This window comes from Triticum urartu, chromosome 2A (assembly GCF_056163025.1).
Source record: "Triticum urartu cultivar PI428250 chromosome 2A, HENAU_Tu73, whole genome shotgun sequence".
In the NCBI taxonomy this organism is placed as follows: domain Eukaryota; kingdom Viridiplantae; phylum Streptophyta; class Magnoliopsida; order Poales; family Poaceae; genus Triticum; species Triticum urartu.
Genome location: NC_141874.1, coordinates 367300774 through 367372862, shown reverse-complemented (window position 1 = coordinate 367372862; position 72089 = coordinate 367300774). Strand labels below are relative to the sequence as shown.

The window sequence follows — 72089 nt, the reverse complement described above, 5'->3', positions numbered from 1 at the left end:
GCGGGGCCAGTTAAAGGAAACGGTTTGAATAATCACTGGGCCATGGCATAATGTCGTATTGCCAAAACAAGTCAACAAATTAGATTTGTGGAAATATTATTCTCTCTACGGTGGTATGTGGAACTTATTTTGCAGGGTCGGACACTATCCTTGTATTTAAATTCTTCTGTGGTGTATTCGGAGGAGGAACCCGCCTTGCATTGCCGAAGACAATACTACGCGTCGGACTCATCGTCATTGAAGCCTGGTTCAGGGGCTACTGAGGGAGTCCTGGGTTAGGGGGTCTCCGGATAGCCGGACTATATCCTTTGTCTGGACTGTTAGACTATGAAGATACAAGATTGAAGACTTCGTCTCGTGTCTGGATGGGACTCTACTTGGCGTGGAAGGCAAGCTAGGAAGTACGGATATGGATATCTCCTCCTTTGTAACCGACCTTGTGTAACCCTATCCCCCTCCGGTGTCTATATAAACCGGAGGGTTTTAGTCTGTAGGCCACAATAACATACAATCATACCATAGGCTAGCTTCTAGGGTTTAGCCTCTCCGATCTCGTGCTAGATCAACTCTTGTACTACCCATATCATCAATATTAATTGAGCAGGATGTAGGGTTTTACCTCCATCAAGAGGGCCCGAACCTGGGTAAAACATCGTGTCCCCTACCTCCTGTTACCATCCGCCTTAGACGCACAGTTCGGGACCCCCTACCGGAGATTTGCCGGTTTTGACACCGACGACCGTGCTGACGAAGTATACCGGGTGCTCAATATGGGCGGGAGCATCGATAGAGCCTGTGGCCTCCGGAGGTTGTGGCGCCTCATGAGGTGGGGGGACCTTAGGAGCTTGGTCACCCATTGGGGCCTCCCCAGGCCCAGAAATGCCGTCTTGTGGGACCTGATCATCCGCAGGCATCGTCATGGCTTTAGCGACGCCATCTCGGCGCCGCACCGTCCCAGCTGAAGGTGCGATATTACAGGGCGTGCTCTTGGCTTGGCGCTCCTCCCGGACAACCACCAACACCGCGCTGGCTGAGTGGGGCATGACGACCAGGTAGAGCACCAGGGGCTTGAGGGGACGAGGCACTACCATCACCGGAGGGCTGGTCAAGTATCTCTTGAGGTCTTGAAACGCCAAGTCGGCCTCTCGGGTCCACTCGAATGGGCCCTTCTTCTTCATCAACTTGAAGAACGGCAGGGCATGCTCCCCCAACTTGGAGATGAAGCACCCCAGCGAGGTCACACAGCCCGCGAGCTTCTACATTTCCTTGAGAGTTTGAGGCAGGCTCATGTCTTTTATCGCCTTGACCTTCTCCGGGTTGGCCTCGATCCCCCTGTGCGACACGAGGAAGCCCAGTAGCTTGCCGAAGGGGAGACCAAACACGCACTTCTCCGGGTTGAGCCACAGGTCCACCTGGCGCAGGCTGGTGAAAGTCTCCTCCAGGTCATGAATGAGTGTTCTTGCCTCCCGAGATATTACTACGATGTCGTCGACGTAGGCTTCAGCATTTCTCCCTAGCTGCTGGCCCAGGGCGATGTGCATCAGCCGCTGGAAGGCCGCCCCAGCGTTGCGTAGTCCGAACGGCATGTAGGTGTAGTAGTATACCCCACACGGGGTCAAGAATGTCGTCTTCTCCACGTCCTCCACCGCCATCTTGATCTGGTGGTAACCCGAGAATGCGTCCAGGAAACACAGCAGGTCGCACTTGGCAGTGGAGTCGACGATCTAGTCGATGCGCGGGAGCGGGAACGGGTCTTGGGGGCAGGCTTTTATTGAGGTTGGTGAAGTTGACACACATGCGCTCCTTCCCCCTTTCTTGGGCACGACGACGGGGTTCGCCAGCCATTCCGGGTACCAGACCTCGCGAATGACGCCTACCGCTTGTAGTTTGCGAGTTTCCTGGACAATGAAGGATTGCTTCTCCGTCGACTGTCGTCGCGCCTTCTGCTTCACAGGGCGCACATTGGGGCATACCCTTAAGTGATGTTTGATTACCCCCCCCCCCTTGGGACCCCTACCAATTGCTTGTTCTCCTAGGCGAATACCTCCTTGTTCGCCCGCAGGAGCTTCACCAATGCCACCTCTTGATCAGGGTCAAAGTTGGCGCCTATGGTGAATGTGGCTCTCGAGGATCCGTCCCCCTTGATCGGCACTTGCTTTGTTTCGGCCCGATCCTGAGTGAAAAACTGGTTCTTTTTCGCCGGCGCGGCTCCCTTAGCCCCTGGAGTGGCTTCGTCGGCCGGGCGTGCCGCCGCGGCGGCCCTGAAGGCAAGCTTGAGGGCCGTCAGAGCCTCCTTGGTGTCTCCAGCCACGGTGAGGACGCCACTACTGTCCGTCATCTCCATGAGGTTGTAGGCCGGATGGGTCGCTGCTATGAACTGAGCCAGGGCAGGGTACCCGAGGATGGCATTGTATGGGAGGCTAATGTGGGCGACGTCGAAGTCGATCAGCTCGGTGCGGTAGTTGTCCCAGGTACCAAAGGTGAACGGGAGGCGTATTTGCCCCAGTGGGCTGGTGGATCCGCTACTGACTCCGAGGAAAGGCTAGGTGGGGCGGAGACGGCCGTACGGCACGTGAAGCAAGCCGAAAGCTTCGCCGTTGAGGAGGGTCTTGGTCATGGCGACGTTGCAGATGGTGGGTGTGCAGAGCATTGGGAGCGCCCCCGAGCCAGTGGTGGTAGCGGGGTGGTCTCCTGAGTCGAAGGTGAGGTCGGCCTTGGGTGCCGCCCATCCTAGAGGGGCTCCCGGCTGCACAGAGGTGGCATTGATCTGGCAGAAGAACTGCTTGACATGGCAGTCCGAGGGCGGTGCCTGTGAGCCGCCGAGGAGGGCCGCGACAGCGACCGGCGCCGGCGCTGCGAAGCGCGCGACGAGAAGGCCACGCAGCTCCTCCCAAGAAGCCACAGAGGATCCTGGTAGGTGGAGCAACCAGGCGCGCGGCACGCCAGCGAGGATCATGGGGAACTAGTTGGCCATGACCTTGTCGTCGCCTCCAGCCTCCAGAACGGCCTCCTCGTATGCCAGCAGGAAGGCCAATGGATCCGCCGCACCGTCATAGCGGGGTGGAATCTCCGGCATGAACTTGTGCAGACACTGTACCCACCGTAAGGCGGGGGTGAGGGCCATAAGCCCAATGGTGCCATCGCGGGTGTCCGTCGGTCCAGTCGGAGGAGCGACGCCGGCCATGGGGGGCCGAACGGGGAGGTGAAGCTGGTGGAGGAGCGAAGCTTCGGCGCACCCCTACCTGGCGCGCCAAATGTCGGATTCAAGGTTCCAGCAAACCCTTGAGGTTCAAACTCCAAGGTGCGCACAAAGATCTCTCTCTTCCTAGCTTGCTCTCGCAAGGATATCAAGGCCTAGCTCGCCGAACCCAAGGAACAAGCGACACGAGGGTTTATACTGGTTCGGGCCACCGTTGTGGTGTAATACCCAACTCCAGTGTGGTGTGGTGGATTGCCTCGTGGGCTAAGGATGAATCAGTATAGTGGATGAACAGCCTCCTGAGGAGAGGTGTTCTTGAGCTCGATGAGCTGGTGTGTCTGAGGATGGTCCGAATGATCTGTCCCTTGCCATGGTGGTGGCTAGCCCTATTTATAGAGGCCCTGGTCCTCTTCCCAAATGTTAGGCAGGATGGGATCCCACAATGGCCAATTTTGAAGGGAGACAACTAGTACAAGTTATCCCAACAAAAGGTGGTCTTCGCCTGCCAAAGGTTCTGGTGGTGATGCAGCTGTGGGCTCCGCGGTGACCTCCGTCCTGCCGTCCTCCTAGTATTGGTCTTGTTGCACTGATATGCAAACCTTTTCCTAATGCCCCGGGACTCATTGCTTGTGCCTGCTCCTTGAGCACCAAAGAGGAAACTGGCACTCTGCGCCCGCTGGCGCCGTTCTGGCTTCGGTCATCATGGCTCACGTCATGCGAACTTCGTGAGGTGTCCCCCACCTTGATATCACCGCTCCTCGAGAGCCAGCCTAGTGAGGCTTCCCCTGAGGAGGTCATGTATCACCCGCCTCGCGAGGCTTGGCCCTCGTAAGGGTCTTGAGTGGTTGCTGATGAAGATGGGCCGTACCGGGCCGCCGATAGAGCCACGACGTGGGCCGCAGGCAGGCAGGTCTGGGTACCCCCATTCCCAGGACGCTGACAATCTCCAAAGTAGTGGGATCATTATTACCTAAAGTTGACACTCTTCCAAACCCACTTTCAATATTGTAGCAAACATATTCATCATGAGGCTTAAATAAATATTCAAAATCGTAAGAAGCATTATCACCCCAATCATGATCATTGCAATAAGTAGTGGACATAGCAAAATTAGTGTCCCCAAGCTTAGGGTTTTGCATAGTATTAGCACAATTAACATTAATAAAATTTATAATAAAATCATTGCAATCATGCTTTTCACTCAAGGAGTTATCGAGAATCACTTCATAAATTTGTTCTTTTAGCACTTCATCACAATTTTCAGATTCACAAATTTCAAGCAAAACTTCATAAAGATAATCTAGCGCACTCAACTCACAAGCAATTGGTTCATCATAATTGGATATCTTAAAAAGATTGGCAAGTGGATGAGGATCCATAAACTTTTAGAATGCAAAGATGCAAGCAAAAGGAAGGCACATGGTAACACAAGCAAAGATAGCAAATGAAAAGACGAACGGAAGATGGGCGAAGAAAAGGCAAATCTTTTCGAAAATCGCTTGAGAAGTGGGGGAGAAGAAAATGAGAGGCAAATGGCGAATAATATAAAGCAAGAGATGATAGTTTATGATGGGTACTTCATATGTCTTGACTTGGCGTAGATCTCCCCGGCAACGGCGCCAGAAATTCTTCCTGCTACTTCTTGAGCTTGCGTTGATTTTTCCGTTGAAGAGGAAAGGATGATGCAACAAAGTAGAGTAAGTATTGCCCTCAGTTTTGAGAACCAAGGTATCAATCCAGTAGGAGACAATGAACAAGTCACCGAATACCTGCACAAACAATCAAACAACTTACAACCAACGCGATAAAGGGGTTGTCAATCCCTTCACGGTTACTTGCAAAAGTGAGATCTGATAGAGATAGATGAATGGTAAAGTATATTTTTTTGTATTTTTGGTTTATAGATCGGAAAGTAAAATATTGCAAAGGAAGTAAATCAGAAACTAAAATTGTAGATCAGAAACTTATATGATGAAAATATAAGATTATATATGGAAAATAGACCCGAGGCCATAGGTTTCACTAGAGGCTTCTCTCAAGATAGAAAATTATACAGTGGGTGAACAAATTACTGCTGAGCAATTGATATAAAAGCGCAAAGTTATGACGATATCTAAGACAATGATCATGAATATAGGCATCACGTCCGTGTCAAGTAGACTGAAATGATTCTGCATCTACTACTATTACTCCACACATCGACCGCTATCCAACATGCATCTAGAGTATTAAGTCCACAAAGAACAGAGTAATGCATTAAGTAAGATGACATGATGTAGAGGAATTAACTCAAGCAATATGACGAAAACCCCATCTTTTTATCCTCGATGGCAACAATACAATACGTGCCTTGCTGCCCCTACTGTCACTGGGAAAGGACACCGCAAGATTGAACCCAAAGCTAAGCACTTATCCCATTGCAAGAACAACCAATCTAGTTGGCCAAACCAAATTGATAGTTCGAAGAGACTTGCAAAGATTTCAAATCATGCATATAATAATTCAGAGAAGATTCAAATAATATTCATAGATAAGCTGATCATAAATCCACAATTCATCGGATCTCGGCAAACACATCGCAAGAAAATATTACATCGAATAGATCTCCAAGAACATCAAGGAGAACATGGTATTGAGAATCAAAGAGAGAGAAGAAGCCATCTAGCTACTAGCTATGGACCCATAGGTCTGAGGTAAACTACTCACGCTTCATCGGAAGGGCAATGGTGTTGATGTAGAAGCCCTCCGTGATCGAATCCCCCTTCGGCAGGACGCCAGAAAATGCCCCTAGATGGGATCTCATGGGTACAGAAGATTGCGGCGGTGGAAAAGTGTTTTCGTGCCTTCCCCTGATGGTTTTGGGGTATAAGAGTATATATAGGCGAAAGAATTAGGTCAGTGGAGTCACGAGGGGCTCACAAGGGTGGGGGCGCACCCTCCGTCCTTGTGGCCGCCTCGTGGCTTCTCTGACTTGCACTCCAAGTCCTCTGGATGTCTTCTGGTCCAAGAAAAATCATCGCAAACGTTTTATTCCATTTGGACTATTTGGTATTCCTTTTCTGCGAATCTCGAAACAAGGAAAAAACAGAAATTGGCATTGGGCTCTAGGTTAATATGTTAGTCCAAAAATCATATAAAATAGCATATTAATGCATATAAAACATCCAAAACAGATAATATAACAATATGGAACAATCAAAAATTATAGATACGTTGGAGACGTATCATGAGCCAGCCAATTGTTCTCTCCCGCGCATAAGCAGCTCATCAGAGAGGTAAGGGCTGCCATGGTTCTTAGCTTGTCCTACCCGAGCTGTCATACAAACCATTCATCCCGGATACTATGCCGGAAGGCGACGATCGCCTATGCATCAGGACAAACAACTATTTGGTTCTTTTTAGTTAAGAACCGATTCCAAAATTTCCTGCCCGACTCGCTAGGCTGTTGAATGATGTGGCTGAGGTCATCGGTGTCTGGAGATAAGACGTAGGTGCCTTGGAAGTTTACTCGAAATGCATCCTCGAGCTGCTCCTAGCTCCCGATTGATTTCTTGGGTAAGCTGTTGAGCCAATGCCTTGTCGATCACTTGAGCTTAACCGGAAGGTACTTAATGGTGTGAGGTCATCTCTACGAGCGGTATGAATGTGGAGGAGGAAATCTTCGATCCACACAGCCGGGTCAGTCATTCCATCGTACGCCTTGATGTTGACATGTTTAAACCCTTTGAGGAGCTGATGCTCCATGACCTCATTTGTAAAGCATATCGGGTGTGGGGGCACTTGAAAAGGAGCCGCCTCATCCCAGACAATGGTTGGCATTTGAGCATATGCTTGCTCCTGGGCCCTCCCATACTTGTCCAACCAGGCCTGGTAGTCGACCTATGTAGCACGCGCGTGTCCTCATGATTCGTAAATGGATCGAGCTAGAACTGGGTTTGCGTTTAACTGCGTTCACAAATCGTACGAATCAGGGTAATGGAACGGTTCGTTGCATTCACGACGAGGTACCATTAGAGGATTTCTGTTTCCCCATGTCGGCCTGTCTCACTCTCTCCCCCTAGGAGGGAGATTAGGTTGATCATCTTGGTCATGCCTAAGTAGCACGTTCTCAGCTACTTCGTTGTTGAAGTCAAGAAGAAAATGTCGATGTTGGTAGGATTTGGCTTGCCCCTTACGTCGTGCCTCAAGATCTTGCTCAACCGCGAGGATCTCTATGCAGTTGTCATTAAGTGTATTTTGATCAGTGAGAAGTTGCCGCTACTTTTTCTTTATGCTCCTAGTGATTGCAGCGAGGCGCCGCCGGAATCCCTCTTGCTCGTACGGTCCTCGGGGACAATGAAGTCTTTGGGTCCAAGGCTCACATCCTCCTCGAATTCAGGAAGGTAATCACTTTTCTCCTCAGCCTTGGGATCCTTGGGGTCCCTGTTGCCAAATGCCCCTTTGGGGCCGTCGATCTGAGCGGGCATGGCGTTATTGCCATTTCCCTGGTCGTCGACGTTGTCAGGGGTGGGGCCATCAGTCGTGGCTCCCATGTTGTTGGTCTGAGTGTTGCCCCTGTCAGTGCCTTTTCGTCACATATGAGGGTGTCGATGTCTGGGGGGATCTTTCGGTGCATACATCATATAAACGTCATAGGTAGACGTCGTGGACCAATTGTCGGCGTGTGGTGTGACCCCTGGCAATGCCGCCACGAATGCATCATTGGCATCTTCATCCATATCAGTTGCCTCGTCGGAGGCGTATGATACGTCCATTTTGCATCATGCTTTTATATCGATATTTATTGCATTATGGGCTATTATTACACATTACGTTGCAATACTTATGCCTATACTCTCTTATTTTATAAAGTTTACATAAAGAGGGAGAATGCCGGCAGCTGGGATTCTAGGCTGGAAAAGGAGCAAATATTAGAGACCTATTCTGCACAGCTCCAAATGTCCTGAAACTTCACGGAAGTCATTTTCAGAATATATAGAAAATACTGAGCGCAAGAAGTTCACCAGGGGGGCCACACCCTGCCCACGAGGGTGGGGGTGCGCCCCCTACCTCGTGGGCCCCCTGGTGGCCCTCCGATGGCCATCTTCTGCTATATGGAGTCTTTCGATGAGGAAAAAATCATAAGCCATCTTTCTGGACAAGACTCCGCCGCCATGAGGCGGAACATTGGTGGAACCAATCTAGGGCTCTGGCGGAGCTGTTCTGCCGGGGAAACTTCCCTCCAGGAGGGGGAAATCATCGCCATCGTAATCACCAACGCTCGTCTCATCGGGAGAGGGCAATCTCCATCAACATCTTCACCAGCACCATCTCCTCTCAAAACCCTAGTTCATCTCTTGTATCCAATTCTTGTCTCCAAGTCTGGGATTGGTACATGTGGGTTGCTAGTAGTGTTAATTACTCCTTGTAGTTGATGCTAGTTGGTTTATTTGGTGGAAGATAATATGTTCAGATCCTATATGCACATTAATACCCCTCTGATTATGAACATGAATATGCTTTGTGAGTAGTTACGTTTGTTCCTGAGGACATGGGAGAAGTCTTGCTATTAGTAGTCATGTGAATTTGGTATTCGTTCGATACTTTGATGAGATGTATGTTGTCTCTCCTCTAGTGGTGTTTTGTGAACGTCGACTACATGACACTTCACCATTATTTGGGCCTAGAGGAAGGCATTGGGAAGTAATAAGTAGATGATGGGTTGCTAGAGTGACAGAAGCTTAAACCCTAGTTTATGTGTTGCTTCGTAAGGGGCTGATTTGGATACATATGTTTCATGCTATGGTTAGGTTTACCTTAATACTTTTGTTGTAGTTGCGGATGCTTGCAATAGAGGCTAATCATAAGTGGGATGCTTGTCCAAGAAAGGACAGTACCTAAGCACTGGTCCACCCACATACCAAATTATCAAAGTACTGAATGCGAATCATATGAACGTGATGAAAACTAGCTTGACGATATTCCCATGTGTCCTCAGTGCTTTTCTCTATATAAGAGTTTGTCCAGGCTTGTCCTTTGCTACAAAAAGGATTGGGCCACCTTGTTGTACTTTATTACTCTTGTTACTTGTTACTCGTTACAAATTATCCTATCACAAAACTATCTGTTACCTATTATTTCAGTGCTTGCAGATAATACCTTGCTGAAAACCGCTTGTCATTTCCTTCTGCTCCTCGTTAGGTTTGATACTCTTACTTATCAAAAGGACTACGATAGATTGATGACCCACAAGTATAGGGATCTATCGTAGTCCTTTCGATAAGTAAGAGTGTCGAACCCAATGAGGAGCAGAAGGAAATGATAAGCGGTTTCCGGCAAGGTATTCTCTGCAAGTACTAAAATAAGTGGTAACAGATAGTTTTGTGATAGTATAATGTGTAATGAGCAACAAGTAACAAAAGTAAATAAGGTGCACCAAGGTGGCCCAATCCTTTTTGTAGCAAAGGACAAGCCTGGACAAACTCTTATATAGAGAAAAGCGCTCCCAAGGACACATGGGAATATCATCACGCTAGTTTTCATCACGCTCATATGATTCGCGTTCGGTACTTTGATAATTTGGTATGTGGGTGGACCGGTGCTTGGGTGCTGCCCTTACTTGGACAAGCATCCCACTTATGATTAACCTCTATTGCAAGCATCCGCAACTACAATAAAAGTATTAAGGTAAACCTAACCATAGCATGAAACATATGGATCCAAATCAGCCCCTTACGAAGCAACACATAAACTAGGGTTTAAGCTTCTGTCACTCTAGCAACCCATCATCTACATATTGCTTCCCAATGCCTTCCTCTAGGCGCAAACAATGGTGAAGTGTCATGTAGTCGACGTTCACATAAAACCACTAGAGGAGAGACAACATACATCTCATCAAAATATCGAACGAATACCAAATTCACATGACTACTAATAGCAAGACTTCTCCCATGTCCTCAGGAACAAAGGTAACTACTCACAAAGCATAAACATGTTGATAATCAGATGGGTATTAATATGCATATAGGATCTGAACATATGATATTCCACCAATTAAACCAACTAGCATCAACTACAAGGAGTAATTAACACTACTAGCAACCTACTAGCACCAATCCTGGACTTGGAGACAAGAATTGGATACAAGAGATGAACTAGGGTTTTGAGAGGAGATGGTGCTGATGAAGATGTTGATGGAGATTGCCCTCTCCTGATGAGAGGAGCGTTGGTGATGACAATGGCTATGATTTCCCCCTCCCAGAGGGAAGTTTCCCCGGCATAACAGCTTTGCCGGAGCCCTAGATTGGTTCCGCCAAGGTTCCACCTCGTGGCGGCGGAGTTTCGTCCGAGAAGATGGCTTCTGATTTTTTTTTCCCATCAAAAGACTTCATACAACAGAAGATGGCCACCAGAGGGCCACCAGGGGGCCCACGAGGTAGGCGGGCGCACCCAGGGGGTAGGGCACGCGCCCCACCCTCGTGGGCAGGGTGTGGCCCCCCTGGTGAACTTCTTCTGCTGAGTATTTTTTATATATTCTGAAAACGTCTTCTGTGAAGTTTCAGGACTTTTGGAGCTGTGTAGAATAGGTCTCTAATATTTGCTCCTTTTCTAGCCCAGAATCCCAGCTGCCGGCATTCTCCCTCTGTATGTAAACCTTGTAAAATAAGAGAGAATAGGTATAAGTATTGTGACATAATGTGTAATAACATCACATAATGCAATAAATATCGATATAAAAGCATGATGCAAAATGGACGTCTCAACGCCCCCAAGCTTAGACCTCGCTTGTCCTCAAGCGAAAGCCGAAATCGAAAAATATGACCACATGTTTAGAGATAGAGGTGTCGATAAAAGTAAAATACGGACATGAGGGCATCATGATCATTCTTAGAACAACAACTTATATAATTTTTATCATATGATCTCTTATGCTAGAGTAATAATTCAATCACAATTTCAAGTATGAATCGTAAACTTTGTTGAAAACTAACAAACTATAATCTCAGTCATTGGAGCAATTGCAATTTATCATAACATAGGAAATAGTCAATGTATAAGAGCTTTTCAGCAAGTCCACATACTCAACTATCATATAATCTTTCACAATTGCTGACACTCACGCAATACTTATGGGTATGGAGTTTTAATCGGACACAGAGAAAGATAGGGGCTTATAGTTTTACCTCCCAACATTTTACCTCAAGGGTAAAGTCAACAATAATAGTTCATGAAAACTCACATCCAATTAGCCATATATACCAGAATCTTTCCAACATACCGTACTTGCCAAAGGATAAAATGTAAAAAGGAAGGGTGAAGACCACCATGACTCTTATGCAAGGTAGGAGAAAAAAGTAAAAGATATGCCCTTTGCAGAGGGAAGCAGAGGTTGTCATGCGCTTTTATGGTTGCATGCACAAAATCTTAATGCGAAAGAATGCACTTTATATTGCCACTTGTGATATGGACCTTTATTATGCAGTCTGTCGCTTTTATTTCTTCCATATCACACGATCGTATAAAGCTTATTTTCTCCCACACTAATAAGTCATACATATTTACAGAGCAATTTTTATTGCTTGCACCGATGACAACTTAATTGGAGGATCTTACTCAATCCATAGGTAGGTATGGTGGACTCTTATGGCAAAACAGGTTTAAGGGTATTTGGAAGCACAAGTAGTATCTCTACTTGGTGCAATGAATTTCGCTAGCATGAGGGGGGAAGGCAAGCTCAACCATGTTGGATGATCCATGACAATATAATTTATCTCAGATGTAAGAAAACATAACCCATTACGTTGTCTTCCTTCTCCAACGTCAACTCTTTAGCATGTCATATTTTAATGAGTGCTCACAATCATAAAATATGTCCAAGATAGTATATTTATATGTGAAGACCTCTCTTTCTTTATTACTTCCTATTAATTGCAACGATGACCAAAACTATGTTTGTCAACTCTCAACAACTTTTATTCATCATACTCTTTCTATGTGAGCTCATTACTATCCATAAGATCCATATGATCTCTTTGTTTCCTTTTTACTCTTTCTCTTTTCTTTTATTCACTTAGGATCATGGGAAAATAATCATGCCCTTGACTCAACACTAATCTTTATTATATATAGCTCACGGACTCGATTACATAGAAGGATCGTAAAGCAAAACTCACAACTAGATCATACTAAAAGCTTTTATTCTACTAGATCAAGATATTACCAAAAGGATCGAACTAAGAAAAACAGTAAATATAAAAGTGATGGTGATACGATACCGGGCCACTCCCCAAGCTTGGTAGTTGCCAAGGGGAGTGCCCATACCCATGTGATTATGTCTCCTTCGTTGATGAAGAAGGTAGTGGTTTTGTTGATGGCATAGGCTTCTTCCTTAATTTGCATTTTAGGACAGAATTTTGGTCCCTTAGGTTATCGATCTCCTGCTCCAGGCTCAGTATCTTTTTGCATAGTTCCTGCTTGTTTTCCTGCAAGAGGCAAAAAGGGGTAAACTCGATCTTAGGTTTCTTTACTCTATCCGGGAGGCTTGACCTTTTGAACTCCACATGCATGTCCCCAGGTTGAGGTAATGGGACTTCATCTTCATGTGAGCTCGTCTCCTCCTTTCCCTTAGGTTCATAGTCCACTTCTTCTTCCGTAGTCCAACCACAATGCTCCACATCCCCATAGACTTTAGGGTCTACAAGGTAATCAGCCACATAGCTCTCTTCTTCTGAATCCTGGGACGACATGTTGCTCAAATTTGCGGCAGGATTGCTCGAAACAAAGACAGGAGATATTTACGTGATACGGGAGTCAAAACCCCGGGGAGATTATATAATGAATTTTTACCAACCAAAATACGTGTTGTGTACGAAAACGGAGTCCGGAGAACACACGAGGTGCCCAGGAGGTAGGGGGGTGCGCCCAGGGGGGTAGGGCGCGCCCTCCACCCTCGTGGAGGCCTCGTGTCCTTCCCGAACTGCTTCTTATTTTTCCATTTTTCTAAATATTCCAAAACGGAGAAATATTGCCTTAAAAACTATTTTGGAGTCGGTTTACTTACCGTACCACATACCTATTCCTTTTCGGAGTCTGAAATGTTCCAAAAAGTGTGCCTTATGTATTCCTCCGGGGTTACGGTTTCAATAACATTGGTTTCAACATTTATGGGATTACCTGAAATATAATGTTTGATTCTTTGACCGTTCACCACCTTCGGATTTGTGCCTTCGAAGTTGTTGATTTTTATAGCACCGAAATAATAAACCTCCTCGATAACGTAAGGACCTTCCCATTTAGAGAGAAGTTTTCCTGCAAAAAATCTTAAACGAGAGTTGTATAGCAATACATAATCATCTACATTAAACTCACGCTTTAGTATCCTTTTATCATGCCATCTTTTAACTTTTTTCTTTAAACAACTTGGCATTTTCGTAGGCTTGGGTTCTCCATTCATCGAGTGAGCTAATATCAAATAACCTCTTCTCACCGGCAAGCTTAAAATCATAATTGAGTTCTTTAATATCCCAATAAGCCTTATGTTCTAGTTTGAGAGGTAAGTGACATGCTTTTCCATAGACCATTTTATACGGAGACATACCCATAGGATTTTTATACACAGTTCTATAGGCCCATAATGCATCATAAAGTTTCTTCGACCAATTCGTTCTAGATCTATTAACAGTCTTTTGCAACATTAATTTGAGCTCTCTATTACTCAATTCTACTTGACCAGTAGACTAAGGGTGATAAGGAGATGCAATTCTATGATTAACATCCTATTTAGCAAGCATTTTACGGAAAGCGCCATGAATAAAATGTGAACCACCATTAGTCATTAAATGTCTAGGGACTCCAAATCTTGGAAAAATAACTTCTTTAAGCATTTTAATAGAAGTGTTATGATCAGCACTACTAGTTGGAATAGCTTCTACCCACTTAGTAATGTAATCAACAACAACTAAAATATGTGTATATCCATTAGAGGAAGGAAAGGGTCCCATATAGTCGAAGCCCCAAACATCAAATGGTTCAATAACGAGTGAATAGTTCATAGGCATTTCTTGACGTCTAGTAATATTACCAATTCCTTGACATTCATCACAAGATAAAACAAACTTACGGGCATCCTTGAAGAGAGTAGGCCAATAAAAACCAGATTGCAATACCTTATGTGCAGTTCTATCTCTAGCATGGTGTCCTCCATAAGCTTCGGAGTGACACTTGTGTAGGATCTGTTCTTGTTCATGCTCAGGTACACAACGTCTAATAATACCATCTACTTCTTCTTTATAAAGATGTGGGTCGTCCCAAAAGTAATGCCTCAAATCAAAGAAGAACTTTTTCTTTTGCTGGTATGTGAAACTAGGTGGAATAAACTTAGCAACAATCTAATTAGCATAATCAGCATACCATGGTGCAGTATGAGAAGCATTTATGACATTTAATTGCTCATCAGGAAATCTATCAGCAATAGGTAGTGGGTCATCAAGCACATTTACTAACCTAGACAAGTTGTCTGCAACGGGGTTCTCAGCTCCCTTTCTATCAACAATATGTAAGTCAAATTCTTGTAGCAAGAGAACCCATCTAATAAGTCTAGGTTTAGCATCTTTCTTTTCCATAAGATATTTAATAGCAGCATGATAAGTGTGAATAGTTACTTTAGAATCAACAATATAAGGTCTAAACTTATCACAAGCAAATACAACTGCTAAGAATTCTTTTTCAGTAGTAGCATAATTTCTTTGAGCATTGTCTAAGGTTTTACTAGCATATTGAATAACATTTAATTTCTTATAAACTCTTTGCCCTAGAACAGCACCTACAGAATCACACATAATTTCAAAGGGTAAATTCCAATCAGGTGACAGAACAATAGGTGCAGATATCAATGCTTTCTTAAGTACTTCAAATGCTTCTACACAATCATCATCAAAGACAAATGGTATATCTTTTTGTAACAAATTAGTCAGAGGCCGAGAAATTTTTGAGAAGTCCTTAATGAACCTCATATAAAAACTGGCATGACCAAGGAAACTTCTTATACCTTTGATGTCCTTGGGACATGACATCTTTTCAATAGCATCAACCTTGGATTTATCAACTTCAATACCTCTTTCAGAAATTTGTGCCCCAAGACAATGCATTCATTAACCATAAAGTGGCACTTTTCCTAATTCAAGACAAGATTAGTTTCTTCACATCTCTGCAAAACTCGATCAAGGTTGCTTAAGCAATCATCAAAAGAAGATCCATAGACGGAGAAATCGTCCATGAAAACCTCACAAATCTTTTAACATAAGTCAGAGAATATAGCCATCATGCATCTTTGAAAGGTAGCAAGTGCATTAAATAAACCAAAAGGCATACGTCTATAAGCAAAAGTACCAAAAGGGCAAGTAAAACTAGTCTTTGATTGATCCTTAGCTAACACATGTATTTGAGAGAAACCAGAATAACCATCTAGAAAGCAAAAATGTGTATGTTTAGATAATCTTTCTAGCATTTGATCGATAAAAGGTAAGGGGTAATGATCCTTTTTAGTGGCCTTATTTAATTTGCGGAAATCAATTACCATCCTATAACCTGTAATAATTCTTTGAGGAAACAATTCATCTTTATCATTAGGAACGACAGTAATACCTCCCTTCTTAGGGACACAATGGACAGGACTTACCCACTGACTATCAGCAACGGGATAAATTATACCTGCCTCAAGGAGCTTTAGTATTTCATTTCTTACCATTTCTTTCATTTTAGGGTTCAGCCGTCGTTGATGATCGCAAACTGGTTTAGCATCTTCTTCCAACTTAATTTTATGTTGACATAGAGTGGGACTAATGCCCTTAAGATCATCAAGAATATACCCAATAGCAGCACGGTGCTTCTTCAGAGTTTTCAATAATCTCTCTTCCTCATGCTCTGAAAGGTTAGCACTAATAATAACAGGATATATCTTTTTCTCATCAAGATAAGCATATTGAAGAGTATCAGGTAATGGTTTAAGCTCAAACACGGGATCACCCTTGGGTGGAGGAGGATCCCCTAGGATTTCAATAGGCAAATTGTGTTTCAGAATAGGTTCCTGTTTAAAGAATACTTCATCTATTTCCCTTCTTTCATTCATAAACATATCATTTTCATGGTCTAGCAAATATTGTTCTAAAGGATCACTAGGAGGTACGACAATAGAAGCAAGACCAATAATTTCATCCTTACTAGGTAATTCTTCTTCACGGTGTTGTCTACTAAATTTAGAGAAATTAAATTCATGAGTCATATCATAGAAACCGATAGTAACAACATCGCTTTTGCAATCTATGGTAGCATTAATAGTGTTTAAGAAGGGTCTACCAAAAATAATGGGACAAAAGCTATCTTGTGGGGAACCAAGAACAAGAAAATAAGCAGGATATTTACTTTTCCCACACAAGACTTCAATATCTCTAACAATTCCCGTTGGTGAAATAGTATCTCTATTGGCAAGTTTAATTGTGACATCAATATCTTCTATCTCAGCAGGTGCACTATCATGCATAATTTCTTTGTATAAGGCATAAGGTATTGCACTAGCAATAGCACCCATATCACATAAGCCATGATAACAATGATCTCCTATTTTAACAGTAATAACAGGCATGCCTACCATAGGTCTGTTTTTATCTTTAGCACAAGGTTTAGCTATTCTAGCGGTCTCATCAAGGAAATGAATAACATGCCCATCAATATTATCAGACAAGAGATCTTTAACGATAACAATATCAGGTTCAACTTTAATTTTCTCATGAGGTGTATAAGTTTTAATATTGCTTTTACGAACTACAGTTGAAGCTTTAGCATGATCCTTTATCCTAACAGGAAAAGGTTGTTTCTCAACATAAGAAGTAGGAACAATAGGATCATTATAAGTGACAATCTTTTCTTCAACTTTAATAGGTGCAGCTACTTTTACTTCTATGGGAGGATGATATTTAAACCACTTCTCCTTGGGGAGATCAACATATGTAGCAAAAGATTCATATAAAGAAGCTACTATCTCAGAGTCAAGTCCATATTTAGTGCTGAATTTACGGAAAACATCGGTATCCATAAAAGATTTAACACAATCAAACCTAGGTGTCATACCTGACTCCTTACCTTTGTCGAGGTCCCAATCTTCAGAGTTGCGTTTAATTCTTTCCAATAAATCCCATTTGAATTCAATAGTCTTCATCATAAAAGAGCCAACACAAGAAGTATCAAGCATGGTGCGATTGCTATTAGAAAGCCGAGCATAAAAATTTTGAATAATCATTTCTCTTGAGAGTTCATGATTGGGGCATGAATATAACATTGATTTAAGCCTCCCCCAAGCTTGAGCGATGCTTTCTCCTTCACGAGGCCAAAAATTATATTTATAATTTTGATCACGATGAACAAGATGCATAGGATAAAACTTCTGATGAAATTCCAATTTCAATCGTTTGTAATTCCAAGACCCCATATCATCACATAGCCTATACCATGTCGATGCATCTCCCTTCAAAGATAAAGGGAAGACCTTCTTATTAACAACATCTCCTGGTACACCTGCAAACTTAAATAATCCACAAACTTCTTCCACATATATTAGATGCTCATTAGGATGTTTTGTTCCATCTCCTAAAAAAGGATTAGCTAACAGTTTTTCTATCATACCAGAAGGAATTTCAATGCAGACATTTTCATTTTCATTTTCATTTTAGTAGGTTGAGTAGGTTTAGGAGCAACTCTTTGCTCTACTAGTCGGGGTGAAGATACCCCAAAGAAGCCCCTCAGAGGATTACTTTCCATAGTAACAAGTGACAGTAAGTTTCAGCACACTATATAAATTTTTCCTTACCAAATTCCACCTACCAGAGGCGCTTCACTCCCAGGCAACGGCGCGAGAAAAGAGTCTTGATGACGCACAAGTATAGGAGATCTATCATAGTCCTTTCGATAAGTAAGAGTGTAGAACCCAATGAGGAGCAGAAGGAAATGATAAGCGGTTTCCGGCAAGGTATTCTCTGCAAGTACTGAAATAAGTGGTAACCGATAGTTTTGTGATAGTATAATTTGTAACGAGCAACAAGTAACAAAAGTAAATAAGGTGCACCAAGGTGGCCCAATCCTTTTTGTAGCAAAGGACAAGCCTGGACAAACTCTTATATAGAGAAAAGCGCTCCCGAGGACACATGGGAATATCATCAAGCTAGTTTTCATCACACTCATATGATTCGCGATCGGTACTTTGATAATTTGGTATGTGGGTGGACCGGTGCTTGGTTGCTGCCCTTACATGGACAAGCATCCCACTTATGATTAACCTCTATTGCAAGCATCCTCAACTACAAAAAAAAGTATTAAGGTAAACCTAACCATAGCATGAAACATATGGATCCAAATCAGCCCCTTATGAAGCAATGCATAAACTAGGGTTTAAGCTTCTGTCACTCTAGCAACCCATCATCTACATATTGCTTCCCGATGCCTTCCTCTAGGCCCAAACAATGGTGAAGTGTCATCTAGTCGACGTTCACATAACACCACTAGAGGAGAGACAACATACATATCATCAAAATATCGAACGAATACCAAATTCACATGCCTACTAATAGCAAGACTTCTCCCATGTCCTCAGGAACAAACGTAACTACTCACAAAGCATAAACATGTTCATAATCAGAGGGGTATTAATATGCATATAGGATCTGAACATATGATCTTCCACCAATTAAACCAACTAGCATCAACTACAATGAGTAATTAACACTACTAGCAACCTACTAGCACCAATCCCGGACTTGGAGACAAGAATTGGATACAAGAGATGAACTAGGGTTTTGAGAGGAGATGGTGCTGATGAAGATGTTGATGGAGATTGCCCTCTCCTGATGAGAGTAGCATTGGTGATGACGATGGCGATGATTTCCCCCTCCCGGAGGGAAGTTTCCTCGGCAAAACAGCTCTACCGGAGCCCTAGATTGGTTCCGCCAAGGTTCTGCCTCGTGGCGGCGGAGTTTCGTCCAAGAAGATGGCTTCTGATTTATTTTTTTCTCATCGAAAAACTTCATATAGCAGAAGATGGCCACCGGGGGCCCACGAGCTAGGCGGTCGCGCCCAGGGGGGTAGGGCGCACCCCCCACCCTCGTGGGCTGGGTGTGGCCCCCTGGTGAACTTCTTCCACTGAGTATTTTTTATATATTCTGAAAACGTCTTCCGTGAAGTTTCAGGACTTTTGGAGCTGTGCAGAATAGGTCTCTAATATTTGCTCTTTTCTAGCCTATAATACCAGCTGTCGGCATTCTCACTCTTTATGTAAACCTTGTAAAATAAGAGAGAATAGATCATAGATGCAAAATGGATGTATCATAGATCCCCTATAGTTGTGGGTCATCAAGACTCTTTTCTGACGCAGTTGCCGGGGAGTGAAGCTCCTTTGGTAGGTGGAATTTGGTAAGGAAAAATTTATATAGTGTGCTGAAATTTACTGTCACTTGTTACTATGGAAAGTAATCCTCTGAGGGGTTTGTTCAGGGTATCTTCACCCCGACCAGTAGAGCAAAGAGTTGCTCCTCAACCTACTGAAAATGAAGATGTCTGCTTTGAAATTCCTTCAGGTATGATAGAAAAATTGCTAGCTAATCCTTTTGCAGGAGATGGAACAAAGCATCCTGATGAGCACCTAATCTATGTGGATGAAGTTTGTGGATTATTTAATCTTGCAGGTGTGCCCAGAGATGTTATTAAGAAGAAGGTCTTACCTTAACTTTGAAGGAAGATGCATTGACATGGTACAGGCTATGTGATGATATGGGGTCATGGAACTACAAATGATTGAAATTGGAATTTCATCAGAAGTTTTATCCTATGCATCTTGTTCATTGTGATCGCAATTATATATATAATTTCTGGCCTCGCGAAGGAGAAAGCATCGCTCAAGCTTGGGGGAGGATTAAATCAATGTTATATTCATGCCCCAATCATGAGCTCGCAAGAGAAATGATTATTCAATAATTTTATGCTCGACTTTTTGATAACAATCACATCATGCTAGATACTTCTTTTGCTGGCTCTTTTATGATGAAGACTATTGAATTCAAATGGGATTTATTGGAAAGAATTAAACGCAACTCCGAATATTGGGGGCTCGACAAAGGTAAGGAGTCAGGTATGACACCTAAGTTTGATTGTGTTAAATCTTTTATGGATACCGATGTTTTCCGTGCATTTAGCACTAAATATGGACTTGACTCTGAGATAGTAGCTTCTTTCTGTGAATCTGTTGCTACTCATGTTGATCTCCCTAGGGAGAAGTGGTTTAAATATCATCCTCCCATAGAAGTAAAAGTAGCTCCACCTATTAAAGTTGAATAAAAGACTATCACTTATAATGATCCTATTGTTCCTACTTCTTATGTTGAGAAACCACCTTTCCCTATTAGGATAAAGGATCATGCTAAAGCTTCAACTGTGGTTCGTAAAAGCAATATTAGAACTTATACACCTCCTGAGCAAATTAAAGTTGAACCTAATATTTCTATTGTTAAAGATCTCTCGTCTGATAATATTGATGGGCATGTTATTCATTTCCGTGATGAGACTGCTAGAATTGCTAAACCTTGTGCTAAAGATAATCCTAGATCTTTGGTAGGCATGTCTGTTATTTCTGTTAAAATAGGAGATCATTGTTATCATGGCTTATGTGATATGGGTGCTAGTGCTAGTGCTATACCTCGTGAATTACACAAAGAAATTATGCATGGTATTGCACCTGCTGAGATAGAAGATATTGATGTGACAATTAAACTTGCCAATAGAGATACTATTTCACCAATTGGAATTATTAGAGATGTTGAAGTCTTGTGTTGGAAAACTAAATATCCTGCTGATTTTCTTGTTCTTGGTTCCCCACAAGATAGCTTTTGTCCCATTTTATTTGGTAGACCCTTCTTGAACACTGTTAATGCTAAGATATATTGCAAAAAGGATGTTGTTACTATTGGTTTAGGTGATATGTCTCATGAATTTAATTTCTCTAAATTTCGTAGACAACACCGTGAAGAGGAATTGCCTAGTAAGGATGAAATTATTGGTCTTGCTTCTATTGCCGTACCTCCTAGTGATCCTTTAGAACAATATTTGCTAGACCATGAAAATGATATGTTTATGAATAAAAGAAGGGAAATAGATCAAGTATTCTTTAAATAGGAACCCATCCTCAAAACACAATCTGCCTGTTGAAATCCTAGGAGATCCTCCTCCACCCAAGGGTGATCCCGTGTTTGATCTTGAACCGTTACATGATACTCTTAAATATGCTTATCTTGATGAGAAAACGATATATCATGTTATTATTAGTGCTAACCTTTCAGAGCATGAAGAAGAGAGATTACTAAAAACTCTAAAGAAGCACCGTGCTGCTATTGGATATACTCTTGATGATCTTAAGGGCATTAGTCCCACTCTGTGTCAACACAAAATAAATTTGGAGGAAGATGCCAAACCAGTTCGTGATCATCAACGACGGCTGAATCCTAAGATGAAGGAAGTGGTAAGAAAGGAAATACTAAAGCTTCTTGAGGCAGGTATAATTTATCCCGTTACTGATAGTCAATGGGTAAGTCCTGTCCACTGTGTCCCTAAGAAGGAAGGTATTACTGTCGTTCCTAATGATAAAGATGAATTGATTCCGCAAAGAATTATTACAGTTTATAGGATGGTAATTGATTTCCGCAAATTATATAAAGCTACTAAAAAAGATCATTACCCCTTACCTTTTCTCAATCAAATGCTAGAAAGATTATCCAAACATACTCATTTTTGCTTTCTAGATGGTTATTCTGGTTTCTCAAATACGTGTGTCAGCCAATGATCAATCAAAGACTACTTTCACTTGCCCTTTTGGTACTTTTGCTTATAGACATATGCCTTTTGGTTTATGTAATGCACCTGCTACCTTTCAAAGATGCATGATGGCTATATTCTCTGACTTTTGTGAAAAGATTGGTGTGGTTTTCATGGACGATTTCTCCATTTATGGATCCTCTTTTGATGATTGCTTAAGCAACCTTGATCGAGTTCTACAGAGATGTGAAGAAACTAACCTTGTCTTGAATTTGGAGAAGTTCCACTTTATGGTTAATGAAGGTATTATCTTGGGGCATAAAGTTTCTGAAAGAGGTATTGAAGTTGATAAAGCCAAGGTTGATGCTATTGAAAAGATGCCATGTCCCAAGGACATCAAAGGTATAAGAAGTTTCCTTGGTCATGCCGGTTTTTATAGGAGGTTCATTAAGGACTTCTCAAAAATTTGTCGGCCTCTGACTAATTTATGACAAAAGGATATACCATTTGTCTTCGATGATGATTGTGTAGAAGCATTTGAAATACTTAAGAAAGCAATGATCTCTGCACCTATTGTTCAACCACCTGATTGGAATTTACCCTTTGAAATTATGTGTGATGCTAGTGATTATGCTGTAGGGGCTGTTCTAGGGCAAATAGTTGATAAGAAATTAAATGTTATTCAATATGCTAGTAAAACTCTAGACAATGCTCAGAGAAATTATGCTACTACTGAAAAAGAATTCTTAGCAGTTGTATTTGCTTGTGATAAGTTCTGGCCTTATATTGTTGATTCTAAAGTAACTATTCACACTGATCATGCTGCTATCAAATATCTTATGGAAAAGAAAGATGCTAAACCTAGACTTATTAAATGGGTTCTCCTGGTACAAGAATTTGATTTGCATATTATTGATAGAAAGGGAGCTGAGAACCCCGTTGCAGACAACTTTTCTAGGTTAGAAAATGTTCTTGATGACCCACTACCTATTGATGATAGCTTTCCTGATGAACAATTAAATGTCATAAATTCTTCTCACACTGCTCCATGGTATGCTAATTATGCTAATTACATTGTTGCTAAATTTATACCACCTAGTTTCACATACCAGCAAAATAAAAAGTTCTTCTATGATTTGAGACATTACTTTTGGGATGCCCCACATCTTTATAAAGGAGTAGATGGTGTTATTAGACGTTGTGTACCTGAGCATGAACAGGAACAGATCCTACGCAAGTGTCACTCCGAAGCTTATGGAGGACACCACGCTGGAGACAGAACTACACATAAGGTATTGCAATCCGGTTTTTATTGGCCTACTCTCTTCAAGGATGCCCGTAAGTTTGTCTTGTCTTGTGATGAATGTCAAAGAATTGGTAATATTAGTAGACATCAAGAAATGCCTATGAATTATTCACTTGTTATTGAACCATTTAATGTTTGGGGCTTTGATTATATGGGACCTTTTCCTGCCTCCAATGGATATACACATATTTTAGTTGTTGTTGATTACGTTACTAAGTGGGTAGAAGCTATTCCAACTAGTAGTGCTGAACATAACACCTCTATTAAGATGCTTAAATAAGTTGTTTTTCCAAGGTTTGGAGTCCCTAGATATTTAATGACTGGTGGTGGTTCACATTTTATTCATGGTGCTTTCCGAAAAATGCTTGCTAAATATGATGTTAATCATAGAATTGCAACTCCTTATCACCCACAGTCTAGCGGTCAAGTAGAATTGAGTAATAGAGACCTCAAAATAATTTTGCAAAAGACTGTTAATAGATCTAGAAAGAATTGGTCCAAGAAACTTGATGATGCATTATGGGCCTATAGAACTGCATATAAAAATCCTATGGGTATGTCTCCGTATAAAATGGTTTATGGAAAAGCATGTCACTTACCTCTAGAACTAGAACATAAGGCTTATTGGGCTATTAAAGAGCTCAATTATGATTTCAAGCTTGCCGGTGAGAAGAGGTTATTTGACATTAGCTCTCTTGATGAATGGAGAACCCAAGCCTATGAGAATGCCAAATTATTTAAAGAAAAAGTTAAAAGATGGCATGACAAAAGAATACAAAAGCGTGAGTTTAATGTAGGTGATTATGTATTTCTATACAACTCTTGTTTAAGATTTTTTGCAGGAAAACTTCTCTCTAAATGGGAAGGTCCTTACGTTATCGAGGAGGTCTATTGTTCTGGTGCCATAAAAATCAACAATTTCGAAGGCACAAATCCGAAGGTGGTGAACGGTCAAAGAATTAAACAATATATCTCAGGTAATCCTATAAATGTTGAAACCAATGTTATTAAAACCATAACCCCGGAGGAATACATAAGGGACACTTTCCAGAACTTTTCAGACTTCGAAAAGGAATAGGTATGTGGTACGGTAAGTAAACCGACTCCAAAACAGTTCTAATGGCAATTTTCTTCCGTTTTGGAATATTTAGAAAAAATAGAAAAATAAGAAGCAGTCCGGGAAGGACATGAGTGCTCCACGAGGGCGGAGGGCGCGCCCCCTACCTCGTGGGCACCTCGTGTGCTCTCCGGACTCCATTTTCGTACACGACACATATTTTGGTCGGTAAAAATTCATTATATAATCTCCCGGAGGTTTTGACTCCCGTATCACACAAAATCTCCTGTCTTTTTTCGAGCTGTTTTTCTAACAGATCCAGGTCGTCATGTCGTCTTCAAGTGCCCCCAAGGACCAGTTCTTCGAGAAGGTCATCAACCCCTACCTCACGGAGGTGCTGCAAGACCCTCAAACCATTGATATGCGTGAGGGGTTGTTGCACATCCGCGATGTTGAGGGAGCAAGGAAGACCGGAAGCACGGAGGCAAGGCTCGAGGCATTGGAGCAAGAAGTTTTCAAGTGTCAGGAGATGGTGGAGCGTGGACTCGATTCCAATCAAATTATGATCACGGAGTTCACCAACAACCACAAGCTGGACGTCAAGGACATTGGGGAGGCCATCTTCAAGCTTCATGAGAAAATCGAGCACCTCCAAGCCCAGATTTATGACCTGCAAAATCAAAACCGTGAGTATGAATATAGATTCAAGAGGATGAGTTTGGCTGCAGATTTGAGGTTTTAGGAGACTCGGTCATCCTTCTATGATGGTGAGCCTATGCCTTGGAAGAAAGACGACAAGCCTACGCCATCAGCAAAACCATCAACTTCTTCACCAACAAAGGAGACATAACCACATGGGTATGGGCACTCCCCTTGGAAACTGCCAAGCTTGGGGCAGTGCCCCAGTATCGTATCACCATCACTTTTATCTTTACCCTTTTTCTTAGTTCGATCCTTTTGGTAATATCCTGATCTAGTAGTATAAAGCTTTTAGTATGATCTAGTTGTGAGTTTTGCTTCATGATCCTTCTATGTAATCGAGTCCGTGAGCTATATATAAAAAAGATTAGTGTTGAGTCAAGGGCTTGATTATTTTTCCATGATCTTGAGTGAATAAAAGAAAAGAGAAAGAATAAAAAGGAGATAAAAGAGATCATATGGATCTTATGGAGAGTAATGAGCTCACATAGAAAAAGTATGATGAATAAAAGTTGTTGAGAGTTGACAAACATAGTTTTGGTCATGGTTGCAATTAATAGGAAGTAATAAAGAAAGAGAGGTCTTCACATATAAATATACAATCTTGGACATATTTTATGATTGTGAGCACTCATTAAAATATGACATGCTAAAGAGTTGACGTTGGACAAGGAAGACAACATAATGGGTTATGTTTTCTTGCATATGAGATAAATTATATTGTCTTGGGTCATCCAACATGATTGAGCTTGCCTTTCCCCCTCATGCTAGCCAAATTCATTGCACCAAGTAGAGATACTACTTGTGCTTCCAAACATCCCTAAACCCAGTTTTGCCATGAGAGTCCACCATACCTACCTATGGATTGAGTAAGATCCTCCATGTAAGTTGTCATCGGTACAAGCAATAAAAATTGCTCTCTAAATATGTATGACTTATTAGTGTGTGAGAAAATAAGCTTTATACGATTGTGTGATATGGAAGAAATAAAAGCGACGGACTGCATAATAAAGGTCCATATCACAAGTGGCAATATAAAGTGACGTTCTTTCGCATTAAGATTTTGTGCATCCAACCATAAAAGCGCAGGAAAACCTCTGCTTCCCTCTGTGAAGGGCCTATCTTTTACCTTTATCTCCTACCTTACATAAGAGTCATGGTGATCTTCACCCTTCCTTTTTACATTTTATCTTTTGGCAAGCACAACATGTTGGAAAGATCCTAGTATATATGGCTAATTGGATGTGAGTTTTCATGAACTATTGTTGTTGACATTACCCTTGAGGTAAACATTGGGAGGCAAAATTATAAGCCCCTATCTTTCTCTGTGTCTGATTAAACTCCATACCCATAAGTATTGCGTGAGTGTTAGCAATTGTGAAAGACTATATGATAGTTGAGTATGTGGACTTGCTGAAAAGCTCTTATATATTGACTCTTTCCTATGTTATGATAAATTGCAATTGCTCCAATGACTGAGATTATAGTTTGTTAGTTTTCAATGAAGTTTATGATTCAAGCTTGAAATTGTGATTGAATTGTTACTCTAGCATAAGAGATCATATGACAAGAATTATATAAGTTGATGTTCTAAGAATGATCATGATGCCCTCATGTCCGTATTTTATTTTTTATCGACACCTCTATCTCTAAAGATGTGGACATATTTTTCGATTTCAGCTTTCGCTTGAGGACAAGCGAGGTCTAAGCTTGGGGGAGTTGATACGTCCATTTTGCATCATGCTTTTATATCAATATTTATTGCATTATGGGCTATTATTACACATTATGTCGCCATACTTATGCCTATTCTCTCTTATTTTATAAGGTTGACATAAAGAGGGAGAATGTCGGCAGCTGGGATTCTGGGCTAGGAAAGGAGCAAATATTAGAGACCTATTCTGCACAGCTCCAAAAGTCCTGAAACTTCATGGAAGTCATTTTCAGAATATATAAAAAATACCGAGCGCAAGAAGTTCACCAGGGGGGCCACACCCTGCCCACGAGGGTGGTGGCGCGCCCTACCCCCCTGGGCGCGCCCCCTACCTCGTGGGCCCCCTGGTGGCCCTCCGATGGCCATCTTCTGCTATATGGAGTCTTTCGATGAGGAAAAAATCATAAGCCATCTTTTCGGACGAGACTCCGCCGCCACGAGGCAGAACCAATCTAGGGCTCTGGCAGAGCTGTTCTTCCGGGGAAACTTCCCTCTGGGAGGGGGAAATCATCGCCATCGTCATCACCAACGCTCCTCTCATCGGGAGAGGGCAATCTCCATCAACATCTTCACCAGCACCATCTCGTCTCAAAACCCTAGTTCATCTCTTGTATCCAATTCTTGTCTCCAAGTCTATGATTGTTACATGTGGGTTGCTAGTAGTGTTAATTACTCCTTGTAGTTGATGCTAGTTGGTTTATTTGGTGGAAGATCATATGTTTAGATCCTATATGCACATTAATACCCCTCTGATTATGAACATGAATATGCTTTGTGAGTAGTTATGTTTGTTCCTGAGGACATGGGAGAAGTCTTTCTATTAGTAGTCATGTGAATTTGGTATTCATTCGATATTTTGATGAGATGTATGTTGTCTCTCCTCTAGTGGTGTTATGTGAACGTCGACTACATGACACTTCACCATTATTTGGGCCTAGAGGAAGGCATTGGGAAGTAATAAGTAGATGATGGGTTGCTAGAGTGACAGAAGTTTAAACCCTAGTTTATGCGTTGCTTCGTAAGGTGCTGATTTGGAGCCATATGTTTCATGCTATGGTTAGGTTTACCTTAATACGTTGTAGTTGTGGATGCTTGCAATAGAGGTTAATCATAAGTGGGATGCTTGTCCAAGAAAGGACGGTACCCAAGCACCGGTCCACCCACATACCAAATTATCAAAGTACTGAACGCGAATCATATGAATGTGATGAAAACTAGCTTGATGATATTCCCATGTGTCCTCGGGAGCACTTTTCTCTATATAAGAGTTTGTCCAGGCTTGTCCTTTGCTACAAAAAGGATTGGGCCACCTTGCTGCACTTTATTTACTCTTGTTACTTGTTACTCGTTACAAATTATCCTATCACAAAACTATCTGTTACCTATTATTTCAGTGCTTGCAGAGAATACCTTGTTGAAAACCGCTTGTCATTTCCTTCTACTCCTCGTTGGGTTCGACACTCTTACTTATCGAAAGGACTACGATAGATCCCCTATACTTGTAGGTCATCAGCGTAGTTCAGGACGTCAGTTAAGTCCTCAATTGTAGCGACTAGGTGAGTGGTGGGTGGGATGTAAAATTCCCTAGTATCGGCTTTATATTCGATCGTATCATAGACCGAGGGTGAGTTCACTAGATTCTAAATCCGGTCTAGCATCTCGTTTATCTGCGGGAGATCTCTCGGACCCATGGCCTGTCTGTAAGCCAGGACGAAATGAAATATGCTCCGTTGGTTGCTTGATGCTGCCTCATAGTCCTGGCTGGCGAGGGTTGACTCTTGGTCGGCCAGCGAAGAGATTGGATTCAAATCTAATGTCAGTACCAAGTTCGGACTTGACTCGAGGTCAAGATCTGATGAGACAGCACTCGGATCAATGGGTAACAAGAGATGGAGGAGACATTAGTTTAACCAAGTTCGGGCCCTTTCGAGGAGGTAAAACCCTATGTCCTGTTTTGATTGTATTAATGATGATGTATCGAGTACATGCTTGATCTACCCCGAGATCGTATGTTGAGTTCTAACCCTAAGGTAGGTAAATTGTGATTATCTCTCTACGGACTAAAACCCCTTAGCTTATATAGGTACTGGGTATCTGGGGTTACACATGGTCAGTTGCCAACTAGGGATAAACATGCCAACAGGCGAAGTAGTCCTTGAAGTACATGCCAAGTCTTTGGGCAAGTCCATCTTGGTCATGTCTAAGGTCGAGGCTTCTATAGTCCTCCCTTGTGACGTCGATGGGACATAAGCTCGACCCATGGACTATGGGCCAACTAGGTTGGTACCCCCTTGTCCACGACACCAGCATGAAACCCTTGGAAAAAGGCTCCTCGTGAATGTGCGGCCTGAAGCATGCCTGGCCGGTAGAACTTTCCCCCTTCAAGGCCAGGGATTGTGCTAGCCGCTCGACACGTTGGCGAGCGTCTTACTCGTCATGAGGGACCCACGGCCCTAGCCGCTCACTTAACACAGGGCGCGCAGTCGGCCCTGCGAATGCCGGCTTGCCCCAACGTGCAGGTGGGGGCTGCCGTGCCGGCTAGTGGCGTGCTTTGCCAGCCGACTCGTTCACTCGGCTGTTGACAGTCGGCGGGTCGCGGATACCTTTGCTCCGGTTGCCCCGCAGCTGGCTTCTTGTTGCCATTCAACGAAGATGCTTGTTGTGTTGGCTGAGGACCCTCAGCCGCCCGCCGGTCGGCCAGCTCCAGAAGAGGGGTCCCAGAGCGAGAAGCGGACGGCTGTTCAGGAAATACCGATTGTGCCTACTGCTGGTTCGTGGCAGCCAAAAGATCGAGGACACGCTGCTGCAGCAGCAGCAGCTCCTCGCCCTCATGTGTTCCAGCTTGGCTGCGGATGTCTCTTCCGCCCTCATGTTCTTAACGGCGGAGTTGTAGGTGGGTCGGGCTGCACCCAACATCTGGCTAATAGTCATGCCCTAGCGTTGCACCTCCTCTAGCCGGCTGGGCCCCTCGCCAGTCAGGGTGAAGCCATGGGTAGAGTTGTACTCACGTAGTATGGACTCCAGCCGGCACTACGTGGTAGCAAGCCAAATGGCCTCATCGAGCAGGCGCTTTCCCTTCTCCTCAAGCTCGGTCGTGACAATGTTGGTGTCCATGCCGATTGCAATGGGCGCGTGCAGGCTCAACAACATTGTGCGGAGCAGGTTTTCCTGGCAGGCATGAGCAGCCGTCGCCGCAGTAGTGCTGAAGCAGGTAGTCAACACCTCAATGTGGGTGGAGAGGTCAAGAACTTCATGGGAGATGCCATAGCTATCCAAGATAGGTGGGTCAGTGAAGGTGAGCACCTCGCGAGGGTACTCGTCGGAGACGATCGCGGCATAGACGCAGTGGTCAGCGAAAGGGGTGATGGAGCCGCCCATAGGTAAGTCGGCGTCTGTTAAACGTGTCGCACTATTGTTGACGCAGTCAAGTGCACCAAACGTAATGACCAGGCCATGCGCAACATGCTCGCCGGAGGGAATGTAGGGTCTTGTCCGGAACATTATTTTGGCCAATGCCGCGTCAGACCCCATGGTGGGCGCCAACTGTCATGGTATTCTCATGGCAGATGCCATGGGATGGCTTATCTCGTGTGGTTAGGGGCCGATCAGCGCCCACGGCGTCCTGATGCGCGATTAGGCATGTGCACGGATGTACACAGAGACATAGCTAGGTTCAGTGCCCTCCGATGGAGGTAACAACCCTAGTCCTGCAAGGATCACTATGATCTACACGGGGTGTACATGGTTGCTCCAAGAGCTGTATTGGTGGAGGAAGAAGAGAGCTCCATCTCTGCTCTCTGCCTCGAGTGTGTGGGAGTGTGGAAAGAATGAGCCGCCCCCCTTATGGGACTGCTGGGATGTCTTATACTTGGGTCTCCCAGGTTACAAAATGGTTAAGAAAGAGGGGTGGGCCCCTGGTGCCAGCGTCTCTGGCCTCTAGTGGGGCCCATCGGCTGCGGGGTCCTGTTGGTCGTAGGGCCCGCCGGCTGCACGATATTGTTGCTCGTAGGTCACGGCATGACAGAGTGGTTGACAGTATGCCTTTACAGTGCCGGGCCGCGCTGACGTAGGCAACCCCGGTCAGCGGTACGGGTGACACTGTAGCCATGCTCTCCATGACGTGGCGGGTGTCTTGTTGTACGCTTGGATTTGATGTGCGCTGAGCCCACTAGCTGCCGGCTGCGGCCAGCCAGCCCAAGCCGACATCAAGCGGGGGGGAGCCAGCTAGAGGGCCAATCAATTTGAGGGACCTGAGCCATCCCGATACTTTGAAATGTTAACTTCTTTCCTTGAGCCTACCCGGGGGTCATCCCGTGACAACTTGAGCAATTGTATTCCATAGATTATGTGAATACAAAAAGGACGTAGGGTTTTAAGCTAGCATGACGGCCTGAACCTGTATAAAATCCGTTGTGTCCATGTTTCCTTGTGTTCCCTTGATAGTGGACTGACTAGGCGTTTAGCCCCTGGCCGAACTCACAAATACAGGGTATCCTTGATCCCCGGTGTCTGGAGAACACATTCTGACACAAGCCATGGCCGGAGAGGCGGTCGCCACATTGGAGGCCATTGCCCCAGTTGGAGGAGCTTGGACCCGGTGGGTTTCTTTCATCCCCGAAGTTTTCTTCGGCGCGGGCGGTGGCGCGTGGGTGGTTTCTCGTGGCGACAAGCCGGCGCCGGTGGCCGGTCGGGTGTGGGAAGGGATCCATTCTGTCTAGAGAGACGGTCATCGATGGTGGCAATGGGGCGTGGTGGCTGTGGCAGCGGGAGACAAGACAGCGCAGTGATGGTAGAAAGAGACTTCCACTTTCACTCAGCCGCAACGGGAGTGAGCATATTTAGGGTGATTGGAAGTGATTTTGGACTGTGGATGATGATTTTACTCCTTTATAGATTTTAGTACTTCGGCTAGGTGCGCCGTAAGGGAAGAAAACTGAAATTATCATCCCTTACGCTCAGATAGGGGATCGGTTAGAAATGCCCTAATGGATTTTGTTTGATGTATGGACCATAATTTCTTAAGTCTTTAAAACATGAAGAACGAACATTCTGCAAGCTATGTTTTTTCAGCGTGTGCAGTTTAGCAAAATGTCCAGCATCAATTATTATTTTTAGTCGGTAGTTTATGTATGGAGTGAGATGAATATTAGGGGTCGACAGACACAAAGGCTTAGAATGGTCGCCGATGTTAGATAAATATGAGACTGCTTGTGAATAGACAAACCGGTTGTCAACCAATTAGCTGGCTCACTACAAGATATAGGGCACCAGAGCCTTAATGCTAGCCGGGAACTCCTCGAACTTGGATTCTTACCATCTTTGGGTGGCGAAGCTTCGCCGATGAGGTAGCCTGCCATGCCAGAGGCCATTGCGAGCGCATAAACCGTTTGCGAGATCATCGCGAACCCGAAGAATCCGGTGATCTCGAAGAGGTAGTGCGGGCAGGTGATGAACTCGAAGAGCCCGCCTTTGGGGATCTTGTACCCTGTATCGTTGTCACCTCCCTTCCTAAGTTGCAAGATGAGATAGTGGTGGTAGAAGTTGCCGGCGATGCCAACGGCCAAGAGGAGGACGCCTGGGTAGAGGAGGTCCGTTGTATGGTCAGGGAGTTCGACGGCGAGGTGTCGCGCGTAGATCATGGTGATGGCGCTGAGCAGGTAGCTGGAGGAGATGGTGAGCGCCGTGTTGAGTAGCATGTTTCTACTGTACCCGTGGATGAAGAGTACCTTGTAAAAGAGCAAATTAAGTAGTGGTTTGAACTAAAACCAGGAAACTTATTTTGAAATGGAGGAAGTACTAGATTGTAATGGAACAATATTCATGCCTCTATTGGAACACGATTTGTTTTCAATAAACCTATAAAAAATTGGAGATCATCAAATTATTGTGAAGTTTAGTCCTCAGGTTTTTCTTTTAGGTTTCAACTACCATTGAACCTTGTTGAAAACACAGAGATTTCTCTTCCTGGATTTCTCTTCCCATTTTTCAGTCAAATGAGAGAAAATATTCAACTCCAATTCAAATAAAGTTTGATGAAATAAGTTTGCATTTTGTTTAATTTGACTCAAATTCATGTGTCACCACAATCGATTAACCGAAATGCACTAAAATTCCTGATTTTCTTGTCAATTTCATCCAAGATGTGAACCCCACTTCTATAACATGTCTCGGTCAGGGGAAAAACATGGTTGAAGTACATGATTTCCGATACTTTTTGTGGCACCTAAAGACCAGTTCTTCGTTAGTACTCTCTTTGTTCAGAACTATTTTTTGGAGAAATGGATATATCTAGATGTATTTAAATTCTATATACATCTATTTTTGTCTAGTTCTCCGACGAGTATTTCGGGACGAAGAGAGTATTTTTTTCCCAAGTAAATCTTGAACAAGACCTTTACCTTGAGGACACGCTTCAGGAAGTGGACGGCTAGCGCGGCGGCGAGGAGCTCCGCGCGCAGCCCTTCCACGGCACCCGGCACGACGAAGGACGCCGCGGCAGCGCGTAGGCCACCAGCATCCCGTCATGGTCCGACAGCTGCGCGCCACCGGTGCCTCCCTTCTTTTGCTGCTGTCCAGACATGACGGGCCAGAACTTGGAGTAGGTCGTTAGTCGTCCCGCCTAGCTTCTAGCACCCCAGTGCTGGCCACCATGGGCAGGCACCTGCGCTCGCCCAACCTCCCGCCCGCCCTGGCAATCGGCCGGCGCCGCCCGCCAGGCTGGTGGACACCTCACCACCGGAGAGGGCACGGCCAGTTCAAATATCGGCGGAGGTTCGGTAGCCCGCGCGTTCTGCTGGTTGTGATGGCGTCACAATGGGGACAGGGAATGACACCTAAAGTGTGATCGAGTTGGTACAAGGGGCCCCGTCAGCGGGCAGGTGCATGGAGACCAGTGTGGAAGACAAGCGGGCTCTGGCTGAAAGCGGTGTGGGCCCAGAGTCCAGCCGTGGCTCGGCTTCTCCCCGTGCTAGCCAAGTGGAGGTGGGGCCTCCCGCCTCGGTGACGCTGCCGCGGTGGCATGGTTCCCACGCACAGCAGGAGGAGGCCAGTGATCATGCCGCCTCGGATCTGGCACGATCGTCCCTAGCGTTCCGCGTCTGGAAAATTCAGTTGTCCACATCCGCGGGGGCCCGCCACATGCAATCTCTTGTATCACCACAGGACGACACGGATTGGGCATTGGACATGCAGCAAATGGAAACTGAGCATGCAGAGCCAGCAGATCCTGTGCACGAAAACCAGCCCGGATTGGGGGAGGGACCGGATCCCATGCAGCTCTCGCCTCCCTCGTCCAATTGCCAGTGTAGCTCGGAGGCAGCCACCACCGCGCATTGTATGGGACAAGTGCATGAGTTGGACACTTTCCTGGTCAGCCTCTCTGAGGAGGTTCGGTCCCTAACACACAATGGGGAGGGGGCCCACTCACAGCAGGAGTCCCAAATGGCTGCATGCGCACGCTTTGATGCATTCTGCACTCAAGTCCAGAGGGCGCTTTCTCCCATCCTACAAAATCCAGCAACTCGTGCCCCCCCCCCGACGAAGCATCCGCGGCAGCGGAGGCAAGTGGATCTGTCTACACCCAGGCGAAGCGTGCGCTTGGCAAGAAGAAGGGCCCATGGCTTGGCGGCAAGCAAGCAACAGCAAGTGATCATCCACAATCTCTGATTAGCCCACGAAGGAGATACAATTGGCGATGAGGCCCTGCAAGCATACATCCGCCTATTCGAGCAGCCGCTGAATGATACCCACATCGCTGCCATACTAGCGCTCTTTGGTTGGGAGCCGTCGGCCCTCCCGATGCAGGACGAGGTAGAAGGAGCGAGGGTTTAACACCCTTTCCTATGGTTGTTTTTGCGGGCTGTTTCTATGACCGAACAGCCGATAAAAATGTTGTTGTGGAATGTCCATGGGCTCAACTTGCTGGTGAGGCGGCACGCTATCTTCCAAGTGGTGGCCTCGGTTGACCCTAGCATCGTGTGCTTCCAAGAAACTAAGTTGGAGGTTGTAACACTTGAGGTTGTCAAACAATGCCTCGGTAATAAATTTGAGAGTTTTTACTACCTCCCAGCGATTGGGACATGCGGCGGCATTTTGTTAGCTTGGGACCCGCTTGCGGTTACATTGTCCAACCCCCACCTTTCGGAAAACACGTTGTCCGCCCTTGTGCAGCCCTTGGGAGCACTAGTGTGGTGGCTAATGGGTGTGTATGGACCATCCTCGGAGGATGTGGCCAAAGTAGAATTCATGAGGGAATTGGTGGAGGTCCAAGAGCTTTTGGCTGTCCCGTGGTTGTTGGTTGGCGACTTCAATCTTCTAGTCAACCCGGAGGATAAGAACAACGACTCTGTCAACCGCCACATGATCAGCCGTTTTCGGTCCAAGCTTAATAAGCTGGAGCTCAAGGAGATATACTTGAATGGGAGACGCTATACGTGGTCCAACGAGAGGTCCAGGGCGACATTGGAAAGGATTGATCATGTGTTCGGGACGAATTGTTGGGAGGATTTATACCCTTCTAGCTTCCTAATGGCGGTGAGCTCAGCAGCCTCGGACCACTTCCCACTTTTGGTGGACATGCACGCTGACTTCCAATATGGGAAACGCTTCAAGTTCGAAGCCTTCTGGCCCAAGGACCCGGGTTTCATGGAAACGGCGCAGGAGGCGTGGCACTCCACATCATCGGAGGGCAACCCCTACATGGTGTTGAACAATAAATTGCGGGCCACCGCAAAGCACCTCCAAAGGTGGAATGACAAGTGGATTGGCAATATACTTATGCAGATTGCCATTGGCCTAGAGTTGATATTGGTTAAGCTAAACAACAACTTGGAGAGTTGGAAGATAAAAATTACCTAATTTAGTTCGTTTCAAAGGGATATCCTTGTGTTGTGTGTTAGTTGAAGAAAGATGATATCTTCATCGATTGGTCCTGTGATCAGTTGTTGGACCTATTGTCTTATCAAAACTTGATTTGAGTATGGGCTATCACCAAATCAAATTAGTACCAATGATGTTCATAATGTTGTCTCACTCGTGGTTGATTCCTCGAGCCTACACCATTATATCTTTTGGTCTGAACAATGCTATCACCTGGTTCACATAGTTGTGGAATTTCATCATTGGGAAGCCTCGATGGATTGTTGTTGAGCCCATCAGCAGCATTTTGTCTCCCCCATGATTCATGTTGAACATCAACCTAGTGTTGAAAACTTTGTAAGCAATGCATTCGTGTTTCGTTCATGAAGCTTATGCTTGGATGGAAGAAGTGACTTCCTTGAATTCATGTGCATTTGGTGCAAGCTGCCGCCGTGAGTTCGAGAAACATTGTTTTGTTTCCTTTGGAATCATCCCAAGTTAGATATGCAAGTGCGAAGGTATTATATGGTTTGGTAGATTAATTACCTCCACTCCATATGTATTCCCTAGCACACCAAGCCACTGATTGATTTGCTCAAGGAGAAGAAGTTCCTTCTTAAGAATCATGACTTATGCTAGGACTTCATTACCCTCGATGATGGTTCCCAACCTGAACTCGGTAGTGTTATATCATGAGACTACTACGTGGTCATGCTTGTCTGGGACAGCGTGTTCACATGTGTGTAGAAGAACTAGCTCATGTTTTGGAGCTTGCTATCGTAGTTCATTTCCCGAGAATGTCGCAATGTTATCTCGTCGATTTGTGTTGCAACTCTTCTTTTCAAACATGTTGAGTCTGAAGTATCCTGTTACTAACCAGATCTGAATCCCGGGCAGATATGATGGTTGGGACGTCCCCAAGAATTATAATATTGGTCTCTTTGTAACCTGCTAAAGTGGATGTCGTGGCCAACACACCCAGTCGGAAGATCTATTATTGTAGTATCCTGATTGATAAAGTAGGTCACCTCCCCATAAGCATTCCATAGGATTTACTTCCGAAGTTATTCCTTATGGATTCTTGTGTTCCCGAAATCCGACCTTTTACTTGATGTTCTAGATACCAAAAAATATCAATAAATGGGCTACGCTAGCGCACCAAGGAGAACATTAGAAGTGGAGTGCTAAATGTCTCTCGGTCGATCCTCCAGATTTTGATCCCTTGGCCTCGCTAAGGTGAATTCTGAGAAAGTGTTACCTTTCTTTGCATCTGCATCCTCCACCATTATTCATCATGGTAGTATGTTGTGTTGCCAGGATCCTTGACACGAATATTGGTAAAACTTGTTGAATATGGGAATGCTCAAGGTCTTAAGAGCATGCACAATCACTAGGATTTATCGTCGGCATTAATTGGGATCCACTCTTAGTTTCCTTGGTTATGCTATAACCTTTCCAATAGTGGAATCTCTCTCTACTGTTGGGTTCTCCCCAGTTACTAGAATCATTCCCAGCATTTGCATTTTGTTCTCAGCTTGCATCGCCATTGTGTCATCCTACTATGGACTAGCCTTCTCAGTAATTACTGATCAGGATCATCTTCAAAGTGGTCGTACAACGGGTTCCATCCATTTCCGATGATAAGCAAAAATCATCCCTTGTGTTGTCTTCAACAAGGTAGTCAACATCATCCATTCTAGTCCGGGTATGCCATCCCTTCATACTGTGCCAACCGATTGTTGTGATTTGCCTTAGGCTGGTATAAAGAGTTCCAATGATCTCCATATCACAAGTAATTCTTTTCGCCACTTAAGGGAATAATTCTACGAGTCACCTTCCCTAAGGCGCCCCGTCATGGAATCATGGTAATTTTTCCTTGCTACTTTGAAACCCTCGTCAAATTGTTTCTTCCGTCCCTCCTGATGCATGTTTTGCCTCTCAGCTCCAGAGATGTTTCTATGTCCCATTCTGTGAGTTGATCTTGTGATCATTAAGATGATCCTAAGTTGCTCGAACCTCACGAAGATTGATTCTTTTAAAATTCTTCCTTTCTACTCGTTGTCATGTTGGATGTAGTTCTCAAAGCAAGACGTCGCGGTCAAGGTGATGCAGTGAATCAACACCCTCGAGAAAGACATCTGGATCGTGAAGATTGTGTTAGCTTGTGTCCCTCTGTCTTCTTACCTGACGACTTGAATCTCCGGACGAGATTCTTGTTTAGTGGGGGTGAGTTGTCACAGCCCTAGAATACCTGAGTGAAATAGTTGCAACTGCACTCATGCATCATGTCTAAAATTTCTGAAAGTTGAATTAAGGTTTGTTGAAACCCTCAGAATTCAGTTAAAAAATAACCAACTTTAAAATCTTCTCAAATGAGTCCAAGAAAATGTTCCTGTTATTCTATAAAAATACTGGCAGGAGGTAAAATTCAAACCAATATTTTTAGGAGCCCAGAAACATTTATTTTGGCCATTCGAATTAATCCAATAATTATTTTCTTTGGATTTATATTTAATATATACTAAATGTAACTCCAATAATTCTAGAAGTTTGTGAGTGGCTTTGTGTATATTTTAGCAAGCCATAATAACCTACAGAATTTATTAAAATGATTTAGTAGCTAAACTAAATCAGAATAGAGGAAATGAAATAGAAAAAGAAATACAGGAAAAGAGAGAGAGAGAGAGAGAGAGAGAGTTAGTACCTGGCCTCACCTATGCAGCCCACCTGGTTGGCCCAGCCAACTGGCCCAGTCCACCACCGCAGCCCCCTCTGTCGCCTTCCTCCTCGCGCCAGTAGGCACGGGCGTGTGCCCGCGGTGCTCTAGCATGCGAGCGGCCACCAACGGCCACCTCCTGCTTCTGCCGACGCCCTGGACGACTCCAGACGACGCCACGCACCCCCCTGGAATCCTCTCGACCTCTTCCCGTGCTTCTCCCCTCCTCTGTCTTTCTCACGCGCAGCCGCCCGAACATGTCATCGCGCCGCTCACCGTTCCCGCGGCTACCGTCCACCCCATGCCTCACCGACGCGCCTAGAAGCTCCGCCACCTCGTCCTCGACCCCCTTGCTGAGCTACACAATGCCGGACGCCTCGAAGCGCCGCCCCCGACGCCATATTCTTCCTTGGGTCGCTGAGATTGCCTCCGCCGCCCCGCTCGCTTCGGACCTCCTCCGAGCTCGCTGTAGCCTCTACTAGAACCGCTGTGAGCTCATGGACCAAACCCCTCTCTCCCCGCGCTCTTTTGCTCTCTCTAGACCGTGCTACCACCAGAGCCGAGCGCTCCTCGCCGCCGTTCATGTCGCTACCGTGGCCACGGCCGTGCAAGCTTGCACCCGAGCTCACCACTGCACTCAGTACATCCCCACAAGTCGAACACGGCCACCCGCTGCTCCTCACGTCGCCTGTAACGCCATTTCGAGCAACGGCCGAACTCCGACGGCCGCAAAAGAGCTCGCCGCCGTCAGCTCCGGCCACCCTAGTTGTTGCCGCTTGTTGCTTTGGATGCGCCACACTCCCAGGAGCCCGTAGGAGCAAACCGCGCATCGAATGGTGCCCCGTAGCGAGTGCATGGTGCACCTCCGCCGTCGGCCGTGGTCATCGCCGGTGAAACTCCGGTGGCTGACGCGGCACGATTAGTTGGGTGCTAATCGTCTTTAGTTAGTGACCTGTGCCGCTGATGGATGGGCCCGTGCCCTAATTAACCTCAGGTTTTATTTCCTGCTTAGTTTAGATTAACCTAGCGGGACCCACGCGTCAGAGTTGACCCTGCGGATGTGGTCGTTGACCTGGCCCACTGGTCAGCGAGCTAAACAACCCGGTGGTGCCGACGTGTGGCCCCCACACGTCAGGTTTGACCTGGACCGTGCCCCGTTGACCTGCTGACGCAATGCTGAAGTCATGCTGACGCAGTAAATAGTTTCTGTATTTAAGATAATTCAGAAATTCCAGAAAATTGGCTAAACTTCTAAAAATCATAGAAAATCAACTGTAACTCCAAATGAAAAGATTAATATATGAAAAATGATCAGAAAAATCCAATCTATCAATCTATACCATTTTCATGCATGTTTAAACAACTTAACCTTGTTGTTTAGATCAAAACATGATTATGCACTTTATAAGTTCTTAGTTTGAATTTGAATTTGAACCTTTGGTTCAAATCAACTCAAACCCTTATGTTCTTAGCTGCATTAGCTCAAATCATAGCATATTGACATGTCATGATCATGCATCATATTGTGCATTGCATTGATTGTGTTCTTTCTGTGTTTGCCGGTGATTGTTTCCCCTCAGTAGACGTATGTTCCGACGATGAGTTCAATGACACCGATGAAGAGCTATATCATCTTCAGAAGTGCCAGGCAAGCAAAACCCCCTTGTTCATTCTGATACAATCCTACTCTCTCGCTCCTGGTCTCTTTTACTTTATTAGTACAATAACGATTCAACTGTTACATGCTGCAGTAGTTGAACCCCTTTTCCTCTACATGACCTGTCATTGCCACAGTAAATAGATGAAACCCACTAGCATGAGTAGGAGTTGTTTGAGCCCTGATGTGCCTACTCATTCATGCTTATTTGTCATGCCTGTTACTGCTTAGAGTTGAGTCATGTCTGATTCATCGGGGATGGATTGGAATGGTGATGAACATGTCCTACTGCGTGTGAGCTAAGTGTGTGAACACGATTTGGTAAAGGTATCGATGAGAGGCCATGTAGGAGTACATGGTGGGTTGTTTCATTGCAACCGTCCTTAAGCACCGAGATCTGTATGTGTGATTTAAGAACCAGCTACTACCATGCATTGGGCCCGAAACCAATATACCCTCTCGGCTTCTTAACCACCCTAGTCCTCTGTCCAGGAGTTGCAACTAGTTTCTGGTGTTTATAGGATATGTGTTGGTGGCCGTGCGTAGCGCTGACCCTAAGGGTGGGCTATGATGCGGTAGATACACCGTGGCCGGGTATGTCGGGCGCCCGTTTTGGTGTCTCGGAACCCTGAACACATCGTTCGGGGCCGTAAGTGGAAACCTCGGCCGGACTCCCTGCGGATGGAACCTGGATAGGCGATAAACCTGGACTAGAGACTTGAGTGTTTAGGTAGGCCGTGGCCGACACCCTCGTTGGGCTTCCGCTTGAAGGTTGCCGAGTACATCTCGTGTAAACGACAGTAAGTTGTGAGAGTGTGTATGAAGAAGTACACCCCTGTAGGGTTAACATCATCTATTTGACTAGTCGCGTCCGCGGTAAAGGACTACTTGGTTGCCTGTAAAGTTCATAGACAAGTGAAAGTGGATACTCTAAAATGCGCAAGATAAGCGTGAGTGCTAGGGATGGCGTTCTAATAGGGAGACGGGAGCGGATCCATAGTGGTGTATTGTTATGGTGAATATGTGGACTCGTGTGCGCCACCTCAAAAGAGTTTAGGATAGCCACCGAGTCAAAACTGGCTTGCTGCAGTTAAACCCCACCATCCCTTTGTTGATAATAATGCATATGTAGTTAGTTCTGATGTAAGTCTTGCTGAGTACATTTGTACTCACGTTTGCTTAATTTATGTTTTGCAGAGAGACTTCAGCCTCGCTAGTAGTTCCGTGTGGACTTCGACGTTTAGCTTGTTACCTCAACTATGATCTTGTGCCCTCGGCAGGGTCTTGTAGATAGTCAGGCCTCTCAGCCCTTTTTCATTTGTACTTGTCTGTACTCAGACAAGTTAAGCTTCTGCATGTGCTTGTTGCTTGTATGCTCTGTATGTTGGGTCATGAGACCCATGTTTGTAATATCTAGCTCTTTGAAGCCTAATGAATAAATAGTTGAGTTGTAGAGTTTTGCTGTGATGTCATGTTGTATTTACACGTATCGGGCATATTGTGTGTATGATTGAAATGCTTGGTATGTGTGGGCTCCGACAACCTAGTTGTTTATCCTTGGTAGCCTCTCTTATGGGGAAATATAGTCTGGTGCTTCCACTGAGCCTTGGTAGTCCGCTACAGCCCGGTTTACCGGAGTCCTGCTAGCCCAGTTACTACTGCTCCGGAACACTTAGACTGGCCGGCATGTGATCCACTTCGTTCCTGTGTATGTCCCTTCGGGGAAATGTCACGCGGTGACTTCCGGAGTCCTGCTAGCCTGCTACAGCCCGAGTTCCCGGAGTCCTGTTAGCCCAGGTGCTACAGCCCGGATTCACACCCTGATGACCGACACGTTTGATGCTGGTTCATGTATGCCTGTCCCCGTAAGCTTGCGCCACTTTGGGTTCACGACTAGTCATGTCGGCGTGATTTCTCTGTCATATGGATGCTAGCGACACTATCATATACGTGAGCCAAAAGGCGCAAATGGTCCCGGGCCATGGTAAGGCGACACCCGTGAGAATACCGTGCGTGAGGCTGCAAAGTGATATGAGGTGTTACAGGCTAGATCGACGTGACTTAGAATCGGGGTCCTGACACTCACTTGGCTCCTAGACTCGGGACATCAGCCCCGATATGGCCTACGAGGCTCTGGTGGATTACCTGGAGGTATGGCAGCGACTGCAAGGGGTCCAGCTTCAGGAGCACGTCCCCGACGCCATTTCTTGGGCCTGGGAACCAAACGGACAGTTCTCGATCCGATTTGCTTATGTTGCATGGTTCGTTGGTAGGGAGGTGGCACCGACGACGGACTTTTCCTAGTGATCTCGGGCTCCTATGAAGTGACGCTTCTTCACCTGGTTGGCTATGAGAAATAGGTGCTGGACTTTGGACAGACTGGCCAGTCGCAGCCTCCCGTACCAGGATGGCTGCCCGTTCTGTGACCAGGAAGTTGAAACTATTGATCACATCTTTCTGATGTGCGTGTTCGCTAGAACGGTTTGGAGACTCTGTGCTCGGCCTTAGGGAAGCCGCGGTGGTCCCCAACGGCCCAAGACACCATAAAGGATTGGTGTGTAGCGAGAACGTCAGGCGTTCGTAAGCCGATGGAGTTACGGGCGCTTCATACCCTAGGGCTTTGGGAGTTGTGGAAGCACATGAATGCAATTGTTTTCGACGACGCTTCTCCATCACTACAGCTGGTAGTCGAGCGCATCGTCACGGAAGGCAAGGCTTGTCAGCAGGCGAGCTTATTGAAGGGCGAAGTGGATAGCATGCTCGAACTTCTGGTAGGGTGGGTAGGTAGTGAGTAATCCCAATCACCGCGTTTGTAGGCGGAGCGGTGGATTGTAAATTTAGTGTTGTTGTTACTGTAGCGTTTAACACTCTGTAACATCAATGGCGGTTGAGGCTCCCCCTCTCTTCTATAAAAGATGATACGCACACTCATGCGTATTCGAGAAGAATTTGGAGTAGGCCATGTGCTGGCCGCGGAGCTCGGAGAGGCCCACGGACGCCAGTGACGCGAACGACACCACCGACATCGCCGTCACGGTGGCCGACGCCCGCGGCGGGTACAGCAGCGACGGCCACATCTCTCTCTCGATTGTCCACTTGGCCTTGGTGTAGGAGCTAGCACTGGATCGACCCTTTTATTTAAAAAATGATTTTCGGTGTGTTCAGATTTTCTTTTCGGTGTGTTGAGATGGGAGCATGTTGAGGGGAGCAGGCGCGCCTCTCGTTTCCATCTAACTCTCGCACACCATCGGATGGCCCGGGCCCGGAGGCCCACATATGCTCTTGACTCATCAATTCGCAACCACCGCTTCGACCTCCATGTCGTCAGCGTGGCGGCGCTCGGTGAGGCGCCGCGCGCCCGTGAGCGACCGGGAGGTGGGCCGGCGGGAGCTGGGTCGTAGGGTGGAGGAGCTGGAGGAGGCGGTCGAGGGGCTTCGTGGGGAGAAGAATGCGGCGGAGACAGACGAAGCGGCGCTGTGCGCTGAGCTGAACGCGGAGCGCGGTGCGGCGGAGTCCGCGGCGCGCGAGACCATGTTGATGATCGAGCGGCTGCAGCGGGAGAAGGCGGCCGCTCTCCTGGAAGCGCGTCAGTTCCGCCGACTGGCCGAGGGACGCGTCGAGCGCGACCGGCAGCTCCACAACGAGCTCGCGTCGCTATCAGCCCTCGCCGGTGGTTACCTCGCCCTCCTTCACGCCCACGGCATCCGCCCCGCCGACGAGAACTGTTACCACGAGGAGGAGCGTCCCGGGGAACACATCGAACCGGAGGTCTACAGGGAGAGTAGCGGCGCCGGCGGCGAGAGTGGCATGAATGTCATGGTGATCAAGAAGTCGGTCCCGCCGCCTCCTGCGGAGGAGTTGGAGTACACGAAAGACATGGGGTGCGCGGCCGCGACGAAGGCTGTGGCTGTGGAGTACACGGAAGAGGAGCGCGTGGATGGTGCTCTGGAGCTGTACGCGAGGGTGGAGGCGCTGGAGGCGGACAGGGCGGCCACGCGGAGGGGGGTGGCGGCGCTGCGAGCCGAGCCAGCGCGAGTGGTGCTAGCAAGGGAGATGGCACGGCGCCTGTGCCGTGAATCCGCGGCCATCACGATGGTGCAGAAGCCGCGTTTCTCCGTGGTCGCCATTTGCAAGGTACTTACTTACTAGCAGCGTGCATGTATCTGTTCCACGACTCAGTCTTTCTCTGACGCTATTAATATATCTCCAGTTCACAAAGTTTATTTTGTAGTAACTTGAAATTCATTTAATTTGTACAGTGTTTCTTCTCCATGATCCTAAAGAGCAAGAGATGTTTTACGGCCAGGTCCGCACAAGTGGCGCTTATGTCTTTGAGTGGCAGTTTTCTCGCCATGGAACCTGGGCGAACGTTCCCTGAATCTCTCTCTCTTTTTTCTGGCAGAAAGTTCCCTGTATCACTCAGGCTGACGTTTGGCCTGTCGTCGGCGCTCGGCATGCTTCTGCTTCTGGAGAGATTCACCGCTGCACTGCACCGCCGCCGGCGATCACTGTTGGACTCATAGCAGCTGTCGATAGGTGGCTTGAATCTTTGCATAGCTTTGTCTAGTTTTTTTCCTTCAGAACATCAGGTGTCCACTGACCAGACCACACGCTCTTTTCATGACGTAACGAACTCTCCTTGCATGTTGGTTGTGAAGCTTTCCATCACGGAAGGATGTACTAACAAGAATGAGACGTCTGAAACAAGCGTGGGCTCAGCACGTCTTTTTTCACATCGCGGAAATGACCAAAGTAGTAAGCCGCGTTTATGTATAGGACGGCCGTACGTGTGTGCATATGCATGCTGCCTGCAAAATTAATTCGCACCGTTTGTTTTGGGTGGGTCAAAGGTACGCGTGTGCGTGTGCTGTGTCTCATGCATCCTCCATCATAACTCACGCGATAGGCTCCCATGACGCCACGTCTCGTGGGCAACCACCTGAGCATAAACCAACGGCCTGAGTACCAAGGAGATGCGCTTTAAATAATAGGGACTCCGGCTCTATTCATAAAATGAAATCACAATAGTTTACACATCAGCTCATTGAGAGAAACATTTTTAAAATGATTTTAAAAATAAAAATAATAGCAGGTCTCGCATAACTATGTTTGAAAAGACATCAAAGGAGACAAGAGAGATGGGTTGTGTGGCTCAAAAGCATACCGGTGGAAGTGGTCATGGTTGACATTCCTGAGTTGTTTGCTACAACACCAGTGTGTGACCCACTGTCTGAGCCAGCCTGAGAGCTCCGATGAGATCCATTATCCTCTACAAAAGTGTTATCACCCTTTTCAGCGTTCATAGACACCTGATTGTCAGCGGGTGGGATTGTAGGGTTAGAATCATCAACTGGTATGCCTGGGGTTCAACTTTAACTTGGATCCTGAAAAGCTTCCCATCAATCCCAAAAAATGTGTCCTCGGATATCTTGGTGTAATATTGGCAAGCTATCCTGACCCTAATAGTTTCATAGAAAAAAAATTAGAAATTGTGTTGTCAATCCATATCTAGGAGCACCCCAAAGGTGGAAATAATCTGGTCCAGGATGTGTCAGTCGCATCATTTGGGATTGAGCTTTCTCAATTTCAGCCAAATTTTGTGCGACTTGGCCTCAACATCAATATTACTTTTTCAGACCTCTACTTTGACAGTAACATTATCCTTTTGCAACCCAAACAGGGGGTATCAAGAAACTTCTTCAACTACTATTTCAGGAGGGAATTTGACTAGAAAAGTCCATCTATCTAAGGCATTGATTGGCCTGGTCATGTAAATATCTGCAATTTCCTTAGACAGTTCCTCCTTGGAGATGTCACCAGACTGAATAAAGACAATGACAACATTCTTAACTGACCCCAGATGTTGAAAATTGACATCTGGAGTATCGAGGTGGTAAAAACCAAGGCCTGGAGTAGCACTGCCTACAAACCTAGCTGAAATGTGTGGTTTCTTCCCAACAGGGCATTCATCCTCTTTATGAGTGACTGTCTTGCAGATAACTTTATGGCTTCACACACTTATTCATGTGGTGCCCGGGTCTCCACAACTGAAGCACACCACATATGCATATGGCATTGTTGCTTGTGAGCTGTGTTGGGATTTCCTCGTAGAGGAGAGGATGAAGCAGTATAGTAGAGATAAGTATTTCTCTCAGTTAAGAGCCAAAGTTATCAATCCATTAGAAGAACCACACAGAACCTCGTTAGCGGCATCTGCACACATAATTTTTTTTTGCAAACAAGGGGGTTGTCATTCCCTCGGCAGTTATTTGCAAGGATCAAATCTTGTAATGGTAGGCAAATAGATAAATTGCAAAATAAAATAAAGTGCAGCAAGGTATTTTTGTGTTTTTATATATAATAAAAGTAGATCCGGGGGCCATAGTTTTCACTAGAGGCTTCTCTCTAGAGCACATAACATACGGTGAGTAAACAAATTACTGTTGGGCAATTGGTATAAAAGCACATAGTTATGATGATATTCAAGGCAATGATCATATATATAGGCATCATGTCCGAGACAAGTAGACCGACTCCTACCTGCATCTACTACTACTCTTGCACTCATTGACCGCTATCCAGCATTCATCTAGAGTACTAAGTATAAAATAGAGTAACGCCTTAAGCAAAACGACATGATGTAGACAAAGTAAACCCAAGGAATATGAATAAATCCCATCTTTTTATCCTTAATGGCAACAATACAAATACGTTTCATGTCTCTTTCTGTCACTAGGATTGAGCACCGCAAGATTAAACCCATCACAAGGCACCTCTTCCATTGCAAGATAAATCAATCGAGTTGGCCAAACCAAACAGATAGATCAGAGAGAAATATAATGCTATAATAATCATGCATAAAAGAATTAATTAATATTTATGAATAATTTGATCATAAACCCACAATTCATCGGGTCCCAACAAACACACCCCAAAAGAATATTACGTCGGATAAAACTCTAAGAACATCGAGAAGAACATTGTATAGAAGAACAAGGAGAGGGAATAAGCCATTTAGATACTAGCTATGGACCCATTGGTTTGTGGTGAACTAGTCACGCATCATCGAAAGACGGCAAGGATGATGTAGAATCCCTCTATGATCAATTCCCCCCCCCCCCCGGCAGTGTCGGAAAAGGCCTCCATATGGGATCGCGAAAGAACAGAAACTTGCTGCTACTTCTTGAGCTTGCATTATTTTTTTCTTTGAAGAGAAAAAGGGTGATGCAGCAAAGTAGAGATAAGTATTTCCCTCGGTTAAGAACCAATGTATCAATCCAGTAGGAGAAACATGCAAGTCCCCAATATATGCACCTACACAAACAATCAAACACTTGCACCCAACGCGAAAAAGGGGTTGTCAATCCCTTCATGGTCACTTGCAAAGGTGAGACCTGATAGAGATAGATATAAAAGATTACTAAAATGTAAAAGTAAATAAATTGTAGCAAGGTATTTTTGGTATATATATCTGAAAATATATAAAGGAAAATAGACCCGGGGGCCATAGGTTTCACTAGAGGATTCTCTCTTGAAGGAAAATAATACGGTGGGTAAAAAAATTACTGTCAAGCAATTGATAGAAAAACGCAAAGTTATGACGATATCCAAGGCAATGATTATGAATATAGGCATCACGTCCATGTCAAGTAGACCGACTCCTGCTTGCATCTACTACTATTACTCTACACATCGACCGCTATCCAACATGCATCTAGAGTATTTAGTTCATAAAGAACGGAGTATCGCCTTAAGTAAGATGACATGATGGTGAGGGATAAACTCAAGCAATATGATGAAAACCCCATCTTTTTACCCTTGATGGCAACAATGCAATACATGTCTCTCTACCCCTAGTTTTTCACTGGGTGAAATCACGCAAGATTGAACCCAAAACTAAGCACCTCTCCCATTGCAAGAAAAAAACAATCTAGTTGGCCAAAACAAACTGATAATTCGAAGATAAATACAAAGACATCAAATCATGCATATAAGAATTCAGAGAAGATTCAAATAATATTCATAGATAAGCTGATCATAAATCCACAATTCATCGATCTCGATAAACACACCGCAAAAGAAGATTACATCGGATAGATCTCCAAGAACATCGAGGAGAACATGGTATTGAAAATCAAAGAGAGAGAAGAAGCCATCTAGCTACTAGCTATGAACCCGTAGTTCTGTGGTAAACTACTCACACTTCATCGAAAGGGCAATAGGGTTGATGTAGATGCCCTCCGTGACCGAATCCCCCTCCGCAGGATGCCAGAAAAGGCCCCAAGATGGGATCTCACGGGAACAGAAGGTTACGGCAGCGGAAAAGTATTTTGGTGGACGCCTCTGGTAGTTTGGAATATTTAGGAATTTATAGGCCGAAGAATAGGGTTGGAGGAGCTCCGAGGGACCCACAAGGCAGGGGGCACGCCCTGCACCCTTGCCGTTGCCTCAGGACTCTTCCGACTTGGTTTCCAAGTCCTACGTGTATCCTCCGGTCCAAGAAAAATCATCGTAATTTTTTTTCTATTTGGACTCCGTTTGATATTTCTTTTCCGCAAAACTCAAAAAAAAGGAAAAAACATAAACTAGCACTGGGCTCTAGGTTAATAAATTAGTCCCAAAAATAATATAAAATAGCATATTAATGGATATAAAACATCCAAAACAGATAATATAATAGCATGGAACAATAAAAAATTATAGATACATTGGAGATGTATCAAGCATCCCCAAGCTTAATTCCTACTCGTCCTCAAGTTGGTAAATGATAAAAAAATAATTTTTGATGTGGAATGCTACCTAACATATTTATCCATGTAATTTTCTTAATTGTGGCATGGATCTTCAGATCCATAAGATGCAAAACAAAAGTTTAATATTGACATAAAAACAATAATCCTTCAAGCATACTAATAAAGCAATCATGTCTTCTCAAAAAAAACATGGCTAAAGAAAGTTATCCCTACAAAATCATATAGTCTAGCTATGCTCCATCTTCATCACACAAAGTATTAAATCATGCAACCCCGATGACAAGCCAAGCAATTGTTTCATACTTTTGATGTTCTCAAACTTTTTCAACTTTCACGCAATACATGAGCATGAGCCATGGATATAGCACTATAGGTGGAATAGAATAAGGTGGTTGTGGAGAAGACAAAAAGAAGGAGATAGTCTCATATCAACTGGGCATATCAACGGGCTATGGAGATGCCCATCAATAGATATCAATGTGAGTGAGTAGGGATTATCATGCAACGGATGCACTAGAGCTATAAGTTTATGAAAGCTCAAAAAGAAACACTACTGTAGGATGCTGCTAACGCGACCCTACGATCAGAGACCCTTCGACGAAACTGTGTGCGATGCAATAATTGCAAATAGTGGTGTAAAAAACCCGTCAAAAAAGGTGCAAAATGTTTGCAATGATGGATGCATCAAACACGGTTCGGATTTTAGTTGCGTGTGCGATATACATCATACAATTCACTCGGATGAACTGTTTGTGATTAGGCAACACAAAAGAAATGGTCAGCCAGATCAAGGTGTGTGCGATATACGGCATGCGGTTCACTCGGCCTTGTCGTAAGCGTGTGACCTCCGTGGCAACCGTTCTCTCCCCACTAGCCTCTTTGTGTACCGTGGAAACCGTCCACCGCCTCTTCGCCTTTCCCTCTAGATTTAGATCTACTGTCGCACACTCTTCCTCCCTCCATTTGCCTTAACCATTCCTTCTGCCATTGTTCAATCGTCTTCTCCATGGATGGAATAGGCCGGAAACGACCCCGTTATTCTTGCCCCAATCTGAAAGATGACGTGGTGAAGGAACTCATTGATTGGTGCGACGTCATCACCTCGGCTAGCATGCCAGGTTCATTCAAGTCCATTCTCGACTCAACAAATAACATCATTGCAAAGAACCCAAGTGTTCAGGAGTGGTTTGATCTCCCCTATCTTCTTTGCCATGACGCTGGTCGCCGGGTTGGGGACGATGGAAGCGTCGCCTTGTGCAAGTTGATGCCGCTTGATAATGACACGTGTGATGTTAAGATGCCATCGCTTGAGGGTAAGGCTTGGGTAGGCGCAAATGGAGATTGGGTTGTTTATATTGGGTATAACTGCGAGTGGGAACTTGTGAATGTGCACACTCGTCACCGGGTTCCACTTCCAAAAATCACAGACTGCCCTGAGGTTGAGCACACAAAGGATCTACGTACGTTCAAATACGATCAGGGTGACTGTCGTCTACGGAAGATAGCAATTTGTCGAGTACCCAACCGCTCTTGGGATTACAAGAACTATGAAGTTGTTGCTATCTTCGACAAGCTTGTTGCCGTCCTTACTTCCATGCCTCGATGGATATTGATCAAAAATCAATTTTTGTACAGGGATGAGTACTGTGATGCAATTCAATACGAGGGTATTGTGTTTGCTGCCACCACTCGTGGCATTGTTTTTGCATGGAATCCTTATGGTTTCGATACGTTTATCTTCCACGGTAATTATAATTGTTTCATCCACATGCATGCGGGTTAGCTAGTTTCCCTTTAATAATTAACCTTCTTGTTTCCAAGGTCCTATGAACATTCGACCACCTATACTTGAAATTTTTTATAACCAAGGGGGAGATGATGATGGTGATGATCACGAGCATGAGGATGGATCACCTCTTCTTGTATGTATACAGGGCACTGCTGATGTTACTAATGAAGCAGGTGTTGTCTCCCATGGTCGCACTCTCGAGACCTATTCCAATATCCATTGCAGGGTATTCGGGATGGATACTAGTGTGCTAGCGCCAACACCTTCTCCCTTGTTCAGTATTGATAGTCTTGGAGAAACTCACTCTTCCTTGGACAAAACTATCCAATGATGGTGAAAGGCGATCCAGCTGTTGTTGACACAATGTTACTACCATTTATGAGAAGCAACTGTATCTATACCTCGGACATTGTTATGGTTCCCTACCCTGGCTATCACAATATGCGCCCTGACATAGGCCGCTTCAGCCTGGATGATCAGTCATGTGTTGGTCTCGAGATTGACAATAGTCATCCCTTCCCAGAGAATCAGTTATGGTTCAAAGCAAGCGTTTCCAACGCCGATGATTGGTTGAGCTGAAGTTCATTTCATCACTTTTTTAATTGTTGTGTGAGAAAACTTTAGTATTTACTAGAATGTTTTGTTGGAAATAATCTATAATCCAACATGTATGCTCGTTGTCGTTGTATGTTGATGACTTGTTGTATGTAATTGTAACGCCCCGGATGCAGCTTTCCATATTTGTAACTCCGACGCTTGCCTTTTTCCGGAGATGTGTTGTGAGATTCCCTTCGTGGTTGGGTTTTGTCTTCGTTTTGCTTTTGTTCATGTCATGCATTTCATATCATGTCCTCATGTGCATCTCATTTGCATACGTATTCGTCTCATGCATCCGAGCTTTTTCTCCGTTGTCCGTTTTGCAATCCGACACTCCTACTTGCACCGGCGCACCCCCTTTTGTCTCTTTTCTTGAGAGGGTGTTAAACATTCCTGGAATGGACCGAGATTTTCCAAGCGGCCTTGGTACACCACCAGTAGACCGCCTGTCAAATTTCGTGCCATTTGGAGTCCGTTTGATGCTCCAACGGTTAATCGGGGAAGCGTAAAGGCCTCGTGTGTGTTGCAGCCCAACACCCCTCCAAAACGGCCCAATAACCCATCCAAACCTCTTCCATGTCCTCCGCCGTCGGATCACGATCGCGTGGTCGAAAACTACACCTCATCTGGACATTCCAAACTCTCTCTACCTATATAAAGGTCTTCCCTGTCCAAAATCGCAGTCCAAACCCTAGCGTCTTCCTCCTCGCGCCGCCGGACATGTCCAACTACGTCGGACATGCCCGCCGGACACGTCCGTCCAGAAAATCCCATCGCGCCACCTCAGCAGCGCCGCCCCCGTGCCCAATCCCGCATCGCCACGTCGCCCTCAGCTCCGCTCCATCGCGCCTCCTCTCTATCCCCGCCGCTGCAGCCCGCTGGGGCCGAGGCCGGCCCGCCCCGGGCCGCGACCGGGCCCGTCCGTGCCCAAGCTTCTCGCCTGCGCGCCACCCGCGTTAGCCTCAGCACCGCCGCCACGTATGCTCGCCACCTCCTCACCGCGCCGCCGCCCATCGCCGCTCTGCCCAGCGCCCGCGCTACCAAGATCCGCCGCCCGCTAGAGGTCCACGCGCCTCCGCCGCCCGCCCGTGGGTCATCGGACCCCGCCACCGCACTCCTCCGGATGTCGCGCCATCTCCATGGCCAGATCTCCGCCTCCATCGCCGGGATCCGCTTCCCCCACGCCGGATCCGCCCGTCCCCATTTCGCCGGCCTCCCTGCTCCGCCTCCGTTGTCGGCGCCGCCGCGGCCGTCCTCGAGCTCCGACCAGGACGGCCTCGTCCACCCGTGGCCTGGAGGACCTCAGCCCTCGAACCAAACAGCTTTAGCCGTGGTGCACCACTTCGTCCCCGTACGACTCCGTCCCGAATTCGTACGAGGGGTATATTTCCTCTAAGTCTGTAACATTTTCATGCCATGTTCCTCATGCCATAACGCCATGACCGTAGCTCTATTTCATGTGCATGATATATCAAAATGTTCTTTGAGAGATGCTCTTCATTTCATTCCATTGTGGTATGCTTGTTTGAGTCCATCTTGACGCCCAAATAATTGATGCAAGAGTGTTATAAATTGTTAGGTGATGTTTCTTATCAGAGTATGAGGATTTGTCTTTTTTGCCACATTTGTTGTGTGCTGCATATGGGCATGAGCTCTACATATGTTTTGGTCTATGCCATGCCATCTTTACAGGGGTACTTGTCATGTATTTTTGTGATCAATGTGGTGACTATCACAAGCATGCAAAGTAGCCTTCGTGGTATTGCTGATTTCAGGGGCTTAGGATTTTGCTAAGTCATTTCCCTGCTGTTATTTTTATGCCATGTAAACTAGATGATAAAGTGAGATCCATGCTTGTTTTGAGTTGCTTCAGTAAGGATGTTTTGGACATATGGTTATGCTCTATCCATCCATGCCCCTGTTTGCAATTATGGAGTGCTCTAGCATGTCTTAAGCTTGATCTACTTTTGCTATAAAATGTTCCTGGCAGATTGTTTACATGTTAATCAATTTTGCCATGGTTGTTGTAGTTGATCCAAGCATGCTATGTTTTTGCTCTTTCCATGGTTAGCTTCATGAACATGTCTTGTTGCTGATGCTATGCTTGTTTTTTCATTCAAGGCTTTGTGATGAGTGATTTGAGCTCGCAAAGATGCCTTCATAATTCTGTTTATGCCATGCTCTGTTTTCTGCTAAGTCTGAAACTGCTAATAAAACTTGCTATGTTTACATGGGTGCCATCATATTTTCTATGCCTTTTTGGCTCATGGTCAGTAAGGGACTTTTGTTCTATGCATTTAGTAGTTTCATTCCTTGCCTTTGTTTGCTATGATATGTTCCTGTAGCATGTTGTTTGCTTGCTCTAAACATTGCTTCCTGATGTTATTCCTGGCATGTCAGTCTGTGAAGCTGATATCTTTTGCACTTTTCCCATGCTTGTTTAAATCTGCTCTTGTGTGATTTAGCCATAGCTCAATGTTCACGATTTGTCAAGCATCTTGAGTAGATCACTGCCATATGCTTTGTTGCTATATTTGAGTGCAGTAGTTTAGTTTCTTGTTGCATTCTAGACGGCATCGTGTTGTTAATTACAGAATTGTGCCATTATTGTTTTGCTTGCCATTTGCAAGCCGTGCATCCGATTCCGGTGATCTTTATATTGTTTTCGACCGAAATCATCTCATCTTTCCAGCGGCACACTTGGTTTGCCAAGTTGATGCCTTGATCAATCTTTTCCTTCCGGAGCACGCATATGCATTGCATATCATGTCATGCATATCATGCCATGTTTTGCATCATGTTGCTTGTGCATTGCATCGTGATTGATTGTTGGTCCTTTTTCTTGTGTTCTTGCTTTGGGTAGAGCCGGGAGACGAGTACGTGATCGAGGAACCTATTGAGTACGCTTACGACGATCAAGCTTTCGTCAACTATGAGAACTTTGCAGGCAAGATGATCATACCCTCGAAATCACTTCTATCTTTGCTTGCTAGTTGATCCCTCTATTTCTATGCCGCGATACCTACCACTTGCTATATCAAGCCTCCCATTTTGCCATGTCAAGCCTCTAACCCACCTTTCCTAGCAAACCGTTGTTTGGCTATGTTACCGCTTTTGCTTAGCCCTCTCTTATAGCGTTTCTAGTTGCAGGTGAAGTTGCAGTTTGTTCCATGTTGGAACATGGATATGTTGGGATATCACAATATCTCTTATTTAATTTAATGCATCTATATACTTGGTAAAGGGTGGAAGGCTCAGCCTTATGCCTGGTGTTTTGTTCCACTCTTGCCGCCCTAGTTTCCGTCATACTGGTGTTATGTTCCTTGATTTTGCGTCCCCTACGCGGTTGGGTGTTATGGGAACCCCTTGACAGTTCACTTTGAATAAAACTCCTCCAGCAAGGCCCAACCTTGGTTTTACATTTGCCTAACAACCTATCATCTTCCCTTGGGTTCTGCAGACCCGAGGGTCATCTTATTTTAACCCCCCGGGCCAGTGCTTCTAAGTGTAGGTCCGAACCAAAGCCACTTGTGGCGCCACCTCGGGAAAACTTGAGGGTTGGTTTTAGCTGTATAGTGTTCATCCGGTGTTGCCCTGAGAACGAGATATGTGCAGCTCCTATCGGGATGTCGGCGCATCGGGCGGTCTTGCTGGTCTTGTTTTACCATTGTTGAAATGTCTTGTAACCGGGAGTCCGAGTCTGATCGGGTCTTCCTGAGAGAAGGAATATCCTTGGTTGACCGTGAGAGCTTGTGATGGGCTAAGTTGGGACACCCCTGCAGGGTTTGAACATTCGAAAGTCATGCCCGCGGTTGGGCAGATGGGAATTTGTTAATGTCCGGTTATAGAGAACTTGACACTTAACTTAATTAAAATGAATCAACCGCGTGTGTAGCCTTGATGGTCTCTTTTCGGCGGAGTCCAGGAAGAGAACACGGTCTCGTGTTATGCTTGAACGTAAGTAGTTTCAGGATCACTTCTTGATCACTATTAGCTTCTCGACCGTGCTTTGCTTCTCTTCTCGCTCTCTTTTGCGTAAGTTAGTGCTTGCTGCAGCTCCACCTCACTACCTTTCTCTACCTTTAACCTTAAATAGTCTTGATCGTCAGGGTGTGAGATTGCTGAGTCCCCGTGACTCATAGATACTTCCAAACAGATGCAGGTGCCGATGATGTCAGCGCAGGTGACGCAACCCATCTTAAGTGGGAGCTCGATGAAGATCTTGATCGTTGTTTTGTTTCGTTTCCGGTTGATCAGTAGTGGAGCCCAGTTGGGGCAATCAGGGATCTAGCATTTGGGGTTGTCTTCTTTTATTTTGGTTCCGTAGTCAGACCTTGCTTGTATTCTGGATCATGTATGTTTAACTTGTATTTGTGTGAAGTGGCGATTGTAAGCCAACTCTTTATCCCTTTCTTATTCAGTGCATGGGATTGTGTGAAGATGACCCCTCTTGCGACAAACCTACCATGCGGCTATGCCTCTAAGTCGTGCCCCGACATGTGGGAGATATAGCCGCATTGTGGGTGTTACAAGTTGGTATCAGAGCCTTCCCCGACTTAGGAGCCCCCTTCTTGATCGAATCGTTGACGTTGTGGAGTCTAGAACAAAACGTTTTGACTCTTAGGATTATATATATCGGAGAGTAGGATTCTTTTTACTCCTCAGTCCCTTCGTTAGTCTGATGAGGCCTCCGGATGTAGAGTTTTGACTCTTGTCTCCTCAAATTTCACAATTTTTTTAGGATCACGCGGGTATCTTGGAATCGTTCTGATGGTTTTGTGACGAGAACATTGTTCTTGGTGCCTCCTGACATTTAGGGGTTGTGGCAGTGTCCCGTGGAGTTGAGCTCCGAGGTGTTGTCGTCACAACTTTAGCGTTGCAGTTCTGGAATACCTGAGTTCGGCGACATCGAAAATCTCTTTTATGCAGTTATTGGTGAGATAACCTCGACGCCACCCAGTACTGGGGCGGGAGTTCAGGAGTATTGCCATAACTCGTATAACGGATGCTTTTTGAAGGTTGAGGTACATGATTTCTGAAGGTTTGTTGGTTATGTGTTGAAGGATGGATACAACTGGATGTAGGAATTGTTAGTTTTGGGTGAGATATTATGCTTCCCCTGTATGCCCAACACCTGATTGCATAACCAGAAAGTTTCGAGAGTTTGTAAGTGGGAATTCAACTATCACGTAGGATATCTTTCCAACAGACACATGATAATATATGGGATCTATCATATGTTTGTTTCCGGCTTATTTTGCAAGCCAATACTTTGTTATGTTTTGAGTTGTGGTATTCGAGTTGCTTCAATGTCAAGTGTTGATTCCATACCTTGCCTAAGCGGTATTCTCATATTTCTATGTGAATACTAATCCTTCATGATAATCGAGAATGTCATGTCAATCCTTTTCAACCAGCGTGTTTCTCTTCAAGTTAATTCGATCCCTTCAACATTTGCAAGATCAATGCTCAGTTATTCACAACGGTGTTTGTTTCATCCGTCCTAAGTTGTCTTTGTTTTCCCGCCCTCGCACCTTTTTTCTTCAAGGACTCGGATTTCTTAATCAAGTATCATGTTATTGATGGGAAGTCTCTCCATTCTTTTCCGTCAATGTTCTTATCCGGTGATTCTCAGGAAGTTTCTAACAGACCTTCAAGTTCATCATTCTTCGTTCTCTTTCTTCTCCGATGGATTCAATTCAAGCTTTGTCGATCATATCCTTTCCTCGTTTCAAATGTTTTCTCATGCCAGTGCATCTCTTAATTATTCAATTCTCGCTATTCTTTTGTTCTGGAGTGCTGAAGATATCTCATAAGATTTTCGTTTCCATTCCTAATCCGTTCAAGATATCAGCCATTTAATTCAACTGGTGCAATCTCTCTTCAAAACCATTTCAACGATGTTTCTTTCGATTGGGCCCTAACCCACATGTCTTTTTCCAGGATCTTTCCTAACTCTTCTAATCTTTCCTGGAGCTATCCTCAAATTCTTTCAAAGTTGACGTAAGAATGAATTATCATCAGTCATATGTCTTTCTCCAAGATCTTTCAAATTCTTTTCGTTGTTGATTCAACCTTTATCTTCTTCCTTATTCCGGAGGTTCATCAAAGTTCTTGATTTCATTTGTTCTTCTTTCTTTCCCGGAGTTCCAAGCTCTCATCATGACGAAGATCCATCTAAATAATTGCAAGGCTTCAATCTTATTCTTTTCATCCTTCGTTTCGTTTGATCATTCTTTTAGTACCAGAGTTCTCACGAAGGCTCAACATGATGGTTCATCAAGGATTTAATTCCTTCTCGAAGTGTTCATCGAGATTCTTTTCAGAGGAGTTCAAGCATTCTTCATCTTGCATTCTAAAGTGTGATTCTTTTACATTATCTTTTGAGGTGGTGTTATGCCATTCTTGACAATTTTCTTTCATGTTTCATGATTCACAAGTTGTTAAGAATGAGATATTGTAAACCCATCAGTTTCTCTTCGTTGAGGAGATGCTTTGCAACCCGTCAACCTCTTCATTGGAGTTATCTTGGGTTATATTTCACCTAAAGCCTTCCCTAAGGAATGTTGCTTATTGTGGTGTCTATCAATGATCCAAGTTTTCTCCTATCCTCTCGGCGAAAGGAGTTGTCATCTCCTTGTTGACCTCAATCCAGTCTATTGTTTCCGTTAGTGGCATAATTTCACCTCATAATTTTGAGACGTTTTCCATAAGCCCACAACAAGCCTGTTCTTTTCGTATTGTTTTCCCAACAACTCCGCCCAATTCTCTATGGAAGGATGCTTTCAAATTCATTCGATGTAGAAGATGTTGTTTTCTTCTTCGTTACTTTTCATTCCATTCTTTCTTTCTTCTGGAGGCATTGTGTTGTTGCTCTCTTCACTCATCATCTTGAATTGTGAGGATCGTGTTCTTTTCATGCTTATCCATTTAACCGGAGTGTTGTGCCCTCTGCTCAAGTTCTTTTCTCCTTGTCAAGTATTGCATCTCTTTTCAACCGGAGTGTTGTCCGAATTTCTTCTTCCTTGCTCCTCTTTTCTAACGGAGTGTTTTCAACTTCGTCCATCTCCGTTGTATTCTTTTCTCAAAATGGTTTAACCTCTAAAGGTTCTTTGGTTTCACTCGTTTGCCAAAGAAGCAACTTAATATTACCTCTTCTCTTCCTCTTGCCTTTCCCCTCCGGTGCCATCCTAGATCTCGGGACGAGATCCTCTCGTAGTGGTGGAGTGTTGTAACGCCCCGGATGCAACTTTCCATATTTGTAACTACGACGCTTGCCTTTTTCCGGAGATATGTTGTGAGATTCCCTTCGTGGTTGGGTTTTGTCTTTGTTTTGCTTTTGTTCATGTCATGCATTTCATATCATGTCATCATGTGCATCTCATTTGCATACGTGTTCATCTCATGCATCCAAGATTTTTCTCTGTTGTCTGTTTTGCAATCCGACACTCCTACTTGCACTGGTGCACCCCCTTTTGTCTCTTTTCGTGGGCGGGTGTTAAACATTCTTGGAATGGATCGAGATTTGCCAAGCGGCCTTGGTACACCACCGGTAGACCGCCTGTCAAATTTCATGCCATTTGGAGTCCGTTTGATGCTCCAACGGTTAATCGGGGAACCGTAAAGGCCTCGTGTGTGTTGCAGCCCAACACCCCTCCAAAACTGCCCAATAACCCATCCAAACCTCTTCCATGTCCTCCACCGTCGGATCACGATCGCGTGGTCGAAAACTACACCTCATTTGGACACTCCAAACTCCCTCTACCTATATAAAGGTCTTCCCCGTCCAAAATCACAGTCCAAACCCTAGCGTCTTCCTCGTCGCGCCGCCGGACATGTCCAACTGCGTTGGACCTGTCCGCCTGACACGTCCGTCCTGACAATCCCATCACGCCACCTCAGCAGCGCCGCCCCCGCGCCCAATCCCGCATCGCCACGTCGCCCTTAGCTCTGCTCCACCGCGCCTCCTCTCTCTCCCCGACGCCGCGGCCTGCCGGGGCCTGAGGCCGGCCCGCCCCGGGCCGCGACCGGGCCCGTCCACGCCCGAGCTTCTCGCCCGCGCGCCGCCGCATTAGCCGCAGCGCCGCCTCCGTGTATGCTCGCCACCTCCTCACCGCGCTGCCGACCATCGCCGCTCCGCCCAGCGCCCGCGCCACCAAGATCCGTCGCCTGCCGGAGGTCCACGCTCCTCTGTCTCTCGCCCGTGGGTCGTCGGACCCCGCCACCGCACTCCTCCGGATGCCGCGCCCTCTTCATGGCCGGATCTCCGCCTCCATCGCCGGGATCCGCTTCCCCCACGCCGGATCCGCCCATCCCCACTTCGCCGGCCTCCCTGGTTTGCCTTCGTTGTCGGCGCCGCCGCGGCCGTCCTCGAGCTCCGACCAGGACGGCCTTGTCCACCCGTGGCCAGGACGATCTCAGCCCTCGAACCAAACGGCTTCAGTCGTGCTGCACCACTTCGTCCCCGTATGACTCCGTCCCGAATTCGTCCGAGGGGTATATTTCCTCTAAGTCTGTAACATTTTCGTGCCATGTTCCTCATGCCATAATGCCATGACCGAAGCTTCGTTTCATGTGCATGATATATAAAAATGTTCTTTGAGAGATTCTCTTCATTTCATTCCATTGTGTCATGCTTGTTTGACTCCATCTTGATGCCCAAATCATTGATGCAAGCGTGTTATAAATTGTTAGGTGTTGTTTCTTATCAGAGTATGAGGATTTGTCTTTTTTGCCACATTTGTTGTTTGCTGCATATGGGCATGAGCTCTACATATGTTTTGGTATATGCCATGCCATCTTTACAGTGGTGCTTGCCATGTATTTTTCTGATCAATGTGGTGAGTAGCACAAGCATGCAAAGTAGCCTTCGTGATATTGCTGATTTCAGGGATTTGGATTTTGCTAAGTCATTTCCCTGCTGTTATTTTTATGCCATGTAAACTAGATGCTACAGTGAGATCCATGCTTGTTTTGAGTTGCTTCAGTAAGGATGTTTTGGACATATGGTTATGCTCTATCCATCATGCCCATGTTTGCAATTATGGAGTGCTCTAGCATGTCTTAATCTTGCTCTACTTTTGCTATACAATGTTCCTGGCAGATTGTTTACATGTTAATCAATTTTGCCATGGTTGTTTTGCATGTCATTATTGTTTTGCATGCCATTTGCAAGCCGTGCATCCGATACCGGTGATCTTTATATCGTTTTCGACCAAAATCATCTCATCTTTCCAGCGGCACACTTGGTTTGCCAAGTTGATGCCTTGATCAATATTTTCCTTCCGGAGCACGCATATGCATTGCATATCATGTCTTACATATCATGCCATGTTTTGCATCACGTTGCTTGTGCATTGCATCGTGATTGATTGTTGGTCCTTTTGCTTGTGTTCTTGCTTTGGGTAGAGCCGGGAGACGAGTACGTGATCGAGGAACCTATTGAGTACGCTTACGAGGATCAAGCTTTCGCTAACTCTGAGAACTTTGCAGGCAAGATGATCATACCCTTGAAATCACTTCTATCTTTGCTTGCTAGTTGAACGCTCTATTGCTATGCCGTGATACTTACCACTTGCTATATCAAGCCTCCCATTTTTCCATGTCAAGCCTCTAACCCACCTTTCCTAGCAAACCGTTGTTTGGCTATGTTATCGCTTTTGCTCAGCCCCTCTTATACCGTTGCTAGTTGTAGGTCAAGTTGAAGTTTGTTCCATGTTGGAACATGGATATGTTGGGATATCACAATATCTCTTATTTAATTTAATGCATCTATATACTTGGTAAAGAGTGGAAGGCTCGGCCTTATGCCTGGTGTTTTGTTCCACTCTTGCCGCCCTAGTTTCCGTCATACCGGTGTTATGTTCCTTGATTTTGCGTCCCTTACGCAGTTGGGTGTTATGGGAACCCCTTGATAGTTCGCTTTGAATAAAACTCCTCCAGCAAGGCCCAACCCTGGTTTTACATTTTCCTAACAACCTATCACCTTCCCTTGGGTTCTGTAGACCCGAGGGTCATCTTATTTTAACCCCCTCGGGCCAGTGCTTCTCTAAGTGTTGGTCCGAACCAAAGCCACTTCCGGCGCCACCTCGGGGAAACTTGAGGGTTGGTTTTAGCTGTACATAGTGTTCATCCAGTGTTGCCCTGAGAACGAGATATGTGCAGCTCCTATCGGGATGTCGGCGGATCGAGCGGTCTTGCTGGTCTTGTTTTAGCATTGTCGAAATGTCTTGTAACCGGGATTCCGAGTCTGATTGGGTCGTCCTGGGAGAAGGAATATCCTTCGTTGACCATGCGAGTTTGTGATGGGCTAAGTTGGGACACCCCTGCAGGGTTTGAACTTTCGAAAGCCGTGCCGCGATTATGGGCAGATGGGACTTTATGAATGTTCGGTTGTATAGAACTTGACACTTAACTTAATTAAAATGAATCAACCGCGTGTGTAGCCGTGATGTTCTCTTTTTGGCGGAGTCTGGGAAGAGAACACAGTCTCGTGTTATGCTTGAATGTAAGTAGTTTCAGGATCACTTCTTGATCACTATTAGCTTCTCGACTGTGCTTTGCTTCTATTCTCGCTCTCTTTTGCGTAAGTTAGCCACCATATGTGCTAGTGCTTGCTGCAGCTCCACCTCACTACCTTTCCCTACCTTTAAGCTTAAATAGTCTTGATCGTGAGGGTGTGAGATTACTGAGTCCCCGTGCCTCACAGATACTTCCAAACAAATGCAGGTGCCGATGATGTCAGCACAGGTGACGCAACCCAGCTCAAGTGGGAGCTCGATGAAGACCTTGATTGTTGTTTTGTTTCGTTTCCGGTTGATCAGTAGTGGAGCCCAGTTGGGACGATGGGGGATCTAGCATTTGGGGTTGTCTTCTTTTATTTTGGTTCCGTAGTCGAACCTTGATTGTATTCTGGATGATGTATGTTTAACTTGTATTTGTGTGAAGTGGCGATTGTAAGCCAACTCTTTATCCCTTTCTTATTCAGTACATGGGATTGTGTGAAGATTACCCCTCTTGCGACAAACCTACCATGCGGCTATGCCTCTAAGTCGTGCCCCGACACATGGGAGATATAGCCGCATTGTGGGTGTTACAGTAATGAATGGTACATTTGCATATGCGTCCTGTCAACTCACGCCTGCTCGCACGGCACATGGGTCACGTGGCAGCACGTATATTTTTTTCTATTTGGATGATTAATGCTGCCGCTTTATTGCTTAACCGAAGCATTGCACGTATCCATTGTTGGTCTAACGCTCACGGTTCGAATAAATAATCCGTTTGGGATATTGGTTCCCAATTATTAATGATCTCCCGTTTGTAATTAGATAAAGATTATATCAAAACTGGTCTCAAATTTGACAAAAAGAGTACAATGCCACTTTGTATTGGTGTCCATATGAATAGTGCTAGTGATTTTAGTTGCAAAAATTAGATAGTGCTAGTGATTTTTAGCTGCATATTTTGACAAATCGCAGTGTTACAAGGTTGACAAATGTCAATATTACTAGATCAACAAATGTCAATCTTTCTAGTTTGACAAATGGCAACATACCCAATGTGATAGGTGCAAATCTTACCCAATTGTTTCTATATGGTTGCACATGGGTCATCCAAAACAACCGTTTGCGTTGAAGGGATGCACAAATCCTGCACTGCGAATTTTCCCTTGACTTAACGGGGAAGACCATAGCTCTCACTTTGCATACGAGTGTTCTATCTAAAACGTTTGCGATCAAGAGCTGCACAAATCCCGCTCAACACAGTTTCCCTTGGCTTCTGGTGGAAGATGTCGGTTTGCATACGGGTGTTCTAACTAAAACGTTTGTGATGAGTGTATTATATTTAAAAACCATTGACGTTATTTTCAAAAGAAAATCATTTGATAAATCTGTACATTAAGAGAGAAAAACACACATTTGTTCAAACCATATCTTTCATTCAGTTACACTGCGAATTTATATTCATATGATCGAGAACTCGAGACAGTATTAAACCCCCCAAAAAACTGTTTCCGGCGGCGGCGGATGCGGCGTGCCGCGCCGTCGTTGTCGTTGTCGTCCTCCGGGACGCCGTTGTTGAAGTCTTCAAGGCAACACAGAATGTTCTTAACTTGTAAATAAAACATCATGTTGTTGCGTGATCGACGGGCGGGGCACGGGAGGACTGCAACTGGCGCCGCTAAGAGGTACACTACAAAAAAAGACACATCCGTGACATTTTGGGCCGAACGAATTTTTTTCTGTCATACTTATGACACTTCTATGATGATAACTGTGACAAAACCCGGTATCATCATAGATGTGGTGGGGTCCTACTTCTATGACAAAACATCATGACAGAAAATGGGCTTTTCGTCCTAGGCGGGCCGGAGACACAGCTGCATGACATTCTTTGGGCCGTCCATGACAGAAAAAACCGTGGTAGAGGCGAGGGCGAGGAAAATATCGGGGAGTTCCTGGTTATGGTGGGTGGTCGGGGGTTGAGCGATGCGCATTTCTCTCGTACATACGCGCGTGTGTGCGAGGCGATGGGCTCTAACTGAACCCGAGTGAGGCATTGGGCTCTAATTGCACCCGAGCGATTGCACTGCAGGCTACGCATTACTGAACCCAGCGATCAATCGATCCCTTGCTGTTAACTGAAGCCGAGTGATTCCTTCGCTACTGCTGCTAACTGAAGCTGATCGAACATTGCTGCCTCCTTCCCTTGATGAACAGTGAGTGTTGTTGGGGGGTTTGGATGAATAGTTCCCGGTGGGGGGTTGGATGAACAGGACCCCGTGGTAGTAGAGGTCGTTGCCGCTCGATGAACAGCCCGATCGATCGAGCCGGTGGATGGACAGGACCCCGTCGAGGGCTGGATGAACAGGACCCCGTGGAGGGCTGGATGAACAGTAGCCGGTTGAGGGCTGGATAAACAGTAGCCCGTGGAGGGGTGGTTGAACAGGACCCCGTGGAGAGGGCTGGTCGACCAGTAGTCGGTGGAGGAGCGCGCAATGGAGGCTCGATGAACAGGAGCCCGTGGATGAACAGTCGCAGGTGGAGGCTGGAGGAGGTCGATGATGGATGAACAGTAGCCCGTGGAGGCTGGAGGAGGTCAACGGTGGAGATGAACAATATCCCGTGGAGTCCCGTTTTGCGGTACGGCACACCCGTCTCGATGAACATGACCCCTGTTTCGACCGTAGCGCTCCAACACAAGTCCGTTTCCTCTGTTTTGTGGTACGCCACACCCCTCCCGATAAACAGGACCCCGTTTCCATCATAGGAGGTCTGTTTCCTCCGTTTTGTGGTACGCCAGACCCCTCCTGATGAACATGATCCCGTTTCGACCGTGGCCGGTCGAACACAAGGCCGTTTCCTCCGTTCTGCGGTACGCCAGGCCTCATTTCCATCGGCTGTTCTGTCCAAGCCGGTTGGATCCCGATGAACAGCAAGTGTTCCGTTGCCTCCCGGTGAACACGACGCATTCCGTTGCCTCCCCATGAACACGACGACAACGCAGTTTCTCCGTTCCAACCCAGCCATGTACACGAGCCTTGGTCGTACGTATGCGCGAGTAGGCATTCGAGACCCCGCCCGTATGTACGTACATGGCCGTATTTACTATCTTGCACCCTGGCCGCCTGAGTAGTACATGCTATGTGCGCGCCTCTACTACGATACACGCGTGCCTCTACTACAACATGTGCCCTTCCTTACACGTCCATGGTACATCACTGCAGCCTGCAGACAGACCGATCGTATGTACGTACATGTTCGCGACTAGAATGACAATGCTACGTACGCTTCGACCAGGTGGGTCCCGACTGTCAGGAACTTCCTTGCATGCGAAGACATAGCTGGTGGGTCCCAGCAGTCAGGGGGAAACGTTTTTTCGCGAAATACGATGGCCCGTCTGGTGGGTCCCTAATGTCAGGTGGAGGAATCATTATTTTCCACGTAATAAGGAGGCACTTCCTTGCTGCGGTCGTGGACCCAGCTGTCATTCGTTGACCACATTGACCACGCTGCGCCGAGAGCACCAAGGCATTGGATGACGACGAGGCCTAGGAAGGGGACGGCGCGGAGCCGGGGAAGATGCAACATTTGATGCCCACGCGGAGGGGAGTACGTGCGTTGACTGGTTCGGCTGCGGTGTGAGGCTGCCGTCGCCAGAGAATAACAGGAGGTGTGGGTGAGTATAGAGGGATGGCATGGCCAGCGGTGGTAGCACAGCCGGACATGAGAGGAAGGAGCAGGCGGCACGGCCGATGCTTGTTTGGGCGGCTGGAGCAAGAAGACCAGAGGTTGAAGAAGCACTACGGCCGTTGGATGGACATCGTACGGTCACTAGAGCTAGAATCGTTCATATTGACTAAGTTGACAAAGCCCTCCGTCCCCGTCATCTTAGTAGGCCCACAAGTCAGCCTCCCACTATGGTGGGTCCCAGCTAGCAGGGGGTATTCATTTTTTGTGCGTAATAACAAGGCACTTCCTTGTGTGCGAAGATATAGCTGGTGGGTCCGACTTGTCAGCGGGGGAACGTTTTTTTCACGAAATACAGAGGCCCTTCTGGTGGGTCCCAACTGTCAGGTGGAGGAATCATTATTTTGCACGTAATAAGGAGGCATTTCCTTGTGTGCGGCCGTGGACCCAGCCGTTAGCCTCTCCACGTACAGTCCACTTCCAATGCATGTCGTTTGTTGACCATGTTGACCATGCCGCGCCGAGAGCACCAGGGCGGTGGACGACGGCGAGGCCTAGGAAGGGAACAACACGTAGCCAGGGAAAACTCGGCAGTTGTTTCCCATGCGGAGGGGAGTGCGAGGGTTTACTGGTTCATCTGCCGTCGCCGGAGAATAACAACAGGTGTGGGTGAGTAGAGGGATGGCTAGGCCAGCGATGGGCGAACGATGGGGCGGTGAGGCCTGCGCGACAGCATAGCCGACCGCGGGAGGAGGGAGCAGGAAGTCCCGTCGGTGCTGGTTTGAGCGGCAGGAGCAGGAAGAGCAGAGATTGAAGAAGCATGACGGCCGTTGGATGGACATCCAACAGTCACTACTCTCGTGTGTTGACTAAGTTGACACGGCGTTGCGTGTGCGTCAACCTTATTTTTTAGGAAAGCATACGCGTCAACCTATAGTAGGTACACAAGTCAACCTCAAATCTGTGGAAATCATCATACAACCCATCTGCCATTATTTCTAATAATTTACAGCCCATTTTCCAATTCTTAAGAAATTTTTTGGAGCCCATCTTCTTTTTGTTAGCATTACACCCCATATTGTGGACACGGTTAAAAATTATAAGAAATTTTGCATATTTCGGTGTGGTCAACTATTTTTAATCCTGAAATATCGAGTTACATTCAAACTATTTTGAAAAATAATTTATATAAATATAAAATCCAAATAATTGTCCACGCATAAAAATCAATGGAATTGAAAATCTTGTAATTAAAAGAAATTGAAACTAATTCCCGGTTTGATGTGTTTTAAAAATGTACAGCCCATTTCTAGGAAAACCGAACGAAACTCTCTTCGTCTTGAAAGATTTGCGGCCCAGCAGGGCTGACAAAGCAAGTAGGCATCGTTTGGGTATTTCTTTAAAAAAATAGAAGTGGGCTAGCCATTTTTAGCAAGAAAAAAACACAACTGGGCTCATGATGGGGTAAACATAAATAAAACACTGGGTAGACGGGCCACAGCCCCCGCACAGCCACGTTGTTACCCTGATCCGTCACTAAAACTAGTACAAATAACAACTGCTTGTTCCTCAAAACAAGAAGTAAATAACAACTGCGTGACCCGCTGGGTCCCTAGTGTCAGCCGCTCGTTGTGTAATTCTCTCGTTTATTGACTATGTTCACACTAGCGTGAGCCCCAGATGTCCAACCATTAGGAGGAACCTTTTTTGGGGCTTATAATAACGAGGCACTTGCTTGCGTACTGCCATGACGCTGGTGGGTCCCTACTATCATCGTCTCCATGTACAGTCATATCCTTGTTCCTCTCGGTTGTTGATGGCGTTGACAATGCAAGAGGGCGGCGCACCGCGCATGGTGAGCGAACCAAGGCCGAGGACGACTGTGAGGCCTCGGACGGAACGAACAGGAGCCGTGGAAGATGCGCCAGTCCAGTCGTAGGTAGAGGGGAGTACGAGGGTTGATTGGTTCGGGTGCGGGTGCGTGTTGGGGCTGACGTCGCCGGAGAATAATAGGACGTGTGGGGGAATAGAGGGAGGGACTGGCCAACATTGGAGGGTACGGTAGGGCGGCGGAGGCGCAGCCAGCCATGGGAGGCGGGAGCAGGCAGACCCGACGGGGTGGTTTGGTTTGGGCGGCTGGAGGAAGAAGACCAGAGATAGAAGATACACGAAAGATGTTGGATGTCAATCCAACGGCTGGTAGGCAGAATAGTTTGTTGACTAGCTAGTAAGTCGACACCACCTAGGTAGGCTATTTCCTCATGGGTCCCAAATGTCAGAATCCAAATCTGTCACGGTCATGCAGCCTTTCCTATGAAAATTTACAGCCCATTTGGTGTGCTAGTTAAAAATAAGTTTGTGGGTGCTGGTGGGGGCTAATCACTTGGCTTTTGTAATGCACAGTGAGCTCAAGAAGCCAGCTAGAGTGATGTTATTTCCTTTGGTTGGGATTTGTTACAATATTTCACTCTAAATTAAACGAATGGCACGCCATTTGCCTTGTTTCAAAGAAAATATGACAGTCACAACCGAGTTGAAAAGGGCAAGAACATCTAACTCGAGCTTACAAACTATACAAAAGCACGAGGGTTAATTGTTCATCAGGTTTAGACAAAACCCAGGTTGAAAAGGGAAACAACATCTAACTCCAGCACTGTTTTTGGTAGTCACGGTCAAATGGATCGGTCAGGTCCATAGAATGAACATCCTGGGTCGTAAAATTTATTGGGTTATGACCATAATATGTTGTAAATAGAAGCCCGACACGTTCAAAAGCTGTTTTTGCCCACCTGAAACTCCATTTTCCTCGAGGGCGTTGCGTCGCGCTCATGGATTTGAGCAGAGTAACGAATGACGAGCCTAGTTGTAGTGCGAGTGAAGAAGAAGGGGAGCTGGGGTTTTTCTGTAGCAGTGAGGAAGAAGGGGAGCTGGGGTTTTCTGTAGGAGTGAGGTGAGGAATTTGGGGGTACGAGTGGAGCGAGCTGACGTGAGGTGGGTGGGAGTGAGGACGAAGAAGAGCACCCAAGATTTTTTGGGGGGCGGTGTGCTGGGTGTGGGTAGCGCCTCTCATTAAGTAAATATATGGGATTTTGAATTGATTTTCTTATTTACTAGGGTGGATGGGCTGTTTTGTCTTGGGCCCAGAGAAACAATTATTACTAGTATAATGGAGACACTCTACAGCTACCAGAAAAACAATTACTACTAGTACAGTGGATACACTACCGCTTCTGGCTCCTCCTAGGTCATCGAAACGTCTCCCTCTACTGAATGTCGTTTTACTTTTGTTCATGGACATGCGGGCCATGCCGCGCGCGGGCCCAAATGCCATCCACCAAATTAAAAGGTCGTATGCAGGCGGAGAGTCACCCCGGTCGTAGCGCGGCAGTAACAAGCTGTCGTATCACAAAACCCCACCTCCCCGCAGTCTAAGTTTGATGGACGAAGCAACCATCATTTCACTCTTCGCTGAATCCCCTTCTCCCTCATCGTCTTTAAGAAAGCCAACACTCGCATCTGCCACTGTTCTTCTCTCCCAACGAAGGGAAGTAAGCGGATCCGTGATATTGGTATATTTTCATTCACAGAGAAAAAAGAACTTTTGCAAAGCAGTAACCCATCCTCACTCTCTTTTTTGTTTCATTGTCATTGCGATTGTGTTTTCCTTTTAGTGGTCTCCTAGTATTCGTCACTTTCATGATGGACCAAGGAGAACCAGGCAAAGATCTTCTGATATTGGAGCAGACGCGGGAGGCTGGTCCCCACGAGACAGAGAGCTCCAAGAAGATGGAGGAAGCCACTGAGCCAACCCCTGATACGCTCACGGCCACTACTGAGATGGTCAATGCCCCGTTTGAGGCTACAGCCCCGTGGCACTGCAGGAGCAGTTTTCCCCCTTTGAGGATGTGCCCCCCCCCCCCCCCCCCCGCCGAGCTGCCTAAGGTGATTTTCTTCTTTGCCGATCTCGATGTGGTTTTTCATCTAAGTATGTGGTGATGAATAATGCAAAATTTTATTAGCTTCGATGCCATGCTATACATAGTGGTTTTAAAAAATTATGTTTATTATACTAGAAAGTAATTCAGAATTTGTTTCTGTTTCAATTAGATCCCTGATGCAGACAAGGATTGTGTGGTTGTATATGTCACTCGCTATGAGGCGGATGACCTGAATATACGCACTGGGAAAACAGAGTTCTTAGGCTGTAGGATCCTGGAAGCCATTTGCGCTTATACCGATGTCGAGTTGTATTCCAACCTCACTGTTGTCAGACGTGTTGTCCAGGGTGTACCGAAGCACAAGAAGTTCAAAGCTACTCCTTTGTTTGTGAGGCACACTATTCTTGTCAAGCTTATGCAGGAAGATGACATGGCATGCCTCCACAAACAAGTTTATGAGTGGCAAGGCCACAAGGTTATCTTCATGAAAGCTCACAGGATTGAGCTGCTGCCGGATGTCCTCGATGATGTTCATGGCAAGGTCCGTCTTGTGTCCAGCCCAAATTAGATCGAGGCATGAAATAGTTGCCCCAGCTAGTGTTTAATACTAGTTTGGATTGTTTCTACTTATCCAAACCTTGCCTATTATCGAGCCCTATGGGGCTACTACTCTATTTGAATCCATCTATGGGAACTGTTGCTACTTTTGTGTGCCCGTGAATCATGTGAGAACCATCATTATTGTTGCCGAAACAGATTCGTCCTCACTAGTTTTTTCATGAATATGGCAGGGTAAGACATAACTTGTCACGGTTTATCATACAAGCAGTGTGTGTTTGATGAAATAGAGTAGATTCAACACTAGGCTATCAACCAGCTAACAATCAATAATCTGCTGTCTGACATATAAGCAACTATGTATCATGTTACAGTGGTTCATGCAGTTAACTGAGGCCACAATGTAAATTCCAAACGTTCACATGCTAGTCCAGCGTTCATGTGGAACACTCACATTAAACTCGGCTTCATAAAAACTTGAAAAGCATAAGTTAAGCAATTTTATACATCTCAATGATTCATAGAACATAACAAACATATACTAGTTCACAGCAAAAGACAAAGTTGTGAGAAGGTTTACAAATCAGGAAAAAGCAAGCAAGGCTTCTCTAAGCAAAGGGTCTCCTGGCAGGCTTAAATTTCCTGGAGCTCACTCTGGTTTTTCTTGTTGCCACCATCCAGGGTTAGGTTCTCTCATTCTAGAATAACCAATTATAATTGCATTCTCAGCTGGAATGCTGAACTGAACCATGTAGTGTACTAACTAGCTGAAATTCTTGTGCATTCCACTAAATTTAAGCACCGCTATTTGCAGAGATAAGCAGACCACAATGCCTCTTGTCCACGCACCTGTCCCAAAAACCACCATGCAGGCATGCCAACTAGTTCTCGGTCCATGGATCAACTCATAGAAAGTGCATTCCAGACTAGGAATGCAGTTGTTTTCGCTCGTCCCTGCACTACAATCAAGAAGTAAAGTGTACGAGTCAGCTTCTTTTAGATTGCGTTGGTCATTCTACCTAGTTACTACCAATGTAGGAATACCTGGAACACTGGTGGTTAGAGGACGACAGATAGGAGTAGCCATCTCATTTTGTGCAGTTGTACTAAAACTGAGGTGTGTACTTTTGATTGCGCAGATAGAAACAATATGGAGACAGACATCTCTATTTGCGCAAATACGAAATACGGTTATTTAAATAGTGACAGATATTTGCAGTGGCGTATGATTAACAACAGCATCTATTGTGTTATAATTGGCATTAGACTGACAGTATGAAAGTGCCCTTAAGTAAGTAGCATCACATCACATCAACACTGCCACTAGATTAACATGCAAAACAATAGCATTAGTATTACTATCATGAGAGTAGCACATGGTCAGTAAATGTGCAATCAAATTTGTGCAGTTCCACTGGGATGAAGCAATGTTAGCGGTGTGAGATTTAAGTGTAACTGCAAAAACACAATTCATGGGAAATAAAGCAAACAGAAGCACTTCATAAAATGGTGGTGGCATTGTTTCAATTTATCGACGGCACTAGACCATTACTTATAGTGACATTAGGTGGCATTGCTTAATGCTTCATGTGATTTTACATTAATGGTAGCGATATGGGCATAGGGACAACATGGGCATAAAGTGGTGAGGCCGATGTGGTTGCCGAGAGCGGCAAACACTCAGGCATCATGTCTGCATTTGTCCCATTTTTTATCTCCTCGGTGACATTTTCCTATGTGAGCACACAAAATCTAGACCTGCTCATTCTCATTTGCATTGTCCCCCAACACCCCTCACTTTCTTTCTTTTTTCAACCAAGAGACATGTCCATTTCCCCCACCCTTCGCCATCCACCATGCTTTCTTCGCCTTTTCAACCAATAGACCGGTTGGGTAGCCAGTATCTACTACTTTCCCCCATTTCCTCTTAGAACCAAGTCCTAGATTCATGCTACAGCTTTCCCACTTTCTTCCCTGTTTGAACCAACTCTTAGATTCGATTGTATGAACTACCTTTACCTCTAATAATAGTAAAAGTCTAGGTGGCTTTGGAACAACCGACGGAAGTAGAAAAAGATCCACACACAGCCACCTGGGAGCTGGGGCAGTAGAGCAAGGCAGGTTTCAAAGGAATATATACCTGAGGGTCGTCGGGATGTGGCAAAGTTAGTGTTGGGAGGCCGCATCATGGCCACAATATCGCAGGGAGGAAGAAGGGGTCGGAGGCCCTCCC

The 72089-nt window shown here is 45.6% G+C and overlaps 2 protein-coding genes across 3 annotated transcripts; one reads left to right on the top strand and one right to left on the bottom strand.

The window, feature by feature from the left end:
• Positions 1 to 32050: 32050 nt before the first annotated feature.
• Positions 32051 to 43106, bottom strand: LOC125536461 (uncharacterized). The gene is given in 5 exon segments (XM_087543903.1): positions 32051 to 32136; positions 32139 to 32526; positions 33199 to 33302; positions 33305 to 33403; positions 42989 to 43106. Coding segments are annotated over 5 exon segments (795 nt in total).
• A 49-nt stretch (positions 43107 to 43155) lies between these two features.
• On the top strand, positions 43156 to 44762 carry LOC125537138 (uncharacterized). 2 transcript variants are annotated; one of them, XM_048700433.2, is made up of 3 exons: positions 43156 to 44163; positions 44289 to 44335; positions 44432 to 44762. In XM_048700433.2, exons 1-3 carry the CDS (start codon positions 43306 to 43308, stop codon positions 44550 to 44552), a joined length of 1026 nt encoding a protein of 341 aa, XP_048556390.1. In that variant the 5' UTR covers positions 43156 to 43305; the 3' UTR covers positions 44553 to 44762. The 2 variants fall into 2 exon arrangements, with proteins under 2 accessions (XP_048556390.1, XP_048556388.1); XM_048700431.2 differs by having other exon boundaries at positions 44289 to 44762.
• The last annotated feature ends 27327 nt before the right edge of the window (positions 44763 to 72089 follow it).

What these genes read in the sequence shown, in the direction of transcription:
- LOC125537138 (XM_048700431.2), top strand. Translation starts at nt 43,306, where the DNA reads ATGCTCTTGACTCATCAATTCGCAACCACCGCTTCGACCTCCATGTCG. An exon ending in CCGTGGTCGCCATTTGCAAG is followed by an intron (nt 44,164 to 44,288) that starts GTACTTACTTAC and finishes TAATTTGTACAG; the next exon opens with TGTTTCTTCTCCATGATCCT.